The sequence below is a fragment of the Oncorhynchus gorbuscha genome, linkage group LG09 (assembly GCF_021184085.1).
Source record: "Oncorhynchus gorbuscha isolate QuinsamMale2020 ecotype Even-year linkage group LG09, OgorEven_v1.0, whole genome shotgun sequence".
NCBI classification, from domain to species: domain Eukaryota; kingdom Metazoa; phylum Chordata; class Actinopteri; order Salmoniformes; family Salmonidae; genus Oncorhynchus; species Oncorhynchus gorbuscha.
Window position 1 is genome coordinate 61,983,328 of NC_060181.1, and position 72,089 is coordinate 62,055,416.

General features: G+C 43.8%; 1 protein-coding gene across 3 annotated transcripts; it reads left to right on the top strand.

The window, feature by feature from the left end:
• The first annotated feature begins 399 nt into the window (after positions 1-399).
• On the top strand, positions 400-48,258 carry LOC124043913 (ATP-binding cassette sub-family C member 4-like). 3 transcript variants are annotated; one of them, XM_046363060.1, is made up of 31 exons: positions 400-680; positions 1,231-1,341; positions 1,620-1,740; positions 1,918-2,142; positions 2,392-2,481; positions 2,569-2,732; positions 3,596-3,721; positions 4,869-5,118; positions 5,471-5,581; positions 5,932-6,021; positions 6,533-6,724; positions 6,870-6,964; positions 7,186-7,272; positions 7,403-7,499; positions 7,955-8,170; positions 11,205-11,336; positions 11,507-11,544; positions 11,878-11,978; positions 12,448-12,594; positions 20,566-20,645; positions 28,986-29,136; positions 29,861-29,980; positions 30,091-30,201; positions 31,713-31,813; positions 36,340-36,531; positions 37,788-37,943; positions 41,202-41,291; positions 41,777-41,949; positions 42,287-42,392; positions 44,543-44,677; positions 46,168-48,258. In XM_046363060.1, exons 1-31 carry the CDS (start codon positions 607-609, stop codon positions 46,261-46,263), a joined length of 3,978 nt encoding a protein of 1,325 aa, XP_046219016.1. In that variant the 5' UTR covers positions 400-606; the 3' UTR covers positions 46,264-48,258. The 3 variants fall into 3 exon arrangements, with proteins under 3 accessions (XP_046219016.1, XP_046219019.1, XP_046219017.1); XM_046363061.1 differs by lacking the exon at positions 400-680 and adding an exon at positions 730-864; XM_046363063.1 differs by lacking the exons at positions 28,986-29,136; positions 29,861-29,980; positions 30,091-30,201; ... (6 more) ...; positions 44,543-44,677; positions 46,168-48,258 and adding an exon at positions 20,828-24,601.
• Positions 48,259-72,089: the final 23,831 nt, after the last annotated feature.

Below are 72,089 nucleotides of genomic sequence, written 5' to 3' on the forward strand. Positions count from 1 at the left end.
GGATCAGATCGGTTTTTATTTTTTAACTTAATCAAACGTCGTTTGATTGATTTTTTTGGTAGGTTTATTTGGTTTAGTTTTGTGGGACTCCTGTTTCCATCCCGCACAGTAGGTGGCGGGATGTACATTCAATTGTGTGACCGCAATATACCATAGAATAAGTTCTGGCATGCGTTAGCATTGGGAAGTCAGATAAAGCGTTTTTATCAAAAGCTATTACATTCACATGTAAAAACACGGAATTCTACTCATTAGTACACGTTATTAATCTATGTCGCGTTTGTTTTGAGCCGATTTCGCCGTCGTCCAGAACGGGGCACTCTGCTCCAAATTGAATGCAATCAACATAAACCCGGTTTACCGGGGGCATTAATCGAATCCCCTCAATGGCGGGGTGCGCGGTCGCACTGATGAAAACCGAGCCGCGGCTCTTATGCACAGTTCATTATCTAGCTTCACACGGGTCTCATTATCTGTGTCGATTGTAGGCTATGTGTTGCCGGTGAGAAAATAATCTATATTTTCTATTAAGTTTCCTTCTGTATTTAATGATATATTTTCAGCTACATACACAGGTTGTTTTCAGTCTACATTCACTGTCAGAGCATGGAACCTTTGCGGAAAGAGGCGAAGGATAATCCATCCGCTACAGCTAATCTTCTTTCCAAGATTTTCTTCTGGTAAGAACAGTACAGTAGCGGCAATGTTTGACAGCTATTGACAGACAAAGCCGAATAGGTTTTGACAGTTGCTATGAATGTTCAAGTGTGAATGACGCTTGCAAGTATCCCGACGTGTATCCTACCAGCTCGGTTGCCATAGCCTTCTAGAGCGCAAGGACACGGACGACTGCCGGTAGATAAGGTGCTGAGACAATGACCTCATCACTTCTTCTATGAAAGTTTAAAACAAAACTGTCAGTCCACAGGGCTGTTTGGTTTGATTGCTGCGAGTGTGCCTAAAGTAAACATTTACATTTGAACTGTATTATGGTACTTTGTTTATTCAGAACATGCATTCAAATGTGTATAAGTTTTAGGCCTTCTTTTTTTGAATGCATGTGTGAATAACAAAACATCCAACATACTGTTTGTTATCCTCTACCAGTATAATAATAATAATAATATATGCCATTTAGCAGACGCTTTTATCCAACTTACTCTGAACTTTACTTAACATATTTACTGTATACGTGTTCTGTACATAAACGCATACTTCCTTTGTCACCAGCTGGCTGAATCCTTTATTCCGTATCGGCTATAATCGGAGGCTAGAGGAACATGACATGTACAAAGTTCTCCCAGAGGATGGATCTGAGAGACTAGGAGAAGATTTACAGTGGTAAGTCACACCTTTTTATGCGCTCCCGAGTGGCACAGCGGGCTAGGACACTACAGTCCCTGGTTCTATTCCAGGCTGTATCACCAGGGTGGCGCACAATTGGCCCAGCGTCGTCTGGGTTGGAGCGGGGTAGGCCGTCATTGTGATAAGAATGTGTTCTTAACTAACTTGCCCAGTTAAATAAATGCAACCCGGACACATTCTGAGAGTTTGATGAATGCAGTACGTTGGATGCTGTGGCTGTTGTTTGAGTGTTATTACATTGCTATTGTCTGTAGGTACTGGGATCAAGAAGTACAGTGGGCTGCTAAGGACCTGCGAACACCCAGACTAACCAGAGTCCTCATTGCGTGCTATTGGAGGTCCTATTCTGTCATAGGAATATTTACTCTCATTGAGGTACCACAAACACTGTCTGCAGGCATATACTTACAATATTCACAGAGGAGCTTACCCATGAATGTGTAACTGGTGTGAAATGGCTAGCTAGTTAGTGATGTGTGCTCGTAGCATTTCACTCGGTGACGTCACCCTCTCTGAGACCTTGAAGTAGTTGTTTGTTTCCCCTCTCATCAGGAAATTATCAAAGTGATTCAGCCAGTACTTCTTGGGAAGCTCATCCGGTATTTTGAGAGCTATGACCCTGACAACATGGATGCTCTGTATGAGGCCTGTGGCTATGCTGCAGGCGTCTCCCTGTCCACCCTGGGTCTGGCTGCTCTGCACCACCTCTACTTCTACCACGTGCAGCGAGCCGGGATGAAGATCCGGGTGGCCATGTGTCACATGATCTATCGGAAGGTCAGTAACCTCCAGCTCTCAGATTAAAACCTATATAAACATGACCCCCAAGGTTTTTTTTTTTTCGTTTTTTTTTCTCCCCCCACCTTGTCTCGTCACTACGGAAACACTCTTAGCTATAATGACAGGTCATTCAGCTAGTCATCAGCGATCTTTTAAATATCTTTACAGTGCATGTTTATCACACGAGGCATGCAAATTGACTGTTGCGTGAATCTAAATACACACGGTCCTTTGATATCTCCAAAGGCCCTCTGTCTTAACAGCACAGCGCTGGGAAAAACCACCACTGGACAAATCGTCAACCTCTTATCCAACGACGTCAACAAGTTTGATGAGGTAGGCGCTGAAAAGACACATTCAAGATATTTGCGTATCAAATGACACTGCTCAATAGCATACAGCTCTTCTCCCATCCTTCCACAGGTCACTATCTTTTTGCACTTCCTCTGGGTGGGTCCTCTACAAGCAGCGGCTGTGATGGTGTTGTTATGGTATGAGATCGGCCCATCATGCCTTGCAGGAATGGCCGTCCTGGTCTTCCTGATGCCTATACAGACTCTGTTTGGTCGCCTGTTCTCCTCTTTCAGGTACTGTACCTGTACCATAATGTATCAATTCAAACTTTATTTGTCACGTGCTGAATACAACAAGTGTTGACCTTACTGTGAAATGCTTACTTACAAGCCCTTATCCAACAGTGCAGTTCAATAAGAGTTCAGAAAATATTTACCAAATAAACTAAAGTTTTAAAAAAATATTTAAAAAATAACCCAATAAAATAACAATAACGAAGCTATATACAGAGGGTACCGGTACCGAGTCAGTGTGTGGGGGTACAGGTTATAGTCGAGGTAATTTGTACATGTAGGTAGGGGTGAAGTGATTGTGCATAGATAATTAACAGTGAGTAGCAGCAGTGTGAAAACAAATGGGGGTGGTGTGGGTGTGTGAACCAGTTTTGCTTTGACGTTGTAAGTCGCTACGCGTGTCACGTGTGGATACCTTGGCACTGTGAAATAATGCTGGTGGAAAGACTTTGATGCCTTTTTGCTTTCATGCCAAGGGTTTTACAAACCTGTCTGGTTTATTACTCTACCCATGGGTGTGGTGTCCTGTTAGTCTGCTACAGTACTTGTTCCAGATGGGTTATTACTGTAAGCCCAGGTCTCTTCATTTAAGTGTAGATCAAGTGAGCTTTTGACCCCAGATGCTTCCTCTAGGCTGCGACATAGCCATGCCTCCTGACCGATCTACAAGGGTGATTCATAAATATGGCCCAGTTTGACCAAGCTTTAGTTTAAATACCAGCTGAAACTCTAAAATGAAAGTCAAAGTGATGAATGAAACATGAGTGTAAAATGAAACCCCCCCCCCCTGTCATCTGCTGAATGGCAAACATCGCACTGACTCAAATGCCTCGATAAAGTGATTTGTCTCTTACAATGTTTAGGGGCACAACCGCAGCCTTGACAGACAACAGAATACGCACGATGAACGAAGTGGTCTCTGGGATCCGGATCATCAAGATGTATGCCTGGGAGAAGCCTTTTGCAGCTCTGGTAGATGAAGTCAGAAGGTGAATTATATTTGATTGACTTATTTTGTGTTTGATTTCCCCGGTTTACGACGATTGCGTCTGAATTGTATAGCTTGGAAGTCATCTTTTAACTATTCAAACTCGTATCGGAACAGTTCTACCGTTTCCCAGTGCCAAATCAACCCGATTTTGCAATATGCATTTGAAAGTGGATACTATCCCAACGCACAGTATTTCCACATGTTGAAGTTTGTGAGAATGGCGAAGAACGAAGAGCGTCGAAGCACGAGGCTCGACTTCTTTTGTGTTTTAGTCCCATGGCTACTACGCTCTAACAGTAACAGCAAGACACCAATCTGTACGCATGTGCAGATCCTGTGTGAGAGCGAAGTCTTGCGTCGTGCTTATCTCATTATCCTGCGGGGCCGCTTTTGGCATCGTCATTTCGCTGAGTCTACCCTTAGGTCAGTCATAGTTAGCCTGGCCAGGCATGAGGACCCGAGCTAGTCAGAACCTGACAGTGTCCCGAGTTTGACTTTAAACGTGTTAGGTTAGTGTTTCTCAATCCTGGTCCTGGAGACTCAAAGGAACGCACATTTTTGTTTCCCCTCGCTGAGATGTTGCATGCATAAACCAATGCTTGCGTGCCACTCATGGACAGTGCCGTCCGGCACCCGATTGCTAGGAGACATGATGAGGTTAGCTGATACGTAAAATACCTATTCTGTCATGCGCCAGAAACATCCGAGCAGAGGAACACAACCTTAGTTTTTTTCTGCTGTAGAACTACACACCTGGTTCTACTAATCAAGGGTTTGTTGAGTTTATTACTGGAATCGGGTGTGTAGTGCCAGGATTGAAAGAAAACAAAACACTGTCAGATACCTAAATTAAAGACCTCTTATACCACACACAAGTACTCTCTTCATTCAACAGAATGTCATCTACTGCCTCCACTCTCCCCACCACAACCTTAGTCCCCCTATTCTAAGAGGGAACGTTAGACATGATCAACACGTTTGTTCTAATGTTATACTGTAGGCTAAAACTCAAGAGGTCAACATCAGATTACATCAGATTTGTGACCTAGCAGCCTTCGGCTCCTTAGGCATGGAACTCACAGTACTGTAATATCTTTGTAGCAAAACAAACATCTGAAAACCTCTCCCTCTCCTTGTACTTTCAGGAAGGAGATCTCCAAGATCATGAAGAGCTCTTACCTGAGAGGCCTCAACATGGCCTCCTTCTTTGTGGCCAGCAAGATCATCGTCTTCATCACCTTCACTGTCTATGTGTTGATGGGGAACAGGATCTCTGCCAGCCGGGTATTTGTGGCCGTTTCTCTGTACGGGGCTGTGAGACTCACCGTCACCCTCTTCTTCCCCAATGCCGTAGAGAAGGTCTCTGAGGCTCTCATCAGCATCCGCAGGATCAAGGTAAACGCTCCTGGATTATATTTCCCTTAGCTGTAGATCTAGTGGTCAGCTTCCTCTTCACCCAATCCTAGCGTTAACAGTTAGTAGGGGAAATGCAAAACTGACCCACGATCAGCGTCTCAGGGCAACGTCACACTACACTAAAGTAAATGCACACAGGAATTAACTAGGTACAGCTGGTAAAGTTGAACATGATACTGCTGTGATTGGACACCTGTAGGCTAGAGTACATCATTATCTGATGCTCTTATATTCCATTCAATGCAGTGGTGCAAGGTTTATTATGTGCCTAAAATGTGTCTGGCCGATCGGCTCAATTCAGGGTTTTCTTCTTCTTCTTTTTTTCTCACAGAATTTTCTTATGCTGGAGGAAGTTGGTTCGGCGCAGGATCTTGGACTCCCTGTGGCAGAGAAGAAGGACTGTATGGTGGAAATAAAGGATTTAATCTGCTTCTGGAACAAGGTGGGGAAGCCTATTTCAGCATGGTTGTTTTGACCAAGACTCGAGCTCCTTTGGCATCACTCGGAAATAGTGCATGTACAAGCCTGCACCGGGGCTTGATACCATGCTCCCATCTGTTATTTACACTCTAAGCCAACCATTACAACCCTCCTAGAAAACCGCTAGCTTATCTCTTCAGTAAGGAGAATTGACCTTAGATCTCAGGAAGGTGATGTCATGACGCAAATGACCAAGCAGTGTCTGCCTTGCTCCGTTGTACGTAGGCCTGACCTTCAATCTGTATGTGTACAGTAGCCTATATACTGCAAGGATGTTGTTCACCCACTCATGTTCCTCTGTGGTCTCAACAGGCACTAGACTCTCCGACGCTGCAGAACCTGTCTTTCACTTTGAGGTCAGAGCAACTCCTGGCTGTCATTGGACCAGTCGGGGCTGGAAAGGTCTGCCTTTTTTGTACTGTGAAAAGCTCACTACAAGTTAGAGATGAAGATGCATACCGTATGTGTTACAGGGCATATGGGGTAGTATTACTCAAAAACCTGAGAATATATCAATGATTATAAGAGCGAGGGTATTACCTTGCCTGTGTTTTTGTTCTTGACAGCTGGCTATGCTGAAAGCTTGACCTTAATCTTCATTAAACCCTTACATGAGCAGTATGCCACTGCATTCCTTAATCGAATTACAATTTACTTTCTAATCTTACTCTACACCTGGTAGTTGTACTGCTTAATGCCATATCTTAACTTCTGAGAGGCCCACGCAGAATGTTGCTGCTCTCCACTGTTGCAGGAATGAAAGGCAATTGAGGAGCAATAATATTCTGTGTTGCGAGCCTCTCATTTCTTTATCCAAGTATTATTTTTTGCACTGTCCCGGTTATCTCAATTGTGGGATGTGCATATCACCCTCTTTTTCTACATGTCTTTAATAACTTATCTCATATCTTAGTCCTCTCTACTCAGCACCATCCTGGGGGAGCTGACCCCGGATAAGGGCGTGGTCAAGTTCAAAGGCGAACTGACCTATGCATCCCAGCAGCCCTGGATTTTCCCAGGGACCATCAGGAGTAACATCCTGTTTGGCAAAGCGCTCCACCCTCAGAAGTATGAGAGGGTCCTCCGAGCCTGCGCCCTCAAGAGAGTAAGACTCTCATTGACAAATATCTACCGTCTGAATCGTTGCCTGTCTAGATGCAATATATCACGATAGACGTTCCGTGCACTGTGTGAATGTGATTGATTCCCCGTGATAAGTGTCGTAGTCTGCTACTGTTTTGTATGTGTAGGACATGGAGCTGCTGCCTGATGGGGACCTGGAGGTGATAGGGGACAGAGGAACCACCCTCAGCGGGGGACAGAAGGCCCGGGTCAGCCTGGCCAGGTACGTCTCTCTCTCTCTGTCCAACAGCAGTAGTGGAACACATCCACTTTATATTACAAATTGGGCCAAGCGTTTTCCCGAGCCAGGTCATAGGGTCAGGAAAACGGATTTTTGCTGTAATTATAACATGTGTTGTTTTACGTGAAACTTGTATTATAGCTGTGTGTCATTGGTTAAAGTGAATGAAGCTGTGTGTGTGTGTGTGTGTCCTTCCATCCCAGAGCAGTGTACCAGGATGCTGATATCTACCTGCTGGATGACCCTCTCAGTGCTGTGGATGCTGAGGTGGGGAAACACCTCTTTGAGCAGTAAGTCCTTGAGCAGCTGGAAGCATTCCCACTAGCACAGCATCGCTCCCGCATGCATTTGGAATACTTTGACGAAACCAGTAAGCTATTTCTACCTGTTTGTTGTGCTGCTATATGTCTACCTGCCTAGGTGTATCTGTGGCCTGTTGCGGAAGAAGCCGCGCATCCTTGTCACCCACCAGCTGCAGTACCTGAAGGCTGCAGACCAGATCCTAGTTCTGAAGGAAGTGAGTGTGTCTGTGTGTATGCGTACGGGTGGCTCAAATGCTGTACCATACCATCTCTATTCATGGGTTGCACATTTAGTCACTATTGTTTTTTTGTTTTTGTTTTTTTTACATTTAAGGATGACTCCCGGCTGAGAGTTGTACTCGGTGCATATCAATGTCATCGTGTTTTCAGGCCACTAGTGTAATTTAGACGAAACAGTCATAAGCCCATGTTCAGAATGGCTGGGCATCTCTGGACTGGCTGGACAAGCATTTCGCTACACTCGCATTAACATCTGCTAACCATGTGTATGTGTGACAAATAACACTTGATTTGACTTTTGGGCACCAACATGGCTGCGGTGTCTGTAGAACATTCATAACAGTGGCAGTGACGTGGAGGAGGTAAAACCATGAATAGCACAACTTGGTAAACACACCTCAGGGGGCTGACCTAAGAACTTTCTTTCTAGGGTCACATGGTGGCGCGGGGTACGTTCACGGAACTCCAGGGCTCTGGATTAGACTTCACCTCGCTGCTGAAAAAGGATGAGGAGGACGAGGAGGAGGGGAAGGGGGAGCCTGCCCCAGGCACACTCACCGGCTCCCCACACACCCTATCCCAGAGCTCTATGCCCTCCCTCTCCTCCTCCATGCATTCTGTGATGGAGGGAGTGGACCAACCAGAGGTGGGTAACAGTGTAGTAACACCCTCCCTCCACACATTTCTGTCTGATCCCCTGGGAGAGCACACACCTTCCTATTCTGTCTTGTTTGTCAGAAGAATGACAGGGGATCATATCTGAGGTAGCATCCCAAATGGCAGCCTATTCCCTATTTGGTGCACTACTTTTGACCAAAGCCCATACTTTTGACCATTGCTCATGGTCCAGCCTCTTCGCTGAGGCACCTGGGAGTCCTATCGGAGAGAAGGAAATGAAGAACCTGATTGAGAGGCAGACGTGGAGGCATCTTAGTGAGATTGAGATGCCTCCATTGCCAAGCATGCTACTCGAAAAATGTTCAAACATTGAACAAATTGACGAATTGAGAGCGAGGATCTCCTTCCAGAGGGACATCCGATTTGGCCTTCCTCCTACATCCAAATGGATTATATACAACCAGCAGGGTTTACAGTACATTGAGCAAATTAGGAAGCTGACTTTCTGGCAAGAACAAAGGTGGTGGCATCTGCTGTATTACCAATAACAGGTGGTGTGATGGGAAAACATACAGGAACTTGCAAGCTTCTCCACGGTTTTGTATAGATAATCCCGCCTTCAAACGCAGACTTGAGGGAAGTTCTGGTGGTCGTGTCTGTTTTAAAATGCTGGTCTGACCGGTCAGAATCCATGCGCCATGACTGTTTTGATCACATGGACTGGAATATGTTCCGGGGTGCCTCTGGGGACTAAATCAATGAATAGTCACTATAATCAATGAACAGAGTCTCCGGATTCATAGGAAAAAATGCATAGATATGATACCGATGGTTTCTTTCAAAAAAACGTGGCTTGATGGCAACCTTGTAGGGGGAAAAGGAGAGCAATGCTGCTCATGAACACGACAAGGAGACCGGGGACCATTGCATGTATAAATAGTACAAATATGGCCTATGTCGATCGAACAAGATGGAGAGACACAAGTATAGGGACAAAGTGGAGGAGCGATTCAGCGGGTCGGACATGAGGCGTATGTGGCAGGAGCGTCTAATGATCATGAACGCCGCCCTAACGCATGAACTAAACGCCTCCCGCATCGAGCATAACGGCTCTGAACTGCCGAGGAGAGCCCCCGAGGACAACGAGGGGTACGTCCTCACAGTCTCCACAGAGGATGTATGGAAGTGTTAACCCTCGCAAGGCTGCCAGCCTAAATGGTATTCCTAGCTGCGGCATCAGAGTATGTGCAGACCAGCTAGCTGTTGTGTTTTCTGAAAAATTCTCTCTGTAGTTCAGGCTATCATCCCCACCTTCTTCAAGATGTCCACTATCATGCCCAAGAAAGAGAAAGTAACTGAACTGAATTAATACTGACCCGTTGCAATCATTTCTGTCGTCATGAAGTGCTTTAAGAGGCTAGTCAAAGACCACATCACCTCCTCCCTCCCAGACACACTCAACCCTCTCTCTGACAGATCCACAGACAGTGCAATCACCATTACACTGCCTTTACCCACCCGGACAAAAGGAATGGATGTGTGAGGACGCTTTTCATCGACTATACCTCGGCCTTCAATACAATAGTGCCCTCTAAGCTCCTCACAAAGCTCACAACCCTGGGACTGAACTCCTTCCTATGCAACTGGGTCCTGGACTTCCTGATGGGCTGCCCCCAGGCAGTGAAGGCTGGCAGCATTACCTCCTCCACACTGATCCTCAACATGGGGGCCCCACAAGGGTGCGTCCTCAGTCCCCCTCTTGTACTCCCTGTATAACCAAGACTGCGTAGCCTCACAGTTCCAATTCCAAGTTTGCTGACCACACAACGGTAGTAGGCATGATCACCAACAACAACTAGAAGGCTACAGAGGAGTTAGGCACTCTGACGACATGGTGCCAGGTAAACAACCTCTCCCTCAACATCAGCAAAACAAAGGAGCTGATTGTTGCCATCAGGAGGAAACAGGTTGGACACGCCCCCATTCTCATCAATGGGGCCACTGTGGAGACCGTCAAAAACCTTCAAGTTCCTGTCCATACCCATCTCCGAGCTGAAATGGTCAAACCACAGACACCATGGTGAAGAAGGCACGGCAGTGACTTGGCCTGTCCCCGAGGGCCCACAGTGTTCTACAGGAGCACCATCGAGAACATACTGTCGGGCTGCATTACGGCCTGGTACGGCAACTCCACTGCCACTGACCGCAAGACTCTACAGAGGGTGGTAATGCTCAGCCGAACGCACCTTTCACAGGAAGGCCAAGAAGATCATCAAGGACCTCAGCCACCCGAGCCACAGCCTGTTCTCTCCGCTTCCATCACTCAGACGCAGGCAGTATAGGAGTATCATGGCAAGCTGTCAGACTGGCCAATAGCTTCTACCCCCAGACCATCAGGCTGCTGAATAGCCACGAGACAGCTACCTGCTTCCCGTCCCCCTCCTTCCCCCTGACTTCCTACCCCTCATTCACTTCTTTTCTTTTACCTCCACTGTTGGAGCTCGGAGCATAAGAATTTCACTGTACCCTGCGACTACATCTGATACCCTGTGACTAAAACTCATCGAATCTGCTGTAGTTAAAACATTTGTCTGCTGCTTCCTCTTTTCTCCCACTAGAGAGCAGTAGATGGTTTCACTTGCTCTACCATCAGTGGGCCGACATCAGGGTTCCTCAACTGGCGGGCAGTCTTGGCCCGCGGGTAGTTTTATTTGGCCTCCCAAAAATAAAAAATAAAGTAACATTTTTGTTGGACATAACAGGCTGTAAAAACACCAGCAAATCAGCTCCAAGGGATTTTAGTTCCAAAGTATTCCCACGCATAATAGAGATCTATGTGATACATTTGTAAGCGAAGAAAGGTTTGAAATTGTTTCAGTCAAATATTGTAACTTGTTCATCTTCTTGCGGTCAATTTGCGGTCTACAAGTTATTTCCAATTATGTTCTGGTCCCCTGATCATCTGCTCAAGAAATTGTCACTCGGCTGAGTCTTTTTGATTGTTACTCTGTAGATGTCGTCCAGGAATAATCATTTGCTTGACTATTTGTGTGTGTTTTTAGCCCGTGCAACACGTGTTGGAGGAGAGTCGTTCAGAGGGAACCATCGGTCTCCATCTTTATCTGAAGTACTTCAGAGCAGGTGCTAACGTCCTGGTTCTCCTGGCCCTAGTTTTCCTTAACCTGCTGGCACATGTGAGTGGCTTTTACACTACAACACAGTGAAGGTATTTTAATGTAGCAATAAAACAAAAATCACAAGTTGGCTATTGAACATTTTCTAACATACTGTAGGAGATCAATGTGATTGTACGGAATAATGTGGAATGTAGAACTAATGTGCTTTTTCATTATATATTTTCAAGATCACATATATTCTACAGGATTGGTGGCTTGCTTACTGGTGAGAAATTCAATGTTTTGATTCCGTTAATACCTAAGTTCAGTTGCTGAATTTGTCCCCAAAAATGATATTGAGTTAACATCATAACCTGTTTGCTTACAAATGAATGAAATAATTGGTCAGAACCGTTTGAGCGCTCGTGGTTGATTTGGTCTTATGAAATACCATTGTTTTTATGATCCCGATCGATGGCGTTTTTGTTGACTTTGATGTGTTGCTGTTCAAGCTGACCTTTTATCCCAGGTTAGGAACATATTGCTTTGTACCCTGCCTCCAGATTTCTGCTTTCTTCTATTGATGACTTTGTGGCTTTGATTCCTCTGTGCCGAGCAGGGCCTCTAAACAGGAGCATCTCAATGTGACGGAGCCCATCCACAATGGCAGCAGTGCCACTCAGCAGCTGGACCTTGACCTTTACTTGGGTGTTTACGCAGGTGAGGCACAATGAGCTCAGCTCCCTTTGTCTGCCACTGAGGCTCCGCACAACCCAGCCATTCACTGAACACATCCCCGGGCTTTGGCTAGAGCCCAAGGCCTTCAAGGCCCAGTGTCTGTACTCTGTTTGTACGGGCCTCAGCTGCTAGGGAAGATAGGAGTGTTTTTCTTGTCTTCAAGAGTTGGATTGCTCTTAGGTCTGATGCGATTGTCTTCCCATGACTCCCTCGCCTCTTCAGTTTTCCCCTCAGCCTGTGTTCGCAATCACTATTGGCAGCTCAGCCTTCAAGAATAAAAAAGTGAATCACTGAGGGAGAGATTGTAGTGGAATCTAGCCCCATTTGGAGTTTTCAGTTCCAACAATGGTGCAGTGAAGTGAACAGTTGACCGGCTTGGAGAGGGGGAAAGTACTAATGTACTCTCCCGATGTATTTGTATCTTTTTGTACCCTGTTCTGTTTGTGTATAGGTTTAACAGGGGCCACCATCGTATTTGGCTTCCTGCGTAGTCTTGTGTTCTTCAACGTCCTGGTGAACTCAGCCCAGACCCTCCACAACCGCATGTTCACCGCCATCCTCCGCACCCCTGTCCGCTTCTTCGACATCAATCCCATTGGTAAGGGGCCCAGCCATCTCCATGTGTACATTTCTTCAAGGACACACAGTATAACCACATGCGTTTTTTTAACCACAGCGGGCCAGTTAATGTTTTAAGGCGAGATGCCATCCTCACCTGTTTAGTGTCAAAAGTACAGTCGGTTTGCTTACATTTGAGTCCTCTTAAATCACCATTCTGCCCACTAGAGTGCAGACTATTCCTGGGACATATCAGTTTCTGCAGTGGCTTACATATACAGTAGGCTAGATGCTCACCTATGTCTGTCCCCGCTTTACAACGGCTCTCCACTGAGGTAAACACAAAAACAGCTTTTAGACAATTGATTCATATCTGTTTTAAAATTCCAAATGTTTGATTTGTCTCAGAAATCAAATACATGCACTATTCTTAGTAATATTGTGTTATTAATAAAAATCTAAAGAAATCATTCACGTAGTAATATACCTGCTAGATATGGTTACACTTCCTGGGTGACTATCACAGGGTTATCTGGACTTTAAAGAGACACTTGTTAGTTATATGGGTGCTGTTTAGGGTTTAAGGACAATGCTGTCTATTTGGAACATCCCAGAGTTGATTTTTGTTTCCAAGAACTGCTTCATATAAACTGTAATCATAAAACCAATCGCCCAAGAGTTAAATTGTGAGTCAAAATGCATGTGAAATAAGTCTGTGCTTAGGTGTGACGTCTTTTGAAATGACTGAGGAGAGGGTTATCTATTAACCGTGAGCGCGAACCAAAAAGCAAACAATGATATTGAATGAATACTGTTTGCTCTAGGTCTTGGACAGAGTCTGGTATTTGAACGACAGAGCTGAGCAAATACAAGGCCAGTTGAACTGTATCAGAAATCTTTGTTTATTTAATTAGCTTTGTAGGCTGTAGCTGTTTGGACAGAGTGGAGTGGGCAGATGGACATGATTTTAAAACACCACAACTAAGATGACCCACTCTAAAGGACACTTCCTCCTTATCTTCATGTAAACAAGGCTGCTTCACAATATGGCTCCGTTAAAAAGATTGTTTCAACAAGTCTACCTGAAATTGTTCAAATTGATTCTTCATCTGAAAGTTGTTGATGTTTCTGTGGTAAATATATATTTTCACATTTCCCTTTTTTCATTCATAATCCAGGTCAGATATCATGGGCCACTTTGATAACTACCCTTTTCCTATGCCATTGTTCACCTGTCGGCACATAATTCCTCGGGCTAATCTCGCCATAGTGACATGCATGTACAGCACAATCAGCACGGTTGGGCATTTTCAGCATGAAGGAAACTTATCAGTAGAATGAGTCATCATAAGATGGTAGCAAAACTACATGTATGATTTCAGGGTGCTTTTTTTGGTAGCGTTGTGGTTTCCGCATTAGAAGTGTGTAGTGGGGCGATGCAGGTTTCTTTAGGACGTTGCGTTTGGAGCAAACAGTGTGGGGTCTTAATCTTTGGGTTTTGTTTTTGCTGCCGCCGTCCTTTTGTCTGCTCGTCTACCTGACAGCTTACCTGGGCGTGTACCTCCCTGGTAATCTACACATAGGAGGAGCACAAACAGTTTGAATAATGTAATCATCTGTTCAATAGTGCAGTGAAGGGGAAGCTTAACAGATGCTGCTATCTGATTGCCGTTGTGTTGCTATCAGTAACCATTGATGGACCGGTCCAATCCTTCCAGCCTCACAGCCCTAGACTGGAAAACACTCCAGTATGTCTGACTGGATTCAGATCAGACACAACCTTTTTCTATTAGAATATAGGTATATAGGTTCTCCTGTGGTCTTGCACCCCCCCCGCTAAAAAAAAATGCTATTGACAACCTATCAAACCACCACAACATATCTCTGCCTTTTTGAATGTCATTTCTAAGGTTTGTCTTCATCTGTTTATGAAGTCTTCTGAATCATGCTGTACTTTTCTCATGCTGTAATTGTGAAGCAGGTACTCCCCTTGAATTAATAGAACAGACGATAGACAGAGCTATTGTCATCGGGGGTATTGTCAGCGCTGGTATTGCTGTGTCTCTCGCTGTTGTTTTCTCTCCCAGACTTGGTCTGTGTGACTTTCCCTTGTGTTGCCAACAAAGTGTGAGTGATGCCGGCGTTGTTAAGGATTTGACAACTGTTTACACTTGTAAGTGATGTGTGCTGCTGCTGTGTTTGATATGCTGTTGGCTGACATACCGTCTTACTGGGAGTTAAACATTACCACTGCACAGAAGTCTGTCTTGCGATAGATGTGGTTTGTATAACAATTGAACTAATCAATGGCGGATTATGATTGATGGATAGCTATTGTAGCTCTGCAATACTGCTTGGCTAAATGACTTGGTCGGACTTTTTTCGTATTGTACAAAGTTATTGGATTGTTTGACAATCTTACGATGTCTCGATGGATTTAGTCGGTTATGATGCATAAAGCGACATTTGAACTTTCACCGAACGTCCAGATATAACACGCTAGATTTGTTTTTCCAATATGATACTTATGAACATGTTTTGTGATTATTCTTTTTTTAAATCACTGCTCAACCTGATCTGTTCCATTGAAATCAGCATCATAGAGCAGTGGATGTGTTGAGCTGATGTTGATCCCTTTAATTTAGTGTCGTTGAGTGGGCTAACGTCCCCCCCCCCTCGCCCTGGCCGATCAGCACAGTTCCATAGTGAGGTACCAACGGTCATCACTCACACGTACATGCATTCAGGCAACACGCACTCATGTAAATATACACACACACACACACACACACACACACACACACACACACACACACACACACACACACACACACACACACACACACACACACACACACACACACACACACACACACACACACACACACACACACACACACACACACACACACACACACACACACACACTCCCCTTTTAACCTCTACCCTCACTTATCAAGATAGTTCACCTCAGCGCCAGGTGTCAGTGTCTGTTGACACAGGGAAGCGTCAATACAATGTCTATGTAACGACGGGACGATCTAATTGTGTCTACGGAGGCAATGTTTTTAATGTCTATATTTGTGGCTCCAGTATTGGTGTATGAGAGAAGTGGTGAAAGTGCTGCAGAGAGGACGATGATATCGGAGTGTGCAAATTGAATGTGGAGATGGAGCCATGTGTGTGTGTGTGTGCAGTGTGGCTGATATAGCTCCCCTTCGCTCACCACTTCCACTATTTAATTGCATGAAAGGGAAGTGGAGGAGATTGCAGGACCCTGGCGGTGTGAGCGGAGAGAATGGATTTAGAATGTATTAGTATTGGCAGCAAGGTGCCGGCGGTGGGGTGGGGAGGTGGCCCCGGCCCCCAGGCCTCTGGGCCTTTGCAAGAGTTCAGGTGAGTTGTAGCCCACCACCTCAGCAGCCTCCAGCCCCAACAGCAGTCAGCCCGCTCCCCAATTCCCCTGCATTATCGCTTCCGCCTCAGTGAAAGGCCGGCCCAACAGCAGCGGGGCCCACACATGGAGTGGCTCATAGTGGCCCCCTTATCTAGATGTTTACAGGGAACAGCGATTTGCCACACGCCCTGCTCCAGCTCCAGACCCCACTGTTCCACTGCTTCAACTCTGATCGGAGAGCCCTGCCCGCCTAATGTCTCCACCCAAGGGGCCGCTACCTCGGTCGGAAAGGCCTGACATTTCGCGAAGCCCCCCCAAAAAAAAAAGGGGTGCAAATCACCCCTGGAGACTAACTCCATGAGAAATGGTTTGATATTAATGCTGCTGATATCCTGAAGTGTCTATCCCCCTCCACCACACAATAGGTGATATTGTTGACAGGAACCAGTCGTGATTGACGCTATTGTTCCGGACCTGTCTTACCTCATAGGCATTTCCATGCACTGAATGTCTTTGTGTGACTGTATCCCTGAAATGGATCTTACCTATAGTTTGTGGAGGGATGTCAACTGTATCACAGTTGAAAAGGCGAGCTGCTAGTAAAACAGCTGATTGGCTCTGTGATGCTCTCTGGCGTGTTCCCCCTGAAACCATGGTATGATGTAACTCGGGGTAATGTATCCTTTTTCTGTACGCTTTGTCTGCAGGATTCACATGGATTTAGGTCATCTATGGCTTAGACAGTAACATTATACATGCATTATGGGCTCTTCCACAAACACAGTTTGACAAATAATTCACCCCCCTCCTGTTTCCAGAAGAAAGCAGAGAGAGACTAGGAAAATAACAGTCAGCCGCGTTACTTCCCCCTTGGCTTGAGCCCTCCCCTCAGGAAGTCTGCATGCTAAAGGGCCACTCACACTGTGAATAAGATTAGTCTGCCTCCAAGTGTACAACATGCTTACGCCACTTGACTTTGAATCAGCGCTGATTTGGAAGCATTGCTGGGTTGTAAGGGGGAATAATGCTCCGGCTGAGTTTATGCAATGGCTGTTATGAAAAGCCCTGGCCTCGTCTGCATGCATGTTTTTAGGCGGGAGCCGGGGAGCGGGGCGCGGCAGCGGTGGTTTTGGATAAAGCTGTAAGCTGCTTACGGCCGTGGAGAGAAGTGATTACAGGCCCACCACCATGGGACCCTCTGGGAGCCACCGAGACAACTTTTAGGTCACCTCCACATCCTGCCAAACCTCCCCTCCATTCTCCCTGCCTTCCTATAGTCAGCTCATACCCTCCTGGCTGCTCTAACTGAGATGGCAGTGTGTTTTTAGAGAATGAAGCTCACTACAGGGAGCCGAGGCCCTGAATATTAGAGGCCTGCCTAGCGTACTCCGTTTATGAACCAGATACTACTACGCGGGCTGTTGCAGTGACTGTATTACCGCCACACCGGCGGTCACAAGTCACGATGGCAGTCAAATTCCACATGACTGTTTAGTCACGGTAATTAGGCATCTCCAAGCTCTGATGCTGCTGCTGGTCATTAGTGGCCTACCAAACTTGCAAACTATACTCCATATAGCCTACCTGGGTGGCATGAAAATATACCAGAGGGAAAGGCGTCCCCCATTCGCTATTTAAGTTAATAGATGACATGTTTTTTTCAGCTGCCCCCGTTTCGTTACAGGTGCATGATAGTGGTCCATTCTAAATCAAAACAAATGTCACATATATTATTTAGTATATGTGAAGATTAAATCAAGAATAATCTGATGGTTGACAATATTAGCCTATCACTTGTGAATGGTGCCCAGCATACCTTTTTTATTGTGACTTGTCCTAATCATGGTCACACACCTCATGTAGCCTAGCCCATAGGCCTATATGTTTTAATAAGGTTTATATCACAACTAAAGTGGCCAAATAACTTCTTTAAAATTAAGCACATTAATGCGCTTTACAAAGTGTGTGTGTGTGTGTGTGTGTGTGTGTGTGTGTGTGTGTGTGTGTGTGTGTGTGTGTGTGTGTGTGTGTGTGTGTGTGTGTGTGTGTGTGTGTGTGTGTGTGTGTGTGTGTGTGTGTGTGTGTGTGTGTAAGCAGGGGTGAATTTCAAGTTTGGGGAAGGTAATTTTCACCATTAAAAATGCACCTTTTGTATAATAAAAGCATTACATGCATAATTGCATTTGCGTTCACTTTTGATAATGGTGTTTTCCACTAATGGAACATACCGTACTACCATGTGTGCATTGCTGCTCTTATAATGTGAAGAAATACCCTAATCAGCACTTTAAGATAAACGTTCTGATCTGTTGCGTCAGCCACATTGCATAAAAACTGTTTTGATGCTGGTGGTTGTATTCATTTGGGATCGATCGCATCCCGCAACTGACCCAGACCTATGTTTGGAATATTTATTTCTTGCATAGAATAGGTCGACTTTTGTACTATGGGGGATAGTAGATTGACATTGGCTTGTGCTTTTGCTGTTCGTTAGGCCTACTCATCTTGTTGGCTGACAAAGTAAATGTGAACAGTTTTTCCAATTTCTTCAATATTCACCTCGGGAATTGGATAAGGACGTGTGCAGTTGCGTCCCTGATGTGTCGGTGTTAACTTGTAGCCTGTGAGAGAACCAATCACCTGACAGAGAGCCGTGTGAGAGAGACGCTTTGGATTGCGCAGCACACTCCAGGAGAAGGGCACAACACAGCATTCTGGGCCGCAAAAGGCATGGATCTTTTTTTAGGGTGCATTACGGTCACAAAGGGGATGCCACCATGAAATTTGAGGCATTATGTGCTTGTCAAATTGTGAATGAGAGACCATTGGCGTGTGTACAGCCTGCGCAAAAAACAAAAAATAAAGCAGAGCTCATGACTTTCAACTTTTTTCAAATCATCATTAGTCTCATCATGCAGCCTTACAATGTCTTAAAAATAAACACATAGCCAACAACAGCGCATTGGAGTTCCTGTTTCTTTGTTAACCGCTCGACACAGAATAGCCACATACGCACTCGCTCAAATCTCTTGGAGAAAATATTTAGATTTTATTCAGCTTTGTTCAATTGTGTTCTTCATACTATAAAATAATGCCACGGAATTCTAAGCTAATCTTGTCTGCTAAATGGACTAGCCGTTTGGCATAGCCACTTCAGGACCTAACATAAGGACAACTCAGAGTATGCTATTATTTTCTTCTGAAATGGACTACTTCTGAAAAGGTACTTCATATCATGCTTCTTTAGACATGTCTAAAATAATGAATTTGTGAATGTAGAGGCTATATTACATGGATTTATTATGCTTTCTAAAATGGCTTGTAGGCTATGTGTGGAAGCTAGGAGATGCTACATGTGTTTATGTTAATTAATGGTCAATTACCGTGAGACCGACCAGTTATTTGCTTGACGATCACCGGCTGATGAAACGTTGTGACCGCCACAGCCCTAGTGGTGGCCTGACATATATTGAGTGGGTTGTTAAGGTGAGTCATTCTGACTCTTATCTTGAAGTCAAAAGGGATGACGATCACCGTGCCGTCTGTTTAGTGTCCTTCCGCCTATTTAAGTGACCCTACATGGTGCTGAACAGCATCCGGCCACACGGTCCAGTCTGAAGTATCCTTTCTCCAAGCCAAGAGATATGAGAAGCTCTCCTTTCTGTCCTGCCAGCCTCTCTGCCCATGGCTTTGGGATTAGCTATGACTGGGCCTTACAGTAAACTGTGTGCGCTTGTGTGCATGCAGCTGGAGTGTAATCTTATGTGCTCGGGGATCAGGCTGGGGAGCAAAGTTTGTAAAGGACACATAATAAAGGGAGGCAGGAACACCTGCAGAGCCCCGCTCCCTCCCGCTCAAGAATAATGAACACCTGAGCAGATTGGACGCAACTCAATTAACGTCATTGACTCTGGCAGTCAGGACAGAGAGGCAGGTATGGCGGTTCTGTCTCCCCTTTGTTCCCAAACAAAAGGGTCCCCAACGTATTCCGTTTAGAGTAGGGCAGGCTTTATGCAACCCAGACCAAATAATGATTCATTGTTTAATTTAGATAAGTCTCTCTATTTGTCCCATCTGATATCGCCCTCTCAAGGTGTATACATCATTATATTAATATAGAGGCCACCTAGGTAACGCATTTCATTTCGATAGAAGCAGAAACGGACTGTTGCAAAAGGAATCTAAAATATTGAGTAACGTCTTTACATTTGTGTGCAAAGTCTGCGAACAAATTAGTCCGCGGATTAGAAATATAATGTAGTTTTGTTCCTCCCAATGTACGACAAGCTGACTTAATGGTGTGATTCAACAGAAGTCGAAATGAGTCATGTGTTTGCACACCTCCCTGTGAATAGAATTCCTACTACTGTAAGTATTAGACAATGTCACATCAAGCTTTCCTAAGGTTTAACTGACATGAAACTCAAATAATCACACCAATTTATCATTTCTTTTTTTCTCTCAATGTTTTTTTTGAAAGCTAATGCTAATCAACATCACACGCCATAGTGAAACTAGATGCTACTACTTGACAGTACACACGTGGTGCAGAATACTCTTTGGTCCACATGTCTAATATGTAACTTCTGTGCTCCATCACCTGTTGTGACCCAGGAAGAATCCTCAACAGGTTCTCTAAGGACATTGGTTACCTGGACTCTCTGCTGCCCTGGACCTTTGTGGACTTTATCCAGGTGAGTCTCACCTCACTAGGTTCCTACTGCCTGCCTCTCTACTACTGCAAGGGGAGGCCATTTCATGCCTGGCTAGTCCTGCTTTGTGGTCCGGGTCCCCTAATCTGGAAACAATTACTGTAGGATTACCCGCCAGTGCGGCCCAGCGCCCGCACAGATTTAATAAAAGTGTCTGCACATAGGCAGAGGGTGTGGCCACGGCCGCCTGGCGGTGCCACAACACAGGCCGCGTCGCCAGGGAACGTGTCAGGAGACTAGCAGTGTGATTGAGAGAAAGAAAGGTGCCACAGAGGAAATAGTGGCTACAACAGGAAGATGTGGAGGCGGTGGGAGAGTAGGAAGGAGAATGGAGGAGGATCTCTGGAGTGGCAAAGAGAGGGAGTGTGAGTAGCAGCCATGTAATATGTGGCTGGATGGACGGAGATTTGCTGGAAGGGAACAGTGGGCGAGGAATGAGACGGGTCAGTTGAAAAGGAGACTATCCTCTAGCATCCTCTCCTGGCTGCTAGTCCACTGCAGGCCTGGTAGCCACGGCCCAACCTGACGCATAGCCAGGTAAAGTTACCCAACGCCACCACACAGCAGCGCAATAACCATCTCCCAGGAAAGAAAGGCCCGTGAAGATGAGCCAGCTCATGCACCTAGCACCACAAAAGAGTGAATGTTCGCCGCACAATCCAATGTAGAGCAGCAGGCATGGCTCCTTGGTTAGGGCCAAAGAAAGGAACAAAGCTGGGCTGAAAATGAATCCCTCCTCCACAATGCATGAGTGATGTTTGTGGCAGATACCCATCTCACAGGAGACAAAAGCCATCTTAAATGGTGAAAGCACAAAAGATCATAAGCACAAAGGCTTTTTGTCTACCATAGTTCCCCCATTTTTAATAATAATGTGGATAATGGGCAGGGTGAAAGAATAACGTTGCAGAAGGCCAGTAGCACCAACCGATAAACTGTTAAAGCTAGACTAGGTCATGACAGAACAGAGGCTTGTTGTGTTTGTGTTGCACATACACTATATCTTCAAGTGTAGCCACCTCTTATTGTAGAAACACAACAGAAGTTTAACAATGCGCAAATAACATACACTATCTTTTAATTATTGTAATTTGTTCTTTGGTTTGCTGTGAGAATGTGTAGCCTAGGCAACCCATGTTATAACTAGGCTTTTGTTGATTTGAACTAGCTGGTCAAATCTGATATTGGAGCCCAGCCAGATACCTTGCTGGTACTATGCATACACAATGTGATCTTATACGGCAAGATAAATAGGGGCTCCTTGTGTGAGTGACAAAGATGGCATAATCTCCCTTGCAAAAAATTTGGCATGTGTTTTTATTTTGTATCTGTTTTAACATGTGAAATAGTTGCTTTCACATGTTGACCTTATATTTCACATGAAACCATATTTTCATATGTATTCAATTTAGAGTTCAACTGTTAGCACCACTTTTTTTTAACGTGAGGTGCACATGCAAAATTAACGGTTTCACATTTGAACGTGAATCTCAAAATCACATGTGCAGTTTTACATGTGAAAAAGACGTTTTCATATGAAAATCGAACTTTCACACGTGGAATTGGGAGTTCACATGAGGTGGCCAAATTGTTTTCTCCTTACATGTGAAATGATGGTGTTGAATAAACAATGTGTCCACATACAGTATGGAATTGCAAATTCTGTATAAAGGTAACTTAGCCCAATAATAGTGTGTTAAAATGATTATTTCTGATGTCTGAGCCATCAATTCAGAGTGTTACTGTTGCAGACACACCTCTCTTCTTCATACATTGGTCAGTGACCGTTGGAAGAAGCCCAGTGACACGGACAGAAACTATTGCTGCTTGTCTCCTTATTTATCCATTTTAGAATTTAGCACTGTCAGAGTTCTTTTTTTAAACCCAACAACATTCAAAATACATAATCTATTCAGGTAAAAACAAAAATGTGATTTCAAAATAAGTTTACTTTGAGGTGTGTTTTATCAATTTACCTGATTTTGCAAACCGTTACATTGTACAAAATCTAGGCAGCAATATTATTGCAATGCTTTTTGTATAAAAAAAAAAACAATCTAAATTTGCTCAAATTGAGCTGTAATTTATGAATTTGCATTTTAATCACATCAAATCCTGCAATAAACTCAATTACATGTTTTAAATAAATAATTTGACAGCCCTAGTTGACATTCCAACATGAAAATGCACACGTGAACGTGTAGTGGACATGAGTAGGTCATGGTTGCTCATGGTCACATGATGAGGTAGCCCCGCCTGTGACTTCAACATTAGTGTTGGACCTCTTGGTTCAGTGGTCAAGACGTCAGCGTCTCCCGTAGGAAACCCAGGTTTGAATCCCACCAGTTACAAAATCACACATGTGAAATGTCTGAGTCATTTTTCATGAGTCAGACAGGCGATTTTTGGACACGTGTGACATTTCAAATGAGTTTTTCTTATGGTTTTCCCATGTGACATTTTTTTCTCATGTGATTTGTTCATGTGAAACATCTCACGTGTCCAACAACTATGTCTGACTCATGAACATTTCAAATGTAAAAAAATAATAAATTGTATGTATATATATAGAATTATTTTTTTACTTGTGAAATGTTTTAAGTGATATTTTCGCACGGAATTATGTAATACATGTGTCTGAACCGTGATTTTATTTTTTGTAATGTTGGAAAAGTGCTTTTGTTAGCCAGCTCTTTCTGCTCTTGTTTGCAGGTGTCTTTTTATGGAGCACTCTTTAATGCTTTCAGAAATCAAGATTTGATCAAAGTATTAGCTGGACAGAAAAGCTGCTGATCCTGACCATTGTTGCTCATTCTCGGAGGGACATTTCCCCACAGTCATTGTTTAAATGGTTGTCAGGGGTAATAAAGGTAAACTCCATAAACAATGGCCTAAGTGGTTTATCTCCCTCTGTGGGGAGAGGCTGCCTCTGTGTGGGGATTTGCATCAGAGCTGGGCCCTTTATGGTGGAGTGAGCACTTCACAGCCATCAACACTCCCCCATACATTTCCTAACAAGGGGATTCCCTCAACTTGGGGAACTCAGTTCCATTCCAAAGCCATATTTTTTTCACGGGTCTCATTTAGCCGCAATTTAGTATATTGAAAAAAAGTGTCATTTTCTCTTCCCTTTATGTTATTTGGACAAAGGCAGAAATGTCAATTAAAAGCACCTCAGGCAGTGTAGACGGCCGGCCTTTGTGTGGACTTGACCTTTAAATCCTGGGTTGCCTGTGCTTTGAGTTAGGGGGCAGGAGAGGGTGGCAGGACAATACAGGACGCTCTGAATGGACCCATCCCTTGTGAAGGCTCTTGCCCAAGTCACACCACTAACTGTGGGGTCCCTGCCTACATTCATTGGCCATCAGTTAAAATGTAGTTTGTCAGTAGAATATGGGTAAGAGACCAAGCCTGTTTGGACCTATCCCCACACTTTGCAATGCTTTGGGAGGATTTTGAACTAAATATTCTAATTAGTTTTCTGGTGACCTTTAGTTTGAGTGGGGCTGACCCTGGTCTCACCAGTTAGTAACAAGCAGAGGCCAATGCAGCCACCAGTCATAAATTACAGCAGTAAAACATCGGTGGTCTGGAGGAGGGAGGAGAACAGTCTGGGTGTACCAGAAACACTTTGAACACACACAGGGCAGAGGAGGATGGCCATTGTTTGAAAACACTGACGGGTGGATCAGTGATCACTGCATAGTGTGGCAGATTGTGTGGTGGGCCTCTTCTCTGGTTTTGTGGGATATCAGAACTGCTGACATAGCCGTGAGTGCTGTGTAGGATGGGGTTTCACTGGCTTTCTCTGGTGCCTTTACCAGCCGGGTGACAGAGGAAGTGAAGAATGCACTGGCTTCAGGCACCAGACATACCTGGTTAGTCAGAGAGAAACACTAGAGGTATGTGTGTGTGTGTGTGTGTGTGTGTGTGTGTGTGTGTGTGTGTGTGTGTGTGTGTGTGTGTGTGTGTGTGTGTGTGTGTGTGTGTGTGTGTGTGTGTGTGTGTGTGTGTGTGTGTATATATATATATATATATATATATATATATATATATATATATATATATATATATTAAACATTGTTATCTGACAGGACCATTGTCTTGCTGCATATGATGGAAAAACATGAGTGAGACAAAGGTGAGTTGCTGAAAATATTCAGCAAACTAACTTGGGTTATGAACTACACTTTAATTTAGAGCGTGTGTGTGTCTCTCTCTCTCTCTCTCTCTCTCTCTCTCTCTCTCTGTGTGTCTGTCTTTTCTGTGCATTAGGAAGGGGTGTAGTTGTGACTCTGACACCTAGCAGTACCACTCATGGTCATGTGATGGCGGGTAGGCACTGGCCACCTGTGAAAAGATCCCAGTCTCTGTGTGGTCTGGTCTCCCATGGCACTGTGGTCTGGCATCTCTCCTGACTCAGCCAAGCTGGACAACCACTGCTATGAGCCTGGGAACCTGTAGCGCACACGCACGCACACACACACACACACACACCTTAGTCTACTAGACTTGGCCCTGAGACCGCACCAACAACTCTGATCAGGAGGAGGATGATACCAAATGATGGCTTTGACGATGCGGTTGCTATTTTGTTATTGTGGAACACGCATTGTGGTTTCCTTCCAGTTTCTATGAAAATGCTCATGTGTTTGTTGGTGTGTGTGTGTGTGTGTGTGACAGCGAGAGAAAAAGGGCTGATTTGTATATTCTGTATGTGAGGGCATGCAGAGTGCAGGGCAGCTGCTTTTTGGTGGATGCTAGTGATTTATATGAGAGAGGGAGCATTTCAAAGCTTTCTCTTATTTCCAAAATGGGTGTGGAAATCAGCAGCTTGACTGAGCTCAAATAAGTGACTTATCTTACCTTTTCACAGCACACAAAGGCCTAATCCTGGGACTACTTGAGCCGCCAATGTAGACGGCGACCGAGACCACCACAGTATGTGTCGGGCCCTCCTCACCACACACAAAACACATTGACTGCAGCTTTATGAAGTGAAAATGGCACAGAAAGGGAAAATGTGAAGGAGGTGTCCACAGTAATTTCTCCCAAAGAAAGGCCCAGCATCTGGGCATTTAGGGGTAAAATAAAGCTCAAAGCAGAGCAGAATGGATCGGGTCACTCCTATTGTCCCAGAGCCCAAGTGGAACGGCCTTGCTTTGTTTCAGTACCACTGACCCCTACATTTTATTGTGCCTACTCTGTCAGGGAAACCCTAACCCTACTCTATGGCAAAGTGTGTGTGTGTGTGTGTGTGTGTGTGTGTGTGTGTGTGTGTGTGTGTGTGTGTGTGTGTGTGTGTGTGTGTGTGTGTGTGTGTGTGTGTGTGTGTGTGTGTGTGTGTGTGTGTGTGTGTGTGTGTGTTGAACAAATTCCAGCGACGACGGAGGATTTCTTTACCCTTTTTCTCCCTCCATTTCCCGTTATGTATTTAATTCTCCCCCCCCCCAGCGGCCGTCTCTCTCGCTCTCAAACACTGCACGCTGTCACTAAAGAAAGGGAGGATGAAAAAAAGAGTTGTAAAGAAGCGTACCGAGTCCTCATGTCCGGAGGGATGTTTAATTGTCGGGAAGTGTTTATGCTCCGCTCTGGAACAACAGTCGCTATCAGCGCCCAGCACAAATATAGCAATTAACTTCAATTTTCTACATTTATTTGGACATCAAAGACCTGATGGTATCACCTCCCAAAATATAGCAATTAGGGGTCAGTGGAGATGTGAATGGTCTTTGGGCCCAGCAGTGTGCCCTGTTGGCATGAATGGGCTGCATGGCATCGCATACCTACAGTAGCTTTCTTCTCTGGCTAAAGGGCAATTAGAGGTAATGCTTTATTTAAACTGTTTATATACAAAAGCTTTTATCCACATTTATGTGCAGCTGGCTATGGCTCGCCTTGGACAGGGAGTTGTCCTGTTGTTCCTCTGTGGGGGGCTGGGGTCAGGGTCTATGTGATGTGGAGGAGGACAGGGGATTGCTGGGGGAGGTAGGTCAGTGCTTATCGGGGCTCATCTGTGTGTAGTGTGGGTGGGGGTTGTGGTTTTCTCCGATGCTGACATGATAAGCGGCAGACCAGGCAAATGCCTGAGATGAAACAGCTAAGGCCTTGGCGACAGTGTTGCCCAGGGGAGCAGGAGAGGCTGTGGCAGGACTCCTCTCTCTCTCTCTCTATAATGGATCCTACTGCTTCCTAGACTCCTTCCTTCCTCTCAGATGACCCTTCTATCAGACACTCACAGTAGACTGTACTGCTGTTGGGCCCAGCAGCTGTAGACCAGAATTAGATGGGCCCAAACTGGCTTTTACACTAGACCACCACCGATCTCAGGGATGTGAAAAGGACTGAACTAGTTTTACGTACTGCACATCATGACACATCACTGTAGCAAAGCTCCCAAAAACGATTTTTTTGTTGTAAAATATTGTGTCATTTCAACTATTGACAGAACATAAAATAGACCTGCACATTTTGTTGAAACGTGTAAATAGTTGTGCCAGTCACTCAGTGTGAGCTTGGATAACATGCAGTAATAGTGTGCGTCGCTCCCATCTCACTTTGCAGTCCGGTAGACTTCCATCACGGCCCAGATTGAAACTTATGTACTGTGAAATTCTCGGGATCCGTTGAGCTCAGTAGTTTCCTCTCACTGCTTGATTGTGTGTGCTGCAGCGCGGCTATGGTGGGGCTGGTAATACCCTCTTATCTGCACTGTAAACGGAATTGAGTGGCTTTTCATCATAAAACGACATTGAAAGTGATCATGCTTAAACGTGCTCTTAAGCGCACGATAACATCCGTAATTAAGGTGCTAAATGAAATGTTCATCTGGGAGGGCTAGTCTGAGACCATTGAAGGTAACATACTGATCCTAATCTGTTCCTCTTAGAAGTCTTCTGAGTTTGTTTCTAATTTCAGGGTGTGAGGTTTCAATTTTTTATCAGCTATCTAGTGAATATCAAATATGCCGCAGAAGTATATCTTTAAGGTAGAAGCTGTATTGAAGGACTCTGTCTCATACCGGTTTAGCATAATGCAATCTACCAAGTTAAACTGTTTTTCGTTAAATAGAACTCGTTTTCAGATTTTAGGCATATTGTTTTGTACTAAAAGAATGCTACATACAAAGATCATATTTGTGAAAAGAGTCTCTTCACTATCTACTCTTTCCACCAAGTTAAACTAACGAGAGCCGTCTGATATACAATACAGTGAAATAATGCACTGCAAGGTTCTCAATCTGTCGTCGGGCAGGAAACAGGTGTCTGCAAGCACCAGGGTTTCCGGTGCTGCTGTGTCACTGCCTGCAGTGCCTCCCGTTCAGGCATCAGATTGCATGTGGCTAGTGGTCTACCTGTGTCAGGTCAGGTGGCCATTAACAAGAGTGATGAGTCATTGTGTTATTGAGGCCTATGTGAGGGCTATGCATTCTGTGTGTACTGTAGTATCAGACACCCACAGTGTGGTTCCCACAACTCTCAGCCAGTCACAGTGACTATACAATGCCTACTGGCTGGGGCCACAGCGACTTGGCGAGGGAGGTTTAAACCTCAGGTGTTGAAGGCAAAGCCCATGAGGGTTAGGGAGGCGAGCCACAGAGGAAGAGCGGCAAATTGTCACCTGCCACTAAGTGCCATCGTCCTCTCACCACTGTGACACACACACACACACACACACACACACACACACACACACACACACACACACACACACACACACACACACACACACACACACACACACACACACACACACACACACACACACACACACACACACACACACACACACACACACACACACACACACACACACACACACACACACACACTCTTCACAAATATGCTGCTGCTACTCTGTTTGTCTATCCAGATTGCCTAGTTACTATTTCCCCTACCTACATGTACATATTACCTCAACTACCTTGTACGCCTGCACATTGACTCTGTACCACTACTCCCTGTACGTAGCCTCGTTATTGTTATTTTTCTTTTTTTATGCACACTTTTTTCCTTTACTTTTTAACCCTGCCTTTTTGGGAAAGAGCTCGTAAAGTAAGCATTTCATGGTAAAGTGTCCAACTTATATTTGGCGCATGTGACACATACGATTTGGATTTGACACACACACTCTCCTAACGTTGCTGTCACCTTCTGCCTTTGGAGCTGTGGCAGAAAACAAGTGTGTTTCTTACATCATCCCTAGTGTAACGCCAGGCCTCACACTTCAGCGGTAGCCCGCAAGTCAGCAGGAGTCCATTTACTGAGCTGTTGCGCCCACCACACCGCTCTGTTCTCTCCCTCTGTGTTCTCTCCCTCCCAGGTGTTCCTGCAGATCCTGGGGGTGATCATCGTGGCGGCCGCCGTCATCCCCTGGATCCTCATCCCCGTCGTCCCTCTACTCGTCGTCTTCCTGTTCTTGCGACGCTACTTCCTGCAGACCTCCAGGGACATCAAGCGCCTGGAGTCCACTAGTAGGCTTCACTGTCTTTAGGGACACGTCTGTTTTAATGGTGGGAGACAAAGGGAGCACTAGCACGGGAATGCTAATAGACCATTGAATAGCAATTGAAGAAGGCCTTGGGCATTAGCATAAAAGGATAAAGGTGGCTGTGGCCCATGGGTTGCCCACACACACAGTTTCCTTAAGCACTGGGAGTTCATGGCATCAGATACAATGGAGGAAATGCCAAGTGGGCCCGTGGCAGGCACTAGTTCATCCTCTGTATTCATCATCTTTATTCTGGGCTGATAGCCCAAAGGCACACGGAAGAACAGGTCTGCTGATCTTAAGGAACAAAAGTGACTATTAAGAAGTTCCAGTGGAACATTCAGGCTTTGTCTGTTTTTACGAAGCCTAACGTTAATACATCTGGACAACAGGAATGCTAATATTAGTCATTTTCCTTTCAAACCATTTATTTCAGAAGCACTGCTTTTGGTAGCAAGGTGTACATGAAAATGTATGGGAGACGTGCATAAGGGGTTATCACGTTAACTGTCATGTCAGCTGAGCTTTGTAGCAAAACAGACAATTGAATGTTTTCGTTCGTCTGTATTGAAGCCGGATGTAACCATCTTTGTACAGTCGAGAAAAATGGTGTGTTCTTTTGAAAGAAATGAATAAACACTGTGTATACTAGTGGTGTTTTTAAATATTCACGTCTTCATTCAGTGTTTGTTTGTTATACTCTACAGCCCGGAGCCCAGTTTTCACCCACCTGTCCTCATCCCTCCAAGGTCTGTGGACCATCCGTGCCTTTAAAGCCCAGCAGCGGTTCCAGCAGGCATTTGACGCACATCAAGACCTCCACTCCGGTCAGAACCAGAACTGACATCTAACCATAACTACTACACATAGAATTGCATGTTTTAATTTGGTGTAATAACTATAGTATACAACCAGTAACCATGCTGTTCCTTTGCAGAGGCCTGGTTCCTATTCCTGACCACATCCCGATGGTTCGCTCTGCGTCTGGATGGCATCTGCTCCATATTTGTCACCCTCACTACCTTTGGGTGCCTGTTCCTCAGGGATGGTACCGTATGGGTCCTATATCAACTGTAATGTTGATCACCCGGGCCATACATATAACCATACATACAGTACCAGTCAAAAGTTTTTGACACCTACTCATTCCAGGGTTTTTCTTTGTTTACTATTTTCTACATTGTAGACTAATAGTGAAGACAACAAACTATAGTATGAAATAACACATATGGAAACCAAAAAAACAAAATATATTTGAGATTCTTCTCTCAGCCAGCTTCATGAGGTAGTCACCTGGAATGCATTTACATTAACTGGTGAACCCTTGTTAATTTGTGGATTTTTTTCCCTTAATGCGTTTAAGCCAATCATTTGTGTTGTGACAAGGTAGGGGTGGTATACAAAAGATAGCCCTATTTGGTAAAATACCAAGTCCATATTATTGCAAGAACAGCTCAAATAAGCAGAGAGAAATGACAGTCCATTATTACTTTAAGACGAGGTCAGTCAATCCGGAAAATTTCGAGAACTTTTAAAGTTTCTTCGAGTGCAGTGTGAAAAGCCATCAAACGCGATTATGAAACTGGCTCTCATGAGGACCTGGCACCACCACCTCTGCTACAGAGGATATGTTCATTAGTGCACCCCTTGATTGCAGCCCAAATAAATGCTTCACAGAGTTCAAGTTACAGACACATCTCAACATCAACTGGTCAGAGGAGACTGCTTGAATCAGGCCTTCATGGTTGAATTGCTGAAAAGAAACCCCTACTAACGGACACCAACCCCTACTAACGGACACGTGTTTCTTGGGCCAAGAAACACGAGCAATGGACATGGAAATCTTTCCTTTTGGTTTGATGAGTCCATATTTGTGATTTTTGTTTAATTTTTAATTAATTAATTAATTTTTATTTTTGGTTCCCACCGCCGTGTCTTTGTGAGATGCAGAGTAGGTGAACGGATGGTCTCCGTATGTGTGGTTCCCACCGTGAAGCATGGAGGAGGAGGTGTGATGGTGTGGGGGTGCTTTTCTGGTGACAGTGTTTGTGATTGATTTAGAATTCAAGGCACACATAACCAGCATGGCTAACACAGTATTCTGCTGCGATACACCATCCCATCTGGTTTGCGCTTAGTGGGACGATCATTTGTTTTTCAACAGGACAATGAACAAAAACACACCTCCAGGCTGTATAAGGGCTGTTTGACCAAGAAGGAGAGTGAAGGAGTACTGCATCAGATGACCTCCACAATAACCCAATTGAGATGGTTTGGGATGAGTTGGACTGCAGAGTTAAGGAAAAGCAGCCAACAAGTGCTCTGCATATGTGGGAACTCCTTGAAGACTGTTGGAAAAGCATTCCTCATGAAGCTGGGTGAGAGAATGCCAAGAGTGTGCAAAGCTGTCAAGGCATAATAATAAAAACCCTTGAATGAGTAGGTGTGTCCAAACTTTTGACTAGTACTGTGTAATCAACCATTTACACCACAGGCTCTGCAGTACTTAGGTGAACATGGAGTACAGTGAGTTGGTTTCTCTCTTTCCTGGTGTGACAGACTTGAAGGCAGGTGCTGTGGGCCTGGCTCTGTCCTATGCAGTAACCCTCGTCGGCATGTTTCAGTGGGGAGTCAGACAGAGTGCGGAGGTGGAGAACATGGTAAAAACCTCCTTTATTGATTTAGACCTAAACTCAGCAAAAAAAGACATGTCCTATCACTGTCAACTGCGTTTGTTTTCAGCAAACTTAATGTGTTTATATTTGCATGAACATAAGATTCAACAACTGAGACCAACTGAATAAGTTCCACAGACATGTGACTAACAGAAATGGAATGTAACCTTGGACAAAAGGGAGGGGGTCAAAATTGAAAGTAACAGGTAGGATCTGGTGTGACCACCAGCTGCATTAAGTACTGCAGTGCATCTCCTCCTCATGGACTGCACCAGATTTGCCAGTTCTTGCTGTGAGATGTTACCCCACTCTTCCACCAAGGCACCTGCAAGTTCCCGGACATTTCTGAGGGGAATGGCCCTAGTCCTCACCCTCCGATCCAACAGATCCCAGACGTGCTCAATGGGATTGAGATCTGGGCTCTTCGCTGGCCATGGCAGAACACTGACATTCCCGTCTTGCAGGAAATCACGCACAGAACGAGCAGTATGGCTGGTGGCATTGTCATGTCAGGATGAACCTACAGGAAGGGTAACACGTGAGGGAGGATGTATTCCCTGTAACGTACAATGTTGAGATTGCCTGCAATGACGACAAGCTCAGTCCGATGATGCTGTGACCACCCCAGACCATGACGGACCCTCCACTTCCAAATTGATCCCGCTCCAGAGTACAGGCTTCGGTGTAATGCTTATTCCTTCGACGATAAACTGAATCCGACCATCACCCCTGGTGAGACAGAACCGTGACTCGTCAGTGAAGAGCACTTTTTGCCAGTCCTGTCTGGTCCAGCGACGGTGGGTTTGTGCCCATAGATGACGTTGCCAGTGATGTCTGGTGAGGACCTGCCTTACAACAGGTCTACAAGCCCCCAGTCCAGCCCATTTTCAGCCTATTGATGACAGTCTGAGCACTGATGTAGGGATTGTGCGTTCCTGGTGTAACTCGGGCAGTTGTTGTTGCCATCCTGTACCTGTCCCGCAGGTATGATGTTTGGATGTACCGATCCTGTGCAGGTGTTACATGTGGTCTGCCACTGTGAGGACGATCAGCTGTCCGTCCTGTCACCCTGTAGCTCTGTATTAGGCGTCTCACAGTACGGACATTGCAATTTATTGCACTGGCCACATCTGCAGTCCTCATGCCTCCTTGCAGCATGCCTATGGCACGTTCACACATATGATCAGTGACCATGGGCATCTTTCTTTTGGTGTTTTTCAGAGTCAGTAGAAAGGCCTCTTTGGTGTCCTAAGTTTTCATAACTGTGACCTTAATTGCCTTCCATCTGTAAGCTGTTAGTGTCTTAATCACCGTTCCACGGGTGCATGTTCATTAATTGTTTATGGGTCATTGAACAAGCATGTGTAAACCCTTTTCAATGAAGATATGTGAAGTTAATTGGATTTTTACGAATTATCTTTGAACGACAGGGTGCTGAAAAGGGGACATTTCTTTTTTAGCTGAGTTTGTCTTGACTTGCCTGGCTGAAAAATAGGTGAATAATATAATTGTACTAGTCTGCTATAGTTGTTTCTAGTTGTGCAAATGTATACAGTGCCTATTATACGGTTGAAGTCGGAACTTTACATTCACTTAGGTTGGAGTCATTAAAGCTCGTTTTTCAACAACTCCACAAATTTCTTGTTAACAAACTATAGTTTGGGCAAGTTGGTTAGGAAATCTCCTTTGTACACGACACAAGTAATTTTTCCAACAATTGTTCACAGACAGGTTATTTCACTTATAATTCACTGTATCACAATTCCAATTGGTCAGAAGTTTACATACACTAAGTTGACTGTGCCTTTAAACAGCTTGGAAAATTCCAGAAAATTATGTCATGGCTTTAGAAGCTTCTGATGAGCTAATTGACATCATTTGAGTGGTTGTATTTCAAGGCCTACCTTCAAACTCAGTGCCTCTTTGCTTGACATCATGGGAAAATCAAAAGAAATCAGCCAAGATCTCAGAAAAACAATGGTAGACCTCCACAAGTCTGGTTCATCCTTGTGCGCAATAAACCCCATGGGACCACGCAGCCGTCATACAACTCAGGAAGGAGATGCGTTCCGTCTTCTAGGGATGAACGTACTTTGGTGCGAAAAGTGCAAATCAATCCCAGAACAACAGCAAAGGACCTTGTGAAGATGTGGGAGGAAATGGGTACAAAAGTATCTATATCCACAGTAAAACGAGTCCTATATCGACATAACCTGAAAGGCATCTCAGCAAGGAAGAAGCCACTGCTCCAAAACCGCCATTAAAAAAGCCAGACTACGGTTTGCAACTGCACATTGGGACAACGATCGTACTTTTTAGAGAAATGTCCTCTGGTCTGATGAAACAATAATGGATCTGTTTGGCTACAAAAACCATCATTATGTTTGGAGGAAAAGGGGGGAGGCTTGTAAGCCGAAGAACACCATCCCAACTGTGAAGCACGGGGGTGGCAGCATCATGTTGTGGGGGTGCTTTGCTGCAGGAGAGACTGGTACACTTCACAAAATATATGGCTTTATGAGGAAGGATAATTATGTGGATATATTGAAGCAACATCTCAAGACATCAGTCAGGAAGTTAAAGCTTGGTTGCAAATGGGTCTTCCAAATGGACAATGACCCCAAGCATACTTCCAAAGTTGTGGCAAAATGGCTTAAGGAAAAGAAAGTCAAGGTATTGGAGTCGCCATCACAAAACCCTGACCTCAATCTTATAGAAAATTTGTGGGCAGAACTGAAGAAGCGTGTGAGCAAGGAGGCCTACAAACCTGACTCTGTTTCTCCAGCTTTGTCAGGAGGAATGGGCCAAAATTCACCCAACTTATTGTGGGAAGCAGGTGGAAGGCTACCTGAAACGGTTGACCCAAGTTAAACAATTTAAAGGCAATGCTACCAAATACTAATTGAGTGTATGTAAACTTCTGACCCACTGGGAATGTGATGAAAGAAATAAAAGTTTAAATAAATCATTCTCTCCTATTATTCTGACATTTCTGACACTTAAAATAGTGGTGATCCTAACTGACCTAAGACAGGGAATTTGTACTTGGATTAAATGTCAGGAATTGTGAAACTGAGTTTAAATGTATTTGGCTTGGGTGTATGTATTCACCCCTCTTGGGTTTCTTCACATTTTATTGTTATAAAGTGAATTAAAATGTTGTTGTTTTTTGGTCAACAATCTACACAAACTACTCTTATTTCAAAATGAAAGAAAATTCCATATTTCTTTTTAATGAAGTTGAAAACCAAATATACAGTATCTTGATTAGATCATCTACTTCCCTCAGTCAAATCATGTTAGAAACACCTTTTGGCAGCGATTACAGCTGTGTCTTGTTAGGCAAGTCTCTAAGAGCTTCACGCTCTTGGATTGTGCAATATTTGCACTTTAAAAAAATTATATTTTCAGAATTCTTTTTAGCTCTGTCAAGTTGGTTGTTGATCATTGTTTGACAGCCATTTTTAAGTCTTGTCATTGATTTTTCAGGCAGATTTAAGTGAAAACTAACTAGGCCTCAGGAACATTCACTGTCTTCTTGGTAAGCAACAAGTGTGAATTTGGACTTGTTTTAGGTTGTCTTGCTGAAAGGAACATTCGTCTCCCAGTGTCTGGTGGAAAGCAGACTAAACAAGGTTTTCTGTTTTTTTTTTAACCTGAAACTCCCCAGTCGTTGCATGTTATGTTAAGCATGTTATACCCATAACATGATGCAGCCACCACCATGCTTGATAATATGGAGAGTGGTACTCGATGATGTATTGTGGATTTGTCCCAAAGATAACTCTTTGTATTCAGCACAACAAGGAAATTACTTTGCTACATTTTTTTGCAGTGATTACTTTAGTGCCTTTGCAAACAGGATGCATTTTGTTTAATTTTTTTTTATTCGGTAAAGGATTTTTTTCTTTTCACTCTTTTATATTAGTATTGTGGAGTAACTACAATGTTGTTGATTCATCCTAAGTTTTCACCTTTCACCGCCATTAACCTATGACTGTTTTAAAATGAGCATTGGCCTCGTGGTGTAATCGTCTTTACCATCTTCCAATCGACGCATTGGAAAAGCACCCTGGCCTCTGGTTGAATCTGTGCTTGAAATTCACGACTCGTCTTGAGGGACCGTAAATATAATTGTGTGTGGGGTACAGAGATGGGGTAGTCATTAAATCATGTTAACCACCATTATTGCACTTAGCGAGTCCATGTAACTTTTTATGTGATTTGTTAAGCACATTTCAACTACTGAACTTATTTAGGCTTGCCATAACAAAGGGGGTGAATACTACATTGACATTATTGAGAATTTTTGTCTCGATCAGTGACAATTATTATTGTTTTTTTTATCCATTTCAATTCCACTTTGTAACCCAACAAAATGTGAAAAAAATACAAGGGCTGTGAATACTTATGATTGGCACTGTCAGTGTTCCTGGCCACAGAATGAAATAGAACAGAATATTCCCTCATAGAATAACAACGATTTTGCAATAATGTTCTGACACTCCCAGATGACTTCTGTGGAAAGGGTGGTGGAGTACACAGAACTGGAGAGCGAAGCACCTTGGGAGACAGACAAACGGCCTCCGCCTGATTGGCCCAGGCATGGTTTCATCACCTTCGACCAGGTCAACTTCTCCTACTATGCGGACAGTCCTCCGGTCCTAAAGAACATTACTGCGGTCTTCAGATCCAGAGAAAAGGTGCCCACTACATATTCTTCTGACATGTGTCCATGTTTACGACAATGCACAACACACCCCAACACAATTCAGTTGATGTGCAGCCAGTGTAATGGGTGCGGTGCTGTTCTTCTCTGTGTGTCATTATTTTTCAAATCAATTATTTAGGGGACATCTTATTGTGCCGCTGATTCCCAAGGAATATACCATTTGTGATTCATGGAATACATATCATGCAATTAAGACTAGTCAAGTGGATCCATTTGTTCCCATTTGCATTCTAGGAGACCTGACGGTGACAACTGTTTATTCACTATATGAGAGAGAGGAGAGAAGATGAGAGGGAGAGAGAGGTAGAGATGGTTGAGGGTGATTGAAACCCAGCGTTTTTAATGCAGGGGGTGTATTTTGCATGGCCACGGTTCGCCAGGGCGGCTGATTTCACAATGGATGGGTTGATAAGTGAAGAGGCCTGGGCTCTGACAGCCCATGGGAGGGATCTTCACCCGATGCCGTGGGCCTGAACTGGCTTTGTGTGCATCCTGACAGTCCCCCTGAGACGACGCTTTCACAGGGAAACGAGCACCTATCTAACACTCTGAACACTCCTCTCACACACAACATATGATTTGGTACATTTACTTTTAACTGTTAACTATGAATTGTCTTACATGTCTTACTGTACATTTCCATACTTCCAGTGTAGTGATTCCACAAGGTGATTTATACATTTACTATAGATAGCCTTTGCATTCTTTGTTTGAATCAAAGCGGCATTGTAATATTGCTGATTTTAGTTAGAAGCTCATCTTTGGGAATCGGAATCCGAGCTTATAGGCTACTGTAGGAAGGGATATGTGATTGATCCATGCGGAACATGGCTGATAGCACCTACGGAGAAGACACTGAAATGCATACGTTACGATAGCATCTTATACTATCGTATCAACGTCAGCGGTATTCTGCTGTTTTAATGTCACCCGGCTTGTGGGGGCTGTCACCTTAACAACTGATGTGCTGATATCAAACAGGAAGGAACATCTCAGCAATGAGAATCTCTCATTCTGTTGGAGAACTGGCCCTGAAAGGCAAAGGTTCCAGCATGAAGGACAGAGATGATTCAGTTTACAATGGCGCAATGGGAAGTGAAGTAGACCTTGAATGTAGCACTTGGAAGTCAACTTTGTACAAGGAAGTCTTGACATCAGATTTTATAGTAGAGAAAAGTGTGTTCAGAGAAAAACAAACTAACACTTTCTCTGTATGTTGAACTCTAGGTTGGCATCGTGGGGCGGACTGGCGCTGGTAAAAGCTCCCTGATCTCTGCTCTGTTCCGCCTGGCTGAACCTGATGGCAGGATTTCCATCGACGGCGTTCTCACCGCCGAGATCGGCCTGCATACCCTGCGCCAGAGAATCTCCATCATCCCCCAGGTATGTACGTTCTCTGCCCTCCCACTGCCCATTGTAGTCTATTGGCTAAGCTGCATTGTATGGCACGTCTTTAGTTTGTTCAGCATAATCCATGGAAGGCCTTCGATCGGACATGTTTTATAGTACACATGACATGACTATGGAAGCTTTAGAATTGCCAAACAACATTACCTCAGTCATTTGTAGAGCGTTGAGTAGAAACGTTAAAGCCTGAATGTGGGAGTTTCAGGGTTCTCTGACATGATCCATTATATATCTTTAGCATTCATCAGACATGATGCACATTCAGTGGGGTAACACAAACTCTCCCCCCTTTGAGGTCTGGCCTGCTTTTTTACGTCACTGTTGGTTTCAAAGCAACAACAGGCTGAGGAGAATTACAGTCGTCACTCAGGGGATTTTGGAAAGTGACACAAACGGATGCCTTGAGACAGTTTTTAACTTTTTATTTCCGCTTGTTGAAAGTGATACAGCATTAGGAAAATGCCACCCCCTGGGTGAGTCAGCGCTCTGCGGCGGTGAAGACTCCCACAGCCCAGCTCTGAGAGGAGAGCAGAGCAGCTCTCTACCCTTGTCAGTGACAGGAGATTAGCCCTCTACCCCCGAAACATCAGCAAAGCTGCTTAGAAGACTTCTCTACCCATCCCCATCCTCACAGTCTCACATAGGCCTACCAACGTCATTTAGCCCAAGTGTTGAACATTTCACACGCTGCAGCCAAGGTTTCCCCAAAACAAGTTCATTTAAGATTTTTGGTGTGGCTTTGATGGGTTTCTGTTGTCAATAGTTTGCCAGATTAGCTTTCACTTCTGTATTACAGCTGGTTATGTTTGACCACTACCTGAGTTATGTCAAGGTAATGTTTTCCTATTGGATGCTGCTCGTTCTGACAGGGGGACAGCCAGTTGCATCATGGGGTAAAGCTGCAAACGGGGTGGGGAAAGAGGGGGCATATTTAGATGACTTCTGTTCTGAACTCATAACTGAAACGTTGGCTTATCTAAGAGGAGCAGCACTGTATCTGTACACAAACCGAATAGAGATGATCTATCAGGTTCGATTATTGTCCTATTTTTTTTTCCTCTGTAAAAATTCAAGCAGGAAAGACGCAGAGTATGATTTGCTATTACTAATATTACAAGGATTGGATTTCTTCTGCTTATATTCCCATTTTTCACAACTTCCCTTAGAAACGGAAAAGGTCATTTGAACCCCCCCCCCCCCCCCCGTGTAAGTGATATTCACTCAGCCTTTTAAATGGAAAATGACTTGCTATAAGATGCTTGTTGCCCTACCTTGTGATGTGGAGTTGTCAGATTCTGATATGTATTCTATACATTACCCGTGTGAACTTTTATTATACAGCTTCCCCCAGATTTGATTATGATAAACTTTTATTAGTATATGGCATTAGAAAAGAATCCATTTCAGGTTCTATTGAAATCTCAGGAATGACTTCACAGTTCAAAATGAATTTGGCGGCAAACAGAGGGCTTAGAATTGTTGGAGCACATAATCGGTCTTTGGAAAGCTGTGCTTGAAAGCAGTTTTTCCAACTTAACATTGAATCCTCAATTAAAGTGAGTCACAAAACTAGTTTGAATTGGGACTTGAGCTGGCTTAATGACAAGGCAGTCTGCTGGTGGCAGGGGTAAAGCTCATTGGGAGTAGAGAGGTGGAACAGTTTTTAGGCTGTAGAGAGAAAGGGATGAACTCCCGAATGCTTAAAATTCACAGCTATGTTTTCAAGGAATCTGCTCAAAGTTAAACACTTGCCATGGGTTTTGAGACTGACACAATGGTCTGTGTGTGCGCGTGTGCGTTGCCTTCTCAACCTCATGTTAGTGGTGCTGTCACAGTGTTGGCTCAGAGCCTATGACCTGCATCAAAGCAGCCAACGGGGCATGGGTGATATGAGTCACTCTCACACAACAGTATTCTCCTAACCACGAGACATGATTGTGAGGATCACAACAGCAGTAAACACCTAGTGAGTCTTTCCAGTCACTGTGTGCTCTTACTCCTGTTCCGGGCCGTATCTCGCAGTTGCCAGGTGAACGTTCTTCTCTTGATAGGTCAGATTAGCGTCTTGAGTAAACTTGATTTATTATCGCCTTCCCTCCACTGCATTGTGGACTGACCGTTTCTCCATATCCTCCTTTATCTCTATTGCTACGACACAGGCCTATACAGGCTCGTTAATGTTTTTTTAAATGGTCATTATGTCCTTTTAAAGCCTCATGAACTCTGTTGTGTGTTGCAGAAGAAAATCCCTCAAGTATTTACTTAGTGATAAAACAATGAGGAAATGATCCTGTGGAAATGTAATATAGCTTTATATTGTTCTGTGAATGCTGTGACGTTTTGTTTATGGCTCGAAAGGAGAGTCCCCTGTAAGTTATTATTATTATTTTTTTAAATCGCTTTTACGTTGGGCTAGGATTTCTGAATAAATATCTTCTAAAGAGACTTGGCATGAGGACATGTAGCTGCTCCTGTTTGCCAGGTTTACAGCAAACACAAGGGCATGCTGGAACAGTGCCTTCGGAGTGGCGAGCTATTTTGACTGCACTATAATAAAGAGCTGTATTTGCACTCTTAAGGGTGGTTGTATGCCTGAACCTTGATACAGGTGTGTAGCTCACTGTAAATACACAGAGCTCCCACAGAACTGCTCCAAGCTATTTAAAAAAATAAAAAATAATTATAGCTTGGAGAAAAGTCAGCCAACTGAAGGACAACTCCTTTTTACTCATGCACACATTTGTCAACTAAAAACTAGGGATGTTGATATAAACTTTTTCAACTGTAATTTAGAGAGGGCACATCTAACCTCATGAATTTGAATGAACATTGTGAATTTTGTATTTATTATTTATACATATGTATATATTTGAGAGATTAAAAAGTTCATGACTATAGTTGACCTTTTTAGGTAATTTGAGAAATGTTTGATTTACAGGCACCTTTTCTATGTCCAGACAACCTCTATACAGATCCTCTGCTCTCAAACAAGACCACAGCACAAGCTACGGTTTTCCAAAGTAAAAAGATCAACTTAGCGTTGGCTAGTGGGCCGGAGCCGAGTGTTGAATCGGGCTCCTGAGTGTGGCATTGCAGGCCCCATTGTGAACACCTCTCCCTCACACATAGCGCCGCTCTATACAGCCTGTCTTAACCCTCTTCAAACGTCTCCCCCTCGTCATTATCCTAACTGGCCATGGCCTTCTCTTTCTATACCCATCCGTCCCCATGCAGGACCCGGTTCTCTTCACGGGCACCATGAGGAAGAATCTGGACCCTTTCAGCCAGCACACAGACGAGGACCTGTGGAATGCACTGGGAGAGGTACTCCAGCTTGGGCTCTGAATGCTTCCCCCTCAGAGGCCCATGGGGGGATCCCTCTGTCCCCCTCCACAATGCTGCCATTCAGCCTCCCTGCTCACCACAAGTCATGGAGGGGAAATCCCATTAGGGCCGTGGGGCCCAGCTCAATGTGCGGCTTGTAACTGGGAGCCATTCAAAGTACTGGGGAGATGTGTTGTGCTGCGTTTGCCAGTTAGGCACTAGAGGATGAAGGCAGGGTTCCCCCACAGTGAAGGGCTCCAGCTCCTGCTCCCCAGTCTCCCCGCTCCTCAATGGGTTTGCTGGCCTGGGTTAAAGCAAGAGGCTGGTCACAAGGGAGCGGTGGCCAAGGTCATCAGTGGACCTGGCCCTGCATTGTGCCAGCCGGTTAATGGGTGTGTGTTGGATGTTTTTTTAAAGATACCCCCCCCGGGAGGCCTTTCTACAGGGGTAATGGAGGGTCCCTGCTTCCTCTCCTTTCCCTGCAGGTGCAGCTGAGGACCGTGGTGGAGGAGCTGCCTGGGAGGCTGGAGACCATGCTGGCTGAGTCAGGCTCCAACTTCAGCGTGGGTCAGAGGCAGCTAGTCTGTCTGGCCAGGGCCATCCTCAGACGGAACAAAATCCTCATCATCGACGAGGCCACCGCTAACGTGGACCCCAGGTGAGAACACTTTGAACACTTTGACCCACATATTTGTGCTAGTTGTCATGGTAGTGTTGTAACTCAGTCCCATACATCAGTATATTCCAATTTTAGGACAAACACATAATATAGAGGTAAAAATATCAAGGTTTAACACCTTGATGAATAAAGGTATGGCCCCTGGTTCGCTGACAATGTAACTCTATCCCATTTTACTTTAGTACAGCTGCACATACCTGGCTAAGGATTAGCGATTGTTTTGATGTGTAAAGTAAAATCCCTGCCCAGGGGTGTGTAGGAAGAATGTATTGTTTCTGCATGGATGCTGAGGTATTCTCTTCCCCTGCTCCTTTAGAACCGACGGCCTTATCCAGCAGACCATCCGGGAGAAGTTCAGGGAGTGTACTGTGCTCACCATCGCCCACCGACTCAACACTATCATCGACTGTGACCGGATCCTGGTGAGGCCTCCCCCCAGTGTTAAGTAACCATGTGGCTAGCACTGTGTGTGCACATTTTCTTCACTGAGCCATTCACAGTACACTCAATATGAGAAAGCTTGCACATATTTCTGCTTCCTACTATACAGTAGAGGTCTTCACGGATCCACCTGTACTCGAGACCCGATCCGGAAACCGAGCAGGTCCAGATCCAGAATTCTAAATCATTTCACAGTACTAGGTCAGATCTGATATGCTTGTTACTGGCCTCGGGTATGTGTAATTATAACTGACTTGTCCGGAGAGACCCATGCAGATCCGACCGCGACGGGGAGAGGGAGAGACCCTTTTTTACATGTAACATTGTTGTTGTTGGCCAATCATAAGTCATCAAAGCGACAATAGGCTACAGTCATAGAACCTCCGTGTGGGGAAAAAGGTTTGAGATATTTAATCAATGGAAGATGGATTTAATGTGGTGGAATTAAAAGTTAAAGGAGGAGGTTTCAAAGACTTCGAGCCAAAAAGTAGTCTGCTACTTTATATTCTGAATGGAGTTGTTTGTAACCGTGTAGGACCAGAGCGTGTATGCAGCCACAATTAGCTTAACTTCTCGCAGTTTGATGCAGTCAAGACGGGTGCTACGTAATCATATTGGATGATAAATAACCTAGCTATTAGTCTACTATAGCGCAAGTCAGCTTTGTTGGTTGCCGTCACTCTCCCTCCTCCCTATGTCACTTTCAGTAGCCTACACACACAGCACAACCCCTGGTAGAGCATCACCTCTCTGTACCTCATCTCCCTCGCACTTTCTCAGCTCTGGTCAATAAGGTAGCTTACAATTGGACTTTTCTGTTGCTCCCTCACTCGGATCGGAACGGGTCTGGATCGGACCAGATCTTTACGGAATGGGTCTAGTTGTCCTCGGGTCTGTTCGGGAACGGGTCTCTATATTTACTGAATTAATTTATGTATACCGGGTCCGGATGGGGAAGCCCCAGGTCCATTTTGGAACGGGTCCAACTTTTTTAGACCTGTCAAGGCCTCTACAGTACAGTATCTAAGAATAGATCAGGGTCAGACTTTACAACCAGCCCAGTCAGTGAAGTACTAAGAGTTTAGCTCTAAGTAACAGCCGGCCCCATTACTCCCCAATCTCACCCCCTCTTAGTGGGGCCAGGTGGGGAGAGACTGAGAGGTGACCAGGCCAGCCCGTGCCCCCCATGCCCTCGTGCCAGTTGATCTTTGGCCTCTTCCAGCCCACTGCCTGCAGAGGTGCCAATTAGTGCCATTTGTGGCAGCATTTGTTTCCTGTCCTCCAGGACACTGGCTGACCCGGTAAATGGCTGTTGAGATGGGCAAGAGGAAAAGCCAAATGTCACACAGCGGGAACGTTTCCACACCTGTCCCCGTGTCAAACGCCCCCAGATTGTCACGCTGTTTGATAGAACAGACTTGGGACCCACCTGAATTGCCTCGTCCAAGTGATTAAGCGACACCCCTGATGAATGAGAGAGTTTTCTTGAGTAGGAAACTCTTTGGCCTGCATATGTTCTACGGAGCTAGCTAAGGTAGAGAAATACAGTGTTCTGTTGTTCACACAATGCTATGTGTTACTGTTCCAAAATGTGGCTTAAGATGTAACAGAGTGTGCTTTGCCTATTTTCAGAAGATCTCACTCCTTTGAAAGGGAGACTGAATGTAATGCTAGGCCTTTATGGAGCTCCTTGAATAAGAGCTATTCTTTGCCTGTTTTACAATGCATGTGATGACAGAGACACGATGGTAATTTTCTGAAGCGTGCTAAAGGTGTGATTGTTGCCTTTGACACAGTTGAGGACCACCCTTGCGGTGCTGAAATGCATGCATGGATAAATGCATGGATAACCTTGCTTAGGCCTGATCTTCTGTCTGACACTGTCAGCGCACACGTTCACAGCAGCTACAGCCCCGTCAGGCAATAACAAGCCCTGGTGTTTGTTGTTGGCGTGAGTCACATGAAATGGATGGTTCCCGAGACAGCAGAGAACTACTGTTTCTCACTCGACCTCTATTGTCTTGTGCGGATCACTCACCAGTGAAACAGCTGAAAGGCTCGTTTTTAAGTATTAAAGTATATAGGCTATGTGGCTCACGCCCTTACTACTCTCTCCTGTGTCTGATTGCAGGTTCTAGATGCTGGGAGGATCCAGGAATACGATGAGCCCTACATTCTGCTTCAGAACCAGGAAGGAGTGTTCTACCAGATGGTCCAGCAGACAGGCAAGGCAGAGGCAGCCTCCCTGCTCCATGCAGCCAAACAGGTAACCGACCCAACCAACCCCGCCCTCCTCCTTTGTCCTAACTCAGTCAGCACTCTGAGTGCACACAGCTACAGTCACCCTAATCCTTATAACACACGCCTTATAACAACTGGCGTCCCTTTGCCCAAAACAACAGTCAGTCGTACACACAAGGGAGTTCTGTGAATATTAGTACTGAATGTGTGTAATGCTATTAATGTAGCTGCATTTCTATATTCTATACCATAAGTTTTAATTTCATGCGAAAAATGTCCCTTTTGTCATTTTACATTGACTCTGATATTATCTAATGAATCGTCCGTGTAATCTATTTCCAAAAATGTAATTTTGAAATCATTTCAGAGATCATTCTAGAAAAGCAGCTTTCTTTGCTCTTTATCTATTTTGAAATATTGGGTTTTAACTTTGTCTCGATTTGGGATAAACTTCCTATGGGGATTACTGTAATAGAGCACATCCTTATATATATTTTTTGCTTTGAAATTCATTTGTGATGTATTCCCCCTTCAGCCACTCTCCAGATAAGGGCTGGGTAGCTATTCATCGTTCAATTCCATTTTTATGTGCATCTGTCAGGGACTACAGATACGATATTGCAACTTCAAACAGGTCTTTGTGAAATAAGAAAAAGTAGGCATCATTTCATTTTCTCTCTGTCCCTGGTACAAATTTATCAGGAGAACTGTATCTCCCCAGCCACAGACTGAAATGGGTAAAATACTGATTTCAAAGACTCAGCACACTGTCGCATTATTTGGTATCGTCTTCTCCTGCACAGTGGCGGATTGGTAGAGACATTGTTCAGACCCTTACGTCTCCTTTCTTTATTGTGGGCTGCTCTCTCCAGATCAGATTACTCCAACTCCCAGAACCGCTCTCTAGCACCACTTATTAAATACTGAGACGTCTCACAAACCGAGTGTGAACTTTCTATAGTTGTCAGTCAAGGTTTAAATACATTAAATCATCTGATACCAACCTCTCGTTCCTTTTGTCTGAGCAGAATGACAATCCCTGAGTTGGGAGTGTATCTGATATTGTGGCTAACCGTTTTCACCTGTTTTCCCCTCTGCGTGTGCATTCGTGTTGCCAAAATACTTGGTTTGTCATAGCCTCTTTGTGCCGGCTGGAACTAGATAAAAGGACACCTTTTGGCTCTCTGTGGAAAACAACAGTATTTCAATAGCCATTTTGAATGAGTGTTTTGTATGTATCAAGATCATTTTGCTTTAGATCTTGTATCGGTGATAAATTGTCATGTTAAACAGCATAGTCCGTAAGAAACCAGGGTGTTTGAAGTCTACGTTATTGTTGTGATTATCGCCAAAGAGTTCTTACGAGACCAAAATAACCACTTTGCGTGCTCCTGTGGGAGACAAATTCCTCAATCCAGTCTGAGATCCATCCTAAATCAGCCATTCACAGATTCTACCTCAAACGACAAGCTACAGTAGAATCTGTGTGACTCTGCTCTCCTTCTACTCTTTCAGGTTCACATGAACAAAAGCCATCCCAATGTGATCAACGGACCGACGGACCTGAGCCCGTCCGAGGGGAGCTGTGTCATCTTTGAGACGGCCCTGTGACACCGTTGTCTGACCATTTCACCCCTGTAATGTGGCCCTCTGTGCTGGCCACACCATGAGGATGCCTCACACACTGTACCAAATATTATCCAGCTCTTGATTTCACAATGCCTTCTTCAACACCGCTGGCAAAGGTGTGGCGATCAGGCGTTTTGCTTCAGCACTTTTCAATTATATGGGGCAGCGCCCCACCAGTTATGGTTTGGGTTAATATATTTTTTAAAATACGCAAAAGTGTTGAAACAGGGACAAAGTAGGCCTACTGTTTTTTTTTGTGTGTTTTTGTTAGACTCACCAGCCTTGCCTCCTAATCTGTCAATTCGTACACTATGTCCTTCTCATCAGAGTGCTGTGTGGGTGTTGACCTGTCAGATTCATGAAAATCACAGGGCACACGAATTGGGCATGACGCACGTCTATAGACTCTGATATTATTTTAGCAAACAGGGTAAGAACTCACTCCTGACAGACCCAAGCAAAACCTCTTTACAGAAACAGTGTAGCAGCCTACACCTAAACATCAGCGATCTGACATGCTGTATCAGTCTGAGCAACTTTGGGGGTGACGGGAGCTGAACAGGGCGGGACTAAAGTTGGGCAAATCGCATCACGACGCGAGATAAGTTTGGTTGTTTTCAAATCAAAATCCCCTGCCTAATGGAACAGCCAAAGAGAAGGCTCAACTTTCCTAACTGCCATAAATTCCATATCGTCTGCCTTTCACTTAAACAATAGGGATAAACACGAAATATTAGTTTTAGGCTTAGCCTACTGGAATTCCTTACATTCCTGTTGTTTTCAGTTTTAAAAAATCACCTGGGGTGACTTTAGAGCAAGCTCAACTTGCCCGACTGCTCAGTTCACTTGCCCCAGGCAATAGGGCAACCCTTAAGGTCCCTGCTATAACTAGTTCTAGAGTTTTAACTGGTTACAATCAGGAGACGAAGAAGAAATTCCCCAGCACTCTGGGAGCTGCAGTGTCACGTGATCAGCATACATAGGCTATGGGTCCATAACTGCCCAGGAGCAATTGTTTGAAGCAATATGTGCCTTTATTAAAAACAAATGACTGGTTGTGTTGTATTGATTGTTTTGCAATATTTGTTTTTGTATGTATGTTGCATGGCCCCTGGGGTAGGATTATTCACAATCCTGCATTTGGTTGCATGTAAAGATTTAGGGGTGTGGAGTGTTTACTGGTGTAAAAAAAAACAGTAGTTTATACTGGTTGGATACAGATTTTTAGGTTATTCCAAGTAAAACCTACCTAGCTGACAGTGGGTTTGACCAGTAAGTAAATAGTTTTAAGTCAAATTTGATTTTGTACTTTAAAAAAAAGAGGATACACATGTCTTATTGTTTTCAATACTCATTGTGCCTTGATCAGAATATCGATCCTTTGTAATTGCACTGTTTTCATTGATTTGTCTTCTAAGACCAGATTTGGTCTTCTTGCACTCTGAGTAGAATGACTATTGCTACCTCTGTTTTTGGAATAAAGCTGTGGATGAAAAGCAGGTCAGAAGTAGTTGGATTGTGTGTTAGCATGTATACTAGATGACCACTCAAAGAGCTTCTGAAATGATGCGAAAGGCATGAATACTTTTGACGAGAATCATTGTGTGTACTGTCGACAGTTTTTCCCCACTCTGATCATCTGAGCTACGTATGCTACTTATGTTGTATGTATGCGGTTCTGGAACTATAACCATTGATCCACTGTTTTAGTTTGTGGGACTACAACCAGTCAGATGATTGACTCTTAAACTTGATCAATAAAGCTGTGCAAAAAATCAAGACATCATATGACCTTTAAAGATGCAATATGAATGTAATCCTATGAATAAAAATGGTATTAGTTGAATACTTAGACAATGAGTATTGTCTTAGCTTTTTTTATGATCTTGCCATGAGTCAATATACAGAACAAAAATATAAACGCAACATGTACAGTCTTGGTCCCATGTTGTAATGAGCTGAAATAAAAAGCTTATTTCTCCAAATTTTGGTGCACAAATTTGTTTACATTCCTGTTAGTGAGCATTTCACCTTTGACAAGATAATCAATCCACCTGACAGTTGTGGCATATCAACAAGCTGATTAAACAGCATGATCATTACACAAGTGCACCTTGTGCTGGGGGCAATACACGGCCAATCTAAAATGTGCAGTTAAGTCGCACAACACAATGCCACAGATGCCTCATGTTTTGAGGGAGTGTGCAATTGGCAAGCTGACTGCAAGAATGTCCACCAGAGCTGTTGCAAGTGAACGTAATTCTTCTCTACCATAAGCCGCCTCCAGTGTTTTAGAGAATTTGGCAGTGCGTTCAACCGGCCTCACAACCGCAGACCACGTGTATGGCATTGTGTGGGTGAGCAGTTTGCTGATGTCAACGTTGTAAACAGAATGTCCCGTGGTAGCGTTGGCGTTACAATTATATTTCATCAACGGCAATTTGAATGCACAGAGATACCGTGACGAGATCCTGAGGCCCATTGTCATGTCATCTCATGTTTCTGCATGGTAATGCACGGTCCAATGTCTCAAGGATCTGTACACTATTCCTGGAAGCTGAAAATGTCCCAGTTCTTCCCATGGCCTGCATACTCACCAGACATGTCACCACCTATTTAGCATGTTTGGGATGCTCTGGATCGATGTGTACGAAAGCGTGTCCCAGTTCCAGCAACTAGGCACAGCCTTTTTAAGAGCAGTGGGACAACATTCCACAGGCCACAATCAACAGCCTGATCAACTCTATGCGAAGGAGATGTGTCGCGCTTCATGAGGCAAATGATGGTCACCAGATATTGCCTGGTTTTCTGATCCACGCCTCCACCTACAGATGCATATCTGTATTCCCAGTTGTGAAATCCATAGATTAGGGCCTAATGAATTAACTTCAATTGACTGATTTCCATATATGAACTGTAACTCAGTGAAATTGTTGCTTGTTGTGTTTATTTTTGTTCAGTGTACAACTTGTCATACATAACCCTATACTTTTCTTTAGATAAATCCAAATCTTAAGTTGTGTGAATGTCGTTTCGCCTCAGGCACCTTACCCGTAGTTAGCAGCTGTGTCGAGCGGTCTTAGCCCTGACACCCCCAACACAACAGGCTGTAAGTGGTACACGGTCAAACCATACACATAGTTGAACAACATTTTCACAATTAAACATTCTTAGTTTTTACCTTTTATTTTAATCATCAAGGAACGTAACCAAATATGTTATAATTTAAATATTCTATTATCTCTTCAAATTAGGAGAGGTACTTGACTCTCCTCAAACTGAGAGTCATTATCATCCCAGATTTGGAGAGGGGTGTCAGTAAATAGTTATGTCTAAATGGCAGTATTTAGCCTTGGTTAAGTAGGCTCTAGAAAGGAGCCGAGATGGTGGGTTCGTGAACTGCAGGCCATTAGGTGCTTTTAAAGCTGACTGATTTACACAATTCATTAACGGCAGTGAATTTTCAGCCTCCGTCATATTAAATGGTTACTTACTCTCAAATAGACCCAGGGGAGTTGAATTGTTGGGTTGCGAATAGATTAAAGTTTACATTGAAACAGAAATTGAATTCCGAGGTAATCAATAGCATAATGGACCAGTGAGAGGAGCCGGCTGCCTGAAATGAAATTTCCATATTTTTAATCTTAATTTTCCACTCTGTTTATCTGACAGTGTGGATGTGCAATCCAAACAGATAATGAGAGAGTGGGATATTGACACTGCGATCCTCTGGAGTGCTTGTTTCAGTGATTAAACGCTGTGATCTGTGATTACTTTGTGTCTGGTGTCAGGCTGGTGGCCAGGGCCCTGGGAGGGCTTCGGCGCACAGCAGCTGGAGCAGCCTGGCTCTCCGAGGTGCTAATACACCTGACACAGCGTTGACAGCATTCACAACCTTTCTGGGACTGCAGCGCACGCCACCCGCCACAATAGGAATACTCGGGGCACAATCTACAATTACAGTCAGCGTATATCCCTATGCTCGCCCCTCGATAACGTCCGCCGCGAGAATGGCAACAACAAAGTTGGCACAATAAGTATTATTAACCTGATACCTTCCACGTTTCACATAATAGGGGAATTTTTTAAGACATATCTGAATAGGTGGGAAATAGCAATGCTGTCAACGTAGTGCTGATGTAGCTCTAATAAATAATAGCCTTCTGAGCAACAGGAAGAGAAACCTATCCGGCCACACAATGAAGTTAATCCAAAAGAAATCAAATACAAAATCAGAGTCAGCACAATGAGGAGGCAATGAATGACATGATGGATGAATTCCGACTGTGTCAGTCAGCCCGTCTGCATTTTAAGAGACATGATATGGTGGTTGCTGATTTTAAAGAGGCGTAAGACATTCTATTCTGTGAAAAGGTGTTTCATTATCAATTGAGTGAAAACATAATGTAACAAGAAGTATCCATAACAAGAGAAAGTACTGCAAATTGTGGGAAGTTGTTTTGTTAGGGCTAATAAAGAGCTAGTCACGTGGCCATTTTGGATTGATGGGACAATGTATTTGTAACTTTTTATTGTGCCAGCATTTTCTTTTGTGAGGGATACTGCTGTTTGACAAATGGAAGCAAATTGCATGGTGTAGGGAAGTGAATGGCAGGGAGTTGTTGTGTCAAACTTTGTGCTGAAAGACGACGTAGCGAGAGCCGCTGGTTTTTGTGGGCGGCTCAGACTTGACTGATCCCAGCATAAAGTACTTGTTGAAGAGAGGGAGAAAAGGAAAACAGGATTTTGACAGGCTGTAGTGAAATTAGGAGAAATGACTATGGGGGCTTTGTTCTTCCCTGGTGACATGGGGGAGAGATTGGGAGTCTTGAGGGATTCCCCTGAGACGGTGTGTTTAGCTTTTCTAAAGCGCCAGCAAACTGAATATCTGATAAGTTCCCAAGGCCTTTCATGACTGTCTGCTCCGGAAAAACAAACAACAAATGGCACCTTTTAAGAGACTTGCTCTGACACTGGATGAAATATGATACGAGGTGGCATTATATCTTGTTAGAAATGTTTTGTTTTTCCCCGTGTTGATTCCAGTCTGTTAGACTAGAATTATTACCACACATGCTTGTTTTTATTTTTCCTGTAAAAGTTAAACTCAAGTGGCACTGAAAAACTGGGAGAACTGTGTGACTTAACTTTCTCAATTTCCTCTCAAATCTTTGTAAATAAAATGGTTAGTCTTCACCCCACACTTTTAATCAGCATGTTTTTGTATTCGTCTTGTATATTAAGGGAATAGAATCCAAAAGGTTGAAAACTTGAAAGGTTTGACATTAACACGAACGCTTCCATTAACACAAACGCTGACTATTTATTGTTTATGCCACTTTGTCATCACTTCCCTTTACATTAGGCATACCATGCTGTCTCAGCAGTTTCCTCCTCACCCCTACCTGACCTTACTAAGACCGGGATACTAGTTACACCTCCAATTATATAGCTAGGTGACATGTGTACTTGTCTGAAGTGCCAAGGTAGGCTCTCTTGGCTGCTGTATGCTCTATTACCCTAAACTGTCTTTGGAGAGAGCCTATCTGTCAAATCAAGATGAGTAATTTTTCATCGCAATTTCATGGAAATTAATCAGATGCAGCCACCACATTTTGTAATCAATACCACTTTGTAATGCATAGTTATGAAATTCTAGGAATGCATCATTTATTAAAAAAAAAAAATGTGATCTGTACAAAATTTGAGAGGTCACAATACTCACTCAATTGTAAGTTTCATACTTTTCCCCAAACAAGCTTCATGAAGTAGCAACTATGAATTTAAAACATCACATACAAAGTTAGCCTTATTATACGGTGTACAAAAAAGAGGAAGATACTTTGGAAAAACAAACGGTTTTAGTGGCAATGATCTCTACCTGGTCCTGTTGCTTTGAACTGGCTAAGCCTGTGGCCATGTGAAAGGCCCCCAAATAGCAAACCCTTTGTGTGCTTTAGCTCTGAATCCTGTGCATGCTCCGTCACCTTAGCAAAATGCTGTCTGATTTGTCCGCTGCGAGAGAGGGGAGCAAAGTGGAGGGCTAGACAATAGGGAGGGCTTATCTCATCAGTAAATAACGTTACTTATTGCTTAAAGCTTGAGGGAATGCTTATTGGTGATGTCATCCTTTTGTAGAAGATTGATGGAGCTTGAGGCAGGGTGTGTGTGTGTGTGTGTGTGTGTGTGTGTGTGTGTGTGTGTGTGTGTGTGTGTGTGTGTGTGTGTGTGTGTGTGTGTGTGTGTGTGTGTGTGTGTGTGTGTGTGTGTGTGTGTGTGTGTGTGTGTGTGTGTGTGTGTGTGTGTGTGTGTGTGCGCATACACATGGGCCCACGTGTGTGTATATGTGTGACAGTCTACAAGTGTTCCCTGTTAAACTATATATTACTTTAAAAGTGTGAAATGTATTTTAACTTGCTTTTAAAATGGTAAATCTTTCCAAATTTACTTCAACGTTCCATCTGTCCAGGGCCTTTTAATCAGGACCATGAGTGGTGATGTTCTGTGCATGTAAACGTGCAGCATTGGGTAAAGGTGCAGACAGCTTGTGTTCCCTGTTATTGTTGGCCTCCGTTTACGTCAGTCCAAGGGCCCAGTGTGTCTTTTGGGCTTACTTTCTCATCATTTTTCCTAATGTAGAGACCCACAGGGTTGGTGGCAGGCCCACAATGGCGCCGTTGTATGGTCACTGTCAGCTCTCTCAAATAAGGCTTCCTGTTCATTAGACTTCTTTTCACCTCAGCACAATGCGCCGGCTTTGCTGCAATACTGAGTCGACGCCCATCTCTTCAATGCCATGTGAACAGTTCTAAATGGTGTTTATGCAAGCCATTGTTAACCTTTTGTATAGTCAGTCTTAATGCACAGTGATTCGTCTGCTTTTGTGGCCTGGGATACATTATCTTGCCTGTGTGGCTTCAGATGCATGCCTAGTCTTTCAGCCAGTAAACAGTCAGTCTAAAGTTAACTCCCCATGGACAATGGTCTAGATGCCTGATAAAGTGGGACAGAGTATACTAACTGGGCTGTTTCGTGTTGCTCTGCAATTGCTCAAACAACTTCCGTTTGTCCATTCGTTGCGGTTTTAAACTGTTGTTTTGTATCTCTTCCCATAGGATTTCTCATATTCTTATATTCACGTTATGTTATTCCAAAAAGGAAATCGCACATTGTTCATGCAAATGAACAGTTGTGCTTTTCACAAAAGTTTATTTTGCATAAGGTATTTAGTCACTTGCTTTGATCTTGCAGTCTTGTCACTGGAAATGTGATATGTATTTAATACCGTGACATTGTTAGATTATCGTGACGCTATCTGCTGAAACGGCTGTCACAGAATGCTCACACACAGGATGGTGTGATATCAGCCTTATGTCTTTATAATGCGTCTGAGTGAATCTGAAACAGTAATACAGATGGACTGCAAGCTAGATAATCTGACACGTATTACAGTCACAGAATGAAAAGAAACAGTCAAAAACCTTAGACCCCCCCAATGAGTTTATTGCCTGATAATGTCAAAATATTAGTCTTTAATGCCAAGAAAGGGTATCTGTTGCATGTACACGACTTTCTTGCTAAATCGATGCTACATCTGTTTGGAAGTGAAAGATAGAAACTGAAAGTTTGAAACGGAGAAAACCAAGTAAAAGAAACAACTTCTCCGAGCGCCGGTCTTGTGTTGATGTCAATGTGTGCTATTGTTGCCAGTTGAATGACCCCCTTCTCCCCAGTCCCGTGAATTTGACACAGTAAACTGAACTAGCCCTGTCCTCGGCTAACTTTGTGAGCTCACGACGTCTAAAGTGGCCTGTTATGTGGAGGTTTGTGCGCGACACTTGGGAGACATGATTTTTTAAAGTTGAGTCAATTTGGATGGAAAGATAAGCTTGTGGTTTTTTTTGTGCTCCTGCGGAGAACGTTAGATCCAGTTGTTATCTGTATAGGAGAACAATTCTTTTGAAGACAAAAAAAAACTTTTGAAAAATGACACGGAACAAGAGTGGACAGCGTATCGTGGTCTTAATCTGTTGGTTACATTGTTCTAGAGAGCATATGCATCACCCCCAGTGTGTAACCGATAGGCCTATCCATTCTCTCCGTGGATCGATGCACAAAAGCAGAAAATATCTGCAGCACGGATGACATTATACCCAGTTCAAAAGCATTCGCTGGAAAAGTATGCAAAAGTCCCCTCCATTGACAAAAATGCTTTTAATGCCGGCCAATGATTACAGGTGAGAGATGGAACTGATATTCAGGGCCATTATTGTCGGGAGATGTGGTATGTTTGACCCCCTGCAGCATCCTTTACAACCTAATCTGGCCCAGCCAGACCCCTAAGGAACGGAATGTTATGATTGCTCTCAGTGACTTAATGGACACTGATACAATAATGTCACGCTATATACCTCGTTAGGTTACTCACCCTGGGTAGGCATGAGAAGGTGTGCTGATAGATATTGTAGGACAGTGCAGAAGAGTCTCTGTGGAAGTTGGACGTATTTACAGTATGAATGTGCTGTGACAAAGTGTGGTATTCCTGTGGAATTGTTTTTAATTTTGTTTTTCAAGCCATTGCGTGTGGTGTCGCTAAGTCGTGCAACATCCGTATCAAGTCACCCCACATTTTAGATGCCATTATCAATGTCATAAGGTGAATGTCTTCCACTTTGATTTAATGAATTTAATGAACTTGTGTGTTGTGGTGATTCCCTGTCTGCTACTAGAGCCCTGGAAGTGTGTTCCGTGGACTGAAGTAGGAGTGTTGACTTGTATCGCTCCTGGCTGATATTTTCATTAACAGCCATCTTATCAATTAATGAAATAATCTGTCACCTGCCCAGTTTCCAAAGTAATGTCTTGTTTCTCATACCAGTTAATTGAAGAGCGCTGCGCTACATACTAATGCTACGTACATCGGAATAATCCGAGACAATGAACCTGTCCCTCTTATGTACCCCTCAAAACCCTCTTAATTACACTCAACCGAAATAAACCAACGCTAATTGAAATGTGAGCATCCCAATTTGATTGCGGAAAAGTGCAAAATCACTAATGTTTTGTTGTTCAACTATGATCTGTTACCTCATGGCCATTTAGCATCTCCCAAATGGATCGTTCTTAGCGATGCAACAGGGATATAATAGGAAGAAATCTCTTTACCGTGGCTACACTGAGGAGACAATGTATGCAACCCCTCCATTGATTTGGACAGTAGCATTAATATTCACACACCTCCAGATAATCATAGGACTGTCTACATGATTTGTTTTCATTGATTAAGTGTCATTTCCCCAGCTCCTCACGTCATGGTTATTAATATTGTTTGCATTGATATTATATCCACGTTAACAACAATTCCACCAAGTGGGAGAAATTACTAGACACATGCAAAATAGCGTCACCTCTATGGCGCTGAAACCGATAGCTTTAATCAGAGTCACTTTTGATCCAAAATCTTTAGCATTTGAATCAATCTTTGTGGGCAGACCTTTTAGCCGTATGCATATTTGACCAGCGTGGTTTTAAAGAGGCAGTACCACACTGTCAGGGTTTTGCTAATAGTTTAGCAAATCGCAAATCATTGTAGGCATGGCAATGAGGTCGCATGGCCAAGTGATCACTTTGCGATGCAGGCTGTACTACCGACAGCTTAGGTTGCCTAACAACGGTAGTCAGTTGGTTGAAGGTTTGATTGATGCAGGTATAATGGGATATAGTATAGTGAAAACAACTTGGCAGTAATAATGCACAAACCGGTATACCACGTACATGCACCATAATACTATCTGTGGGCTGTGAGGGAAATAGCTAACAAAAACCGATGGTAGTCTTTAGATGGTGTTCTAATGTTCGTCACAGCCTGTCTGTTGCTGTTTGCATTTGCGTGTCTGATTGGTAATTCTGACATGTTCCTAAAATCAGCCTCCTACAGTGGCACTCCCACCAACCACCATGGTGATTAGCTGTCTGGTAAGCTAACAACCAGAACACATGAACACACCACAAGCCTGATGCAACCCAGTACAATGCCAACCTGTTTTCTTCTGAGATGTACCCCACACAATGGAACATCCTGCTATGTTCTATCAAGGCCTATATGTCAAGACTTGTATTGTTAGATATACTGGATATGCTCTTACTCCTTAAGTAATGGCTTTAACTTCAGTGTATATTCAGTTTCCACCCAATGTCAGACTCTTTTAACAGCAAGGCATAGTTCTGTTTATGTATTTAGTCTTGTAGTTCTTTTTTGGGGGGGGGGCTAATTTCCTACAATTCTACACATTTTGCCATGGGGCAAAGCGAAAATGTGCCATCTTAAAGCTCATTTCTTGCAATTCTACACATATTGCCTTTGGGCAGAGAGAGGACCCCCCCCCCCCTGCCTTGCGGGGGTGTGCAGTATGCCAGTGACTACACCTGATTTGATCCTTTACAGTAATCCTTTACAGTAATCGAAAGGAAAAGCGTTCCTCCATATGGTAGGGTGTACTGGGTAGACTATCAGAGCTGTCAGAGGCAAAGTGGTTTCAGATAATCAAACGGTGCCAGAGGCTTTCTCAGTGTCTTAAGGAGTATTAGTAGTGTTGCGAGTGGCAGAAGGTTATCAGTAGCGTTAGCCCCTTCTGTGTAAAGCCAACCGGTTCAAGTAATCACACTGACCTTCAGTCTGCTCAGTCTTGTTATCATTGGTCAGACCGGAATGGTTTCTATGGGGGAAAATGAAAAAAATACTTATACACTCAGAGATACAGTTTGTACAGTAGTCTGTCTGCACACTCACATAGGAATACGCACAGTTGTGTACATAACAGGGCCACAGAACAGGGCAGGACAATTTAGAGCGCGAGAAGCTAATAGTGACAGCACTTCCTGCATTTTAACACTGTTGTTGTATTACCACAGAGAGGATGGAATAATTCAAGTACAAATCCATATGATGTGTTTGTTCAGCTTGGTGTACTTTACCTGGTATTGACCTTATGGAGGAATCAGGCCTATCGGATCTCCGGTAGGAGGCAAAACTAGCATGGGGCTGAAGGGTCTTATCACGTACCTCTAAAAGTAGAGAGGTTTCCTGGGAAATGCTGCAATTTCGATTGAAAGATTTTGCCAGCAGACCAAACTATCTGTTCTCTCTATTTCTAAAAGCATTGATCATCGGGGCATAGCCAATATGGAGTATAATCCATTCCAGAGTCTATTCTATGGGTTTCTTATGGAAGCATATTTACTTAGGGCAGTCATGCAAATTATTACTTACTGCCCTGTAAGCTGATAACACAAATTAGATACCCATTAAAGTTGAACAATGTATATAGAATTAAAAAAAGATTGCAAGTGATACCTGAAGGGATGCTTAGGTCATATGGTATTAAATATGCCTCATGGTTGCAAACTTTAAAAGTGGGGAAAGATGTTTATCCCTGGCACTGTAGATGCATAATGGTAATCTCCAATGCACAGAGGCAGCTGCTAAGTGGAGGGTAGCTTATGAATACAAATGATTATAGGGACCGGGAAACATACTCACACAAAGCAGTGACACACCACCTTTTTTTTTTATCAACAACCCTGCAAATGTGCATATGTGTCCACAAGAGAACCCTCAAAGTATCCAAAAAGCGATATTTATGGTTACAATGCGCACACATTTTGATTTGCAAGGTTCCATTATGAGCTCCAAAATTATTGGGACAATGATATTTTTGGGGGGCTCTGTACTCCAGCACTTTGGATTTGAAATGATACAATGACTGTCAGCTTTAATTTGGGGGTATTTGTATTCGTATCGGGTGAATCGTTCAGCACTTCTTTTTGTACAGAGTCCCCACTTTATAGGGGACCGAAAGTCATTCTTTCCGTGGAGAATAGAGTGTTTCTAAACACTCCTACATTAATGTGGATGCTATGATTACGCATAGTCCTGAATGATGAGTGAGAAAGCCACAGACCCTTGGGGGTATAATATTTGCGTGTCTCACTTTGGTGCGTTCTTTTTTTTGTTCTTTTTTTTTTTGTAGACTAGACACGTGTTTAGGAGAGTTTCTTAAAAGTTTCTATTTTCTTTGGAATTTAAGACCTGACCTGAATTTGGGTTTGAGAGGTGAACAATAGACCTGTTAATTCGATCCTGCCACCTGAGGGGCCTGTGAAATCAGTGCTCTTCTCTGACAGCTACACCACTACTCCACTGGGGCTCCACCTGCACACAGTCACACTCCTATCAGATGTACCACTTTAATTAACGTGCCAAACTCCTGCTACAAGTCCTCTCCGAGGTGGCTGAGTAAATGTAGTGCAAGTTTGAAAGGTGACTGGAGGAGCTGCTAACACGGTTTGGTGGGGTTAGACAAGAAGCGGAGTGCCTCAGGGCTCTATTAAGGAACCCCTGGTAAATACCCATTTAGATTTTTGCCTGTTTTCTTTTCCCAATTTCTGCTCTACCGGCTCCATGATAGGGATTCATCTTAAAGCCTCCTTTTGTCCGGGGGACGGTGGAGTCAGCAGTTATTCTCTAACTGACGACTTTGAATGCGGTGCTGTGAAAGTGATGAAGCTGAAACACAAAGGCAAATTAAGGGTACAAAAACACTCGCCATTGTCCCATTGTTGTGGGTCACAAATCGTCGAGTAAAAGCCACACAGCGTGGTCAAAATGTATTCGCCTCCATCCCTCTCTCCCTCCCTCCTCTCTCCCTCTCTCTCTTTATATTCATTAGATTCATTATAGGCCACAAAGGATTGCCAACAAAACAGCTTGTGATTTTAGTTGAATCCATCCCCCTCTGAGGCCTGCAGGGAAATTAAAGTAGGTGACTACCACTGGAGGGGGAGCAGCCTTGACACATCTGAAGCTTTCAGTGATGCTAATAGCCAAGCGTATCCTAAATACACAAGAGCTGACCCCAAACAGATTGTGGGGGTTTAAATCATTAGTTTGCAAATGAAGCAAAAAGTAGATGAGGTGAATGTAAGAGTCAGCCCCCTCTGAACCTTTGATTAGTGTTTGTAAACGCCCCTTTTTCTTCACACTCTCCCGCCCACAACCATCCCAGAAATTAATAAAGGAGACATAGCAACACTTTGGAGGGGAAACGCTTGCATCTCAAGCACCTGTTAAACAAATGCACTTAAGGCTGGAATCAAATTGCAGGCAGGTTCAAATTGCTACAAAATCTTCGTTTAGATGATGTCCCCCGGGGCCTGCTTATTACTTGAGATTTATATAGCATTAGTTCTGCCTCGCAAATATGCTACATTTCACCTCACTGAAATATGAAGTGCTTCGATAAAGAGCTACAACAGATTCTCTCATTAAAAAAACCTAAACCTTTTATGCAGTCATTAATTGAACTTGTGGCGTGCAGCACTGACACACTGAGAGCTCTCCGCCTGTGCCTTTGGGCTCTGTACAGTGTAGGTTGATGCTGTTAGGAGGATGCTGTGGTTCATCTGAAGAGGATTGGGGAAACAGCAGTGGACTCAGAATCTAGAGCCTCTACACTGCTGGTGATGCGTTGGATCCTACTTTATTGTGGCACGTCTGTTTATCATATAGCAGGTCTGACATTTGTTGTGCAATCTAACTACTTTAGATACTGAGCGTGTGGCATCGTACCTTTTGGTTTGTAGTCTAAAGTTTCAGGTTTGAAGCGCAGACAAAACAAAAAAAAGACTAGCAATGACCTGCCATGCTGGTGTGAGTGGAGCGATTCAGGGTGCAAGCTGTAAGGGAAGCGCCACAAAGGCATTTCAATTGTAGGAGTCCCCCTATTGAGTCTGCATGTTTCAGTTACCAGTCTGTTTTATTCTGGATTCTTTTCTATGTATTTACATTTGGCCCCTGCCGGAGAGGGACAGTCTATTGATTTATTGTTTCCTGCTTCCTGAGAGTGGCGTTAAGAGTGCACAAGGCCATCCGTCTCCCGGCCCTGCTCTGCATCACTCCTGCATTGTGTCCCTTGCTCACTGGGCTCTGTCTTAGAGATAGGTCCTGCCCAAATATCACAGGGACCCCACAAGAAAAGGACCCCAAGCTATAGGCCTAAGAGAAAGTGCTTGTGCATAAAGTAGTCAAATCTGAATAGTGTCCATGGATCATTTGCTTCCCACAGAACACTTTCTTTTTGGGGGATGGGATTCATTTAATTGCTCCCTCCAAAATGTGGATGTAATCATTTTGGAATTTCTTAAAGAAAATGTGTCTAGATACTATAAAGATATCTATCACCCGCTATTTGTATAAAATGTTGCTGAGTTCTAGTAAAAATACAAACATATATTTCTTGAATTGATAAATGCAGCAACAATGTTGTTTATATTTACCCTTCATGCAGCAATATATTATTTGTATTTGTCCTGGGTGGTTGCTATTCATATTCGATGATGTCTCCTCTTGCAGATTAATATTCACTTTGAAAAGCACCTGCCTCCACATTCTAAAGAACAATTTATGAGTGAAAAGAATCATTTCAGATGAAAGTTAAAATGCTATTGTAAAATTGCCTTTTCTCTCCCCCTGCTTGAAGATAAACAATTTTCCATGAATATAAGGCAGAGGCCCTATCTCTCACCCAAATCAGAATGTGTCCTATACTGAGCTTATTGTGGTCTATTAAAAGAAATCCTTCCCTGTGGCAACCATTTTGCAGGTTTCAAGTAGATAAATGCCTTCCAAGAGGGATAAGAATGCATTTCTACAAAACTGCATTAAAGAGTAATGTTTGTCAACGACTCCGATAAAAACTTCACAGTCACAATTCTTTTTAGTTGCGGCTAACGCATTGGCAATGCGCAAAGCTGATTGGTCCGGCGAGGCTGCCTACAGGTTAGCAGGCCTCATTTCCAATCTCTGACAGCAATATGTGTCGCCACACGCTTCATCCCGATTGCTCATGTTCAACACAAACCCTGGTCACTCTATATATGGAAATCACTGTCTTCAGGGCGAAAAAAAATTAAAAAGGTGAGATTGGCACTTTAACCTCCATGGCCCCCTGCAAATATGTTTTAGTCTGATACATTATACTATTGCGAATTATTTATCAAGAAGATACAAGCTTGATATTTCAAAAAATAATGAGATGTTCAGGTGGCAGCTGGAATGTTCTGCTTCGGCGAGCAGCATCTATGAATCCGGGGAAATGAAGTACATATGGCGGGCCGGGACACACCATGCGGAGAATGTGAAGGAGTGGAGTGCACTGTTTTGGGTGGCATCCGCCCAAAAAGTTTGGAATGGAATATTGCTTTGTGAACTCGGTTTAATCTCTTTTTTCAGAATGGAAGAAACTAGCGACATTCAGACCATGCATTAACAATGAACCATTATCATAATTCACCTGAAATCAAGGTCAAAACCTGGGAAAAAACGACATTGTTGTGCGAATACTACTTTTGAAAGGATATTTAGATTTTTTATATTTTTTTATATCATACAATACTTTTGACATGAAATGCCTCAATCTTAGTGTTAAAATGAGAAAATTGAGAAATGTTGAAGCTTCTGTCAGAAAGTGTTAATCGCTCACAACATGATCAACGGGACACAGAGATTCAAAGGTATCAGACCAAACAGATGGTGTTGCTCTAACTCTAAGTTGACAGGCCACCTTTCAACACAAGCTGTATTCAGAGAACAAATCACTGAAGTTATACCAAACACTTGTAGGGATTGATACGTTTTTCATTAGGGCAAATCAAGTCTGAAATTTCAACGTGGAATTTCCAAACTTTAGAAGGCTTTTGAAAACTCAAATACACTGCAAGTTTGCATTTCTTGCTGTGTAGGAGAAAGCTCAGCAACAGAATGATCAAATTAAGATCTTACATTTGTATGTCGCCCTGCAGATAATTGTTATAATAAGGAACAAAGCAGACACAGACATTTATTTCAGGCACTGTCAGTCATTGTGTGCCCTCCTGTACAGCATGTCACATTTCATACTGGATCCTCATAATGCATTGATACATGTAATACAACTATTATAAACAGATGAATAACTCTTTGTTTGTCTTCATGTGAGAACATGTTTTTGTGGATCTATACTGTAGTTCATAATGCTATCGTTAACATATTTATCTCGTATTTAAACATTTTAAATCATCTGTTATCTTGTATAAGGTTTAAATCCCCCCCAAAATCATACTTTTCTTACTTCTGGACTGCTACCCAGCTCTTGACCAAAAACAAGTATGTGCCATATATCAAAAGCATCAGGAGTCCAAATGATACGTTTCAACTTGTAGATTTAGAAAAGTACATCGAACCACAGGGAAAGAAATTGGTTTGTTTCAGACCATTTCCCTTCGCTCCCCAACTCCTTTCTTTTCATCTTGATTTATTTCATCCTCTCCGAACGTCCCATTGCTTTTCAGGTCCCCCTTTGTTCTTGGTGAAGGGCCCTTTTTATTTGGGAGAAATCTCCCATCTCAGACCCGCGCTTTGCCTTAATGCAGATCTTCATTAATCTCCTGGGCCGCTGTGGCCTCTGTGGCAACCAGCAGTTTTGATGGGAATTGAATTTGATTCTGCATTGTGGCTTGTATGGATGCTCACAATGGCCTGTGTTCCTTCTTGTGTCTGCACACAATCAGAGAGACCCAATTAAATAATTTGGTCCAATAAAGTGGAACAAAAGGATACGCAGGCCTAAAGTGAGGCCTCCAACATTTGCATTCTACCTTTTTCTGGTATCATGTTAATTAATTTGCTTAGAAACCATAGGGGAAAGCACAATGAAAAACAGAGCAGCTCATTGAAAGTATGTTGGATAATGCTTTATATTCAGATGATGTGCTAAATCAACAATGTACAATAGAATATTCTCTCTATTTCTCTGGAGCGCAGATAACACTACCAGTGGCAGAATAAGGTAGCATTTAAATGCTGTTGCTATTTTTCAGTCTATAATTGCTATGTTGGTAATGTGAGCTTTGGACTTGGAGGCCAATAATTATCACATTTATGAAATATGCCCACATTTACAGCTTACTCTTTTGTTTGTTTTGTGTATGTTTTATAATGGGTATTATTTATTCAATTCAATGTCTAACTTGACTGGATATTCTATTTGCAAATACATATTGTTGGGTGATAACATGTGAGAAGGAGAGGACTTTTATCAGAATATCTTACAGATTTGACTGTTATCACATGATCATATGTGACTGCTATCTACAATGCCTCGGAGAAAACATGACCTGAATTAATAGAATGTTAATCCTGGGATAAATATAACTAACAACTCTTGTTTACAGACAGGATGTGCACCCATTTGTCATCTCCAAGGATGGCTATATGAATAGCCCCTGAGTGGCCCATGATAAGCAGTGATGGCTGTGTGCATATGGAGCTGTCTGTGGCCCTCTGTTAGGCTCTCCTGGACCAGCCAGTGTAATTGAAAGAAATGAGCCATGGAACTGACACATTAGCACTTTCCCAAGAGACCGCATGGGAAGACTGGATGGCACGGGCCTCGGCTACAGCACAAATACGTACACACGCACACACACACACACACACACACACACACACACACACACACACACACACACACACACACACACACACACACACACACACACACACACACACACACACACACACACACACACACACACACACACACACACACACACACACACACACACACACACACACACACACACACACACACACACACACACACACACACACACACACACACACACACACAAAGCTACCCCCTCCATACCCAGTGTACAAATACTATTAGACCAGTGGCTTCAGCCCAGGTATCACTGTGAGCCAGCAGCACCCAGTGAGAGTGAAGGACAGACGGGGCTAAAGACTCGGGGCCTGGGTGGGTCTGAGGCAGGTACAGGGATAATGAGAAACTGCCCTGCAGCGAGTTAATCAGCTCATCCCTCTCCCTAGCACTCCCATTTATTTGCTGTTTATTCCCCAGTCTACAGCCCCCAGGGGGAGGACTGTCTGTGAGGCAGCACCTGCAGTCTCCCTGCTCCGTGATTTAGGGCTGTGAACGCAGCGTGTGGACTAGATTACGCTGGACAGTGATCAAACCTTATTTGCACTGTGATTAGACAAACTGCTCCCTGCACTGACCAGACTGAAGCAATTCCCCTTTAGTAATGTTATACGGCTGGCCGTGGTAAAAATGATTAACAGTGACTGACTGAAACGTGGCAGCCAGTCGTTCACCTCTCCGCAGCAATATCCTAGCAGCACTGCCCGGGTCCTGGGAGCAGCCTCACTCTCTCTGATCACACCATTTATTCACTTTTTATGGACACACTGTGTATAGATAAACATAACTCAATTCATCTTCAGTGCATGGATAATCTTTATCATCATTCAGACGTCTGATGCAATAACTATGTATTATTATACATTTCTGGACCTATAGGCCTATTTCTTTTTTTGTTGTTGTTGCATATTGGTGGTTTGGAGACAAACGAATCCTTCATCAGAACACTGTCTTCATGTGATAGTCTGCGGATATAGTAAGCTACAGTGTTGAGCAGGCACAGTTTGGACTGTATGGTAGGTGTTGGGTGGGCCACCCAGTCTGTATGTGTGAGAGAGACAATGACACACAGGGACTGGCTGAGTCAGCAGGACACTGGTCCCTTTCACTGATCTTATCACACTCCCTAGGCCCAACAAAGGCAAACTTAGTGGGCCTTTCCAGTTAAAAACGCTCAAACCTGCTTTGCAGGAGTTCTTCCGGACAACGTGGCCTGACAAGGAACAACTCTGGGTCCTAAATGAATGAATTCCATTTAGTCCATGTTATAATAACTGGCCCATTGTGAGTATACTGAAAACTGCCCTTGATGTTGGTAGCTGTGTTCATACAGTGCATTCGATAAGTATTCATACCCCTGAACTTTTTCAACATATTGTTACGTTACAGCCTTATTTAAAATGTATGAAATCATTTTTCCCCCTCATCAATCTAGACACAATACCCCATAATGACAAAGCAAAAACAGGTTTTTAGAAATGTTGGCAAATGTATGAAATAAAAAAACTGATATCACATTTGGCAGCGATTACAGCCTTGAGTCTTCTTGGGTATGACTCTACAAGCTTGGCACACCTGTATTTGGGGAGTTTCTCCTATTCTTTTCTGCAGATCCTCTCAAGCTCAGAGACTTATCTCAAAGCCGCTCCTGCTTTGTCTTGGCTGTGTGCTTAGGGTGGTTGTCCTGTTGGAAGATCAACCTTCGCCCCAGTCTGAGGTCCTGAGCACTCTCTGTACTTTGCTACGTTCATCTTTCCCTCGATCCTCGCTAGTCTCCTTGTCCCTGCCGCTGAAAAACATCCCCATGCTGCCACCACCTATGCTTCACCGTAGGGATGGTGCCAGGTTTCCTCCAGATGTGACGCTTTTCATTCAGGCCAAAGAATTCAATCTTGGTTTCATGAGAATCTTGTTCCTCATGGTCTGAGAGTTCTTTAGGTGCCTTTGGCAAACTCCAAGTGGGCTGTCATGTTCCTTTAACTGAGGAGTGGCTTCCTTCTGGCCACTCTACCGTAAAGGCCTGGTAGGTGGAGTGCTGCAGAGATGGTTGTCCTCCACAGAGGAACTCTGGAGCTCGGGTTCTTGGTCACCTCCCTGGACAAGGCCTTTCCCCCCTGATTGCTCGGTTTGGCCGGGTGGCCAACTCTAGGAAGAGTCTTGGTGTTTCCAAACTTCTTCCATTTTAAGAATGATGGAGGCCACTGTGTTCTTGGGGATCTTCAATGCTGCAGAAATGATTTGGTACCCTTCCCCAGATCTGTGCCTGAACACAATCCTGTCTCGGAGCTCTACGCACAATTCCTTCGATCTCTGACATGCACTGCCAGCTGATATAGACAGGTGTGTGCCTTTCCAAATCATGTCCAATTAATTTAATTTACCACAGGTGGACACCAATTAAGTTGTAGAAACATCTCAAGAATGATCAATGGAAACAGGATGCACCTGAGCTCAATTTCGAGTCTCATAGCAAAGGGTCTGAATAGTTATATAAATAAGGTATTTCTGTTTTTTAATTTTAAGAAATGTGCAAACATTTCTAACAACCTGTTTTCACTTTGTCATTATGGGATATTGTGTGTAGATTGATGAGGAAAACATTTTATTTAATCAATTTTAGAATAAGGCTGTAACATAACAAAATACGGAAAAGGGGAAGGGGCCTGAATACTTTCCAAAGGCACTGTATGTCTGCCATCACACGAAGGCTCGACCTTATTAATGATCAAATAAATTAGGTTATGATTTCAGCAACTGATTTCACATAGGATGTTGCATTGCGTACAACCGAGGCTCGATGGCCCTCTTCAAACACTTGCACACTTTCACGCACACACACAAACACACAAAAACACACACATCATCTCAAAGCAAACAATATCTCATGTAACCTTCATGTGCATTGTGCTTAAAGGACTAAGGTCACTCACTGCATTCTGAACAGAAAGCACTCCTGCAAAGACATTGTACAGCAGATTTCAGTGCTTCAAAGGCACACAAAGCCTGCCTCTTTCTACCCAACGATCAGGCCGTCTTAAATATTTACACAATGCCCCCGAGTCTGAATAGGTACTGTATATAGTGCCCTGGCAAGGTCTTCTTTCTTTCACCTGCCTAGAGAAGTATTAATGAAGCAGTTTACTGATCTGCTTGCTTTACAGATGTAGGACCTTCATTTGATCACCCTGTTGTAGTGTGTTTTATGTTCAAAAAGGCTTCTGAAGTTTGTCATTTCCACTTTGAAATTTCAGACTTGATTTTCCCTTACAAAAAACATGTACATCACCTTCAAAAATGTCCATTAATTATAATCCACACAATAATTCACATGTCCTGTTGCTGCAGCATTATTTTCCTGCTGTAGGATACTGGCTCAAATGAAGATTCTACATATGGTCCTTGATCTTCCCCCATAATGCCAAGCAACAGCATTTCTCCATCATTTCTCAAGTATTTATTACCCTGGCCCTGATGCAAGGTCCATTTAGAAAAGCCTCTGAAAGATGGGGAAACATTACGGGAAATGTATAACAGCTGAGAAGAATGGATGGTAATGTTCATAATGGAATCTGAAAGCTTTCATTTTTGTTCTCATTGTCTCGCCGTCCTTTTCTAAACAACCTTCCCTTTTCCAGCTATCAATGCGAAGTTCTTTGAGAGAAAATGAAGTGCATTCAGGCTGCCTGAAAGGGGCTTTTAAAGTTGAGTACAGCTCTGACAAAGGGGAAGGTAGGCTTGTGCTGGCCTGAGAATGACTCAATGTGTATAACCTCACCATGTAAGATTCAAGACCCCAAAGAAATGGATGAATACTCTCCACCAATGAATGAAACTGGGTCCAGCACGTATAGTAACCAAACCACAATACCTGTAGCTCACTCTGTATTCAAAGACAGTTTTGGATGGAGGAAGAACAAAGGGGAAGTGATGTATCACCAGTGTTGTAGAAATGGTGAAATATTTTAAGATTACAAGAGTAGAGTTCAAGCTTTGCTGTCACTTGAGAAAGACACAGACATTATTGCTGTTGAATTCTGTCTGTGGGCTGACAATGAAAGACTATTTTTCCATAACAATTTTTTTGGAGGGAGATATTTCTCCAGCATATTATTGCAGTATTTCTATTGATTTGGAAGCTTTGAAAAGATATGAATCTTGAAGATGAATGTACATTTACGATAAGATACAAAGAGCATTTTTCTTAGCTGTCAGCCCCTCTTCCCATAGCTCACGGCCCCCTTCTCACTTTATTCTGCTAACTGGTGCTCAAAGCTTCCCCGTCGCTGACCAAGCATCAGCCTCTCTGCACTGATAAATGGGCTTCTTTGAATTGATGGCAGGCTGGAGGAAAAAGAGATAATCCTAGATAATGTGGATACAGTTTTTATTTCTTGTCACCCAATTAAACTGCAATTATCCCAAGTGGAAGAGAGGAGAAAAGTGGAAAGAATGGCAGAAGAATGGAGGACTGAGGCTCCCTGGGACTCTTTCTAGCAGACACATTAGCCCAGATTTGCTCCATTCTGATAAAAGAGACCATTCCTTGCACTTGGCAGTGCACAGCAAGTGGCAGACCAGCTGCAACCTGCGGCTTAGAATAGAATGCCTGTACAACGTTTGTGCCATGCCTCAAAGTGGCTGGGAAGAAAAAGACCAAGATGTATACAGGTTGTCTCTCGTCTAAAGCAATATGGCATTTGGATGGGAGCCCTTTGTGCCTTCGGTGGAGCTAAGGACATCAAGGTTTTAGCCCCAAATAGTCCCTGTGCACTTTTTGGTTTTATGATGCAAATGCCCAGGACACAATGTTGGAAGCAAAACAAAAGTGTATATTATGGGGAACCTTTGTCATCACTACATTGCTAGTGACTGATCAATGTAAGAACCCTGGAGTGGACTACACAGGGGTTCACAAACCTGCTTAGGATCCCGGGGCGAACCCAAATCTGCTTTGACCCTGAGCCTGTGTGTGCCTACTGTTCCTTCAAAGAATCAACCTGGCTGCTTAAAAAGAGAAGCTTCCTCTTCACATTGTCTGCCTGCAGATGAATCGGGCGCATGTGAAACCAACCACTGGCACAAAATCTAGGCAGTAAATGAATGGTCTTGTAATTACTGTTCCTCGTAGTAATTATCACCGGGCACAATTTATGGATTTCATTATTGATTTGACTTGACCCTCGGCAGAGAGCGCTTAATTTGGAGACACTCTGGGCTGTCTGACGCCTTATAACAGCTCTGTGGGAATGTAGGGAAGCTGAGCTCTATGGACGTGGCTGTCACTGGCGTCTTTAGCCAGGGACGTCCCACCGGATCATTCAATGTGCTGTGCGAGGGTGCAGCTAACCCTAACCCTTTGGTGTGGCCAGTCGGTTGGGGTGGTGCTCTGCACGGGTATCGACTTTTGCCTCCCACAAAAAGCAACGGCGGTGGAAACCAAAAGGAGCGTTCATAATGACCCAGCATTAATCCTGACGCAACCGTTTAAGGCTTTGAAGTCTTTGATTTGTGAAGAAGGCCCCTGTTCCACCGTATCACTACCCCTCCCTCTCATGCTCCATAGATTAACAGATTATTTAACTCATTAGGCAAACATTATCTCAACGCCCAAATACAGACTGCTTGCCGTAGAAAACTGATAAGTATATCCCCTTTTGCAGTAGCTTCGAATAACACTGCAGCAGCATGTGCTGCTGTCTGCACAGTAACAGCTCCAGCTGCATGGCAGTAATGTATTGCTGATTACGGAGAGGAGAGTCTACTTTGTCAAAATGTGATCAATAATCCCCATAAATGTCTCATGTGCTCTGCATTAAGAACAGGCTGAATAAGCAACATGTGAGGGCCCTGTGTGAATGTAGCCTCTCCACTTGCTGTGGCCATCAAATCATGAGATCACCTGAGACAGCCCCTGTCACAGCCCCCTCACACAGGATGCGCTGACAGGACACATGCCCTCCAATTGATCACACTGTCATTCAAGCTGCCATGCTCTGCTTAAACACACACATATGCTCACAGTGTGTGTGTGTGTGTGTGTGTGTGTGTGTGTGTGTGTGTGTGTGTGTGTGTGTGTGTGTGTGTGTGTGTGTGTGTGTGTGTGTGTGTGTGTGTGTGTGTGTGTGTGTGTGTGTGTGTGTGTGTGTGTGTGTGTGTGTGCGCGTGCGCGTGTGTGCGTGTGCGTGTGCGTGTGCGTGTGCGTGTGCGTGTGCGTGTGTGTGTGTGTGTGTGTGTGTGTGTGTGTGTGTGTGTGTGAGAGAGAGCTTGTGTGTGTATTTAAGCAGAGCATGACAGCTTGAATGACAGTGTGATCACAAACAAATACCTACAGTCCATATGCATCGGAAGTATATTCATAACGCAGCAACTAGATGCTGTGCGGTTGATTTTTTTTCTTCAAACAGTTGACCTCCATGTTATAACCCAAAACCTTTTGAAAACATATCCCAGTCTCAGGAATGGCCACTTGTTTTGTCACTTTGGCATGTCAGACACCATGGCTATAATAGGTTTACCTTGAGAGATGTGACATTCAGCGGCAACAATGAGCCATCTGCAGGAACACTGTTATTTTAGTCTATTGAAAAGCGAGAGGTTTTTTTTCTTTCTTTCAATGACATGGTTATTATCCTGGTCACTTAATCTCCTCAAATAAGATTGATTTCCCTTTTCAAGCAGTGTTAGAGTGGCTCTGTTGGAAAGATCCAGGCCATGGGAACCATAGTCAAGGTTCCAATGCATCCTCACAATTCCTTCATTTGCTAGAGGTCACAGCTACTATGGGTGCTCCCTTGACATACTGATGGCCGAACATACAAAGGCTCCTTCATTGTTAGAACTGATTGAGAAGAGCAGAAGTACCTCCACAATTCATGCCCGGAAAATATATGGTTTTGTGTGTGTCATATAAATGCAACGTTTCTTTATGTAGGACAATCTGGTGCATCTTGATAGACATGTGGATGACAGTAAAGAGATGACCTTGCTCTAGTTCTGTGATGTTATTGTTTTACACACAGTGGAGGTGACAATTACATAGGAGCTGTTTTTGTTCTTCCTTTCATTCACATTTCATTCAGCGTTTGCCAAGTGACACTGGCAGGACAAAATCCATTTGCAAATCCATTACATGTATCATAATACATGTTGTAAAATAGCTCTTGAAATGTGCGCTGGGTATTTTGAGTAATCATTAATCATGAATTCATAGGCCTTAACTTGTGATCTATGCAGGTACAGTTGTATAACATGTATGTATCGGTCCTCATTGCTTCCAATACCCTGAGTCACATCCACACATCTAAAGTCAGAAATAGTATGGCTTTAACTGTGGCACTACGGTGACACGGGTATTCACATCCCCTCAAGGCTCTATTTTCAGGCCCACAGTAACATCGGCAAAACTATTAATAAAAGTCAAAGGTTGAACAAGATAGATGTACTTTCAACCTTTACATAGAAGTGCCAACGTTGTCTCTGCTTGCCTTTGAGCTTGTGCACAATGTCACAGATGAACAAGGCATTCACTCTCTTTCGCAGAAGGACGATGGCACAATATGAAGGACCAAATAGCATGTCAGTGCGCTGCTACAGGTTCAAGGAGATAGGATCACTTTTTGTGTGCCAAACGGCCTCAATTCTGCCTCCACAGAAAAGGGGAGAGAGACTAAAAGAGGACTGAGAAAGAAGAGCCTTTGTGGGGGCTAAGGGAGAGGGTGGATGAAAAATTGCCTGGGTGAATCAGTTTCCCTCTGATCCCAACTGGAACTATAAATGTATCTGAGAGATGAGCTATCTATCTATGGCGCAGCTGCTTTCTTCCCTGTGTGCCTGTGATGAGTTAGCAGGACCTGGTGATAAAGCTGATGGAGGGGGTGCTATCAGGTGGCAGGGTGGGTAATTACAACTCTCTATTTGGGCTGTGTAGCGATGCCGGGCTTGATAAGGAGGGAATAATGAGGAAAAGGGGGCAGCGATAATGCACCCGCTAAATGGTGGGAAATAGTGTATCATGGCAAAAGTCATCTTGATGCCTGCAGGGATACAAGTGTCTTCTTTGGGATTTAAACCATAGGACTCAGCAAGAGAGAAAATGTTTGTTTTTTTAAGCTAAACGTGTGCCCTGTGGGAGGTTGCCGGGATATCTGCGTTGAGGAAATCTGACTTTTTGACAAAAGGCTCTGAAGGTCGCTCCATAATGATTCAGGAGGTCTGTTTAGCCGCCGCTGTTATTTCGTTTTGCCTCGAGGTGTGGCGATATCCCTCAATGGA

What these genes read in the sequence shown, in the direction of transcription:
- LOC124043913 (XM_046363060.1), top strand. Translation starts at nt 607, where the DNA reads ATGGAACCTTTGCGGAAAGAGGCGAAGGATAATCCATCCGCTACAGCT. An exon ending in CTAGGAGAAGATTTACAGTG is followed by an intron (nt 1,342 to 1,619) that starts GTAAGTCACACC and finishes TATTGTCTGTAG; the next exon opens with GTACTGGGATCAAGAAGTAC. An exon ending in CTGGTAGATGAAGTCAGAAG is followed by an intron (nt 3,722 to 4,868) that starts GTGAATTATATT and finishes TTGTACTTTCAG; the next exon opens with GAAGGAGATCTCCAAGATCA.